At 35.3% G+C, this 72,089-nt stretch overlaps 5 protein-coding genes across 7 annotated transcripts in view; 1 reads left to right on the plus strand and 4 right to left on the minus strand.

Annotated features, from left to right (window-relative positions):
• Nucleotides 1-1,562: 1,562 nt before the first annotated feature.
• rbpja (recombination signal binding protein for immunoglobulin kappa J region a) lies at nucleotides 1,563-10,475 on the minus strand. The gene is made up of 11 exons (XM_056461219.1): nucleotides 10,430-10,475; nucleotides 9,587-9,625; nucleotides 9,394-9,489; nucleotides 7,890-8,055; nucleotides 7,624-7,798; nucleotides 7,399-7,536; nucleotides 6,524-6,636; nucleotides 6,201-6,341; nucleotides 5,897-6,052; nucleotides 5,680-5,783; nucleotides 1,563-2,249 (listed from the first exon to the last, which is right to left on the minus strand). The coding sequence occupies exons 1-11, from the start codon at nucleotides 10,447-10,449 to the stop codon at nucleotides 1,907-1,909; spliced, it is 1,491 nt and encodes a 496-aa protein (XP_056317194.1). The 5' UTR covers nucleotides 10,450-10,475; the 3' UTR covers nucleotides 1,563-1,906.
• A 12,084-nt stretch (nucleotides 10,476-22,559) lies between these two features.
• slc34a2a (solute carrier family 34 member 2a) lies at nucleotides 22,560-38,286 on the minus strand. The gene is made up of 13 exons (XM_056461232.1): nucleotides 38,032-38,286; nucleotides 36,152-36,215; nucleotides 35,823-35,933; nucleotides 34,589-34,717; nucleotides 34,147-34,290; nucleotides 33,688-33,799; nucleotides 31,455-31,650; nucleotides 31,139-31,234; nucleotides 30,973-31,057; nucleotides 30,705-30,872; nucleotides 30,318-30,434; nucleotides 23,691-23,815; nucleotides 22,560-23,595 (listed from the first exon to the last, which is right to left on the minus strand). Exons 2-13 carry the CDS (start codon nucleotides 36,210-36,212, stop codon nucleotides 23,044-23,046), a joined length of 1,896 nt encoding a protein of 631 aa, XP_056317207.1. The 5' UTR covers nucleotides 36,213-36,215; nucleotides 38,032-38,286; the 3' UTR covers nucleotides 22,560-23,043.
• A 5,404-nt stretch (nucleotides 38,287-43,690) lies between these two features.
• LOC130216421 (OCIA domain-containing protein 1) lies at nucleotides 43,691-51,669 on the plus strand. Its single transcript, XM_056448351.1, has 8 exons — nucleotides 43,691-43,838; nucleotides 44,241-44,325; nucleotides 44,488-44,541; nucleotides 46,141-46,188; nucleotides 46,273-46,402; nucleotides 47,847-47,998; nucleotides 48,403-48,564; nucleotides 51,516-51,669. Exons 1-8 carry the CDS (start codon nucleotides 43,785-43,787, stop codon nucleotides 51,551-51,553), a joined length of 723 nt encoding a protein of 240 aa, XP_056304326.1. The 5' UTR covers nucleotides 43,691-43,784; the 3' UTR covers nucleotides 51,554-51,669.
• Nucleotides 51,670-53,260: 1,591 nt separating this feature from the next.
• Nucleotides 53,261-62,780, minus strand: chic2 (cysteine-rich hydrophobic domain 2). The gene is made up of 6 exons (XM_056461243.1): nucleotides 62,484-62,780; nucleotides 60,827-60,881; nucleotides 60,449-60,604; nucleotides 56,326-56,382; nucleotides 56,192-56,251; nucleotides 53,261-54,571 (listed from the first exon to the last, which is right to left on the minus strand). The coding sequence occupies exons 1-6, from the start codon at nucleotides 62,615-62,617 to the stop codon at nucleotides 54,521-54,523; spliced, it is 513 nt and encodes a 170-aa protein (XP_056317218.1). The 5' UTR covers nucleotides 62,618-62,780; the 3' UTR covers nucleotides 53,261-54,520.
• A 2,369-nt stretch (nucleotides 62,781-65,149) lies between these two features.
• The window catches only part of fip1l1b (FIP1 like 1b (S. cerevisiae)), an 18,208-nt gene continuing 11,268 nt past the window's right edge, over nucleotides 65,150-72,089 (minus strand). The window contains exons 12-17 of one of the 3 annotated variants that reach the window (XM_056461264.1): nucleotides 71,989-72,015; nucleotides 70,818-70,872; nucleotides 69,414-69,469; nucleotides 69,078-69,258; nucleotides 65,690-65,851; nucleotides 65,150-65,463 (exon numbers count right to left, since the gene is read on the minus strand). In XM_056461264.1, the coding sequence (XP_056317239.1) occupies nucleotides 65,322-65,463; nucleotides 65,690-65,851; nucleotides 69,078-69,258; nucleotides 69,414-69,469; nucleotides 70,818-70,872; nucleotides 71,989-72,015 (623 nt within the window). In that variant the 3' untranslated portion in view covers nucleotides 65,150-65,321. Of the gene's footprint in view, nucleotides 65,464-65,689; nucleotides 65,852-69,077; nucleotides 69,259-69,413; nucleotides 69,473-70,817; nucleotides 70,873-71,988; nucleotides 72,016-72,089 lie in introns of all 3 variants that reach the window. The other 2 variants (XM_056461273.1, XM_056461256.1) reach the window with 2 other exon arrangements.

Raw genomic sequence — 72,089 nt, forward strand, 5'->3', positions numbered from 1 at the left:
GCAGGCGAATGAATAGTAATCCATGATATTTGATAGTAATCCATGTGTTTTCGTACAGTACAGCTAAGGAATACCTTGCTTTGATGTATTCTCACAATACATGATCTCAAAACGCTGCATATTCGACCACATGTGTTTACACTATAATCGAACGTTTTCAACTACCTCTGCGGCTGGTCAAAAGTGGACAAGCTGAAAACAATTCGGACCCTGTAACCACATTTATTTAGCGTTGTTCACTTGTGATCGGATCCGCTTGTTAAGTGTGACGTCAAGCAAAGCGGCTTCCGAGTCCAAGCGCTACATCAAACTGTTAGGGGTGGCTCATCAAATAGCAATAATAAACGTTTACAAAGCGATGTAATACTTTCATAAATCACTATCGCAATATATATATCCATGCCTAATGATCAACAGCCAGAAAGTGATAAATTGTGATGCAGAAAGTCTGTTAGGTACACCATGATTTTATATAAAATTCACTTTAATGTGTGATATGACTAAAAAGTGGTCACCAATAAGTATTTTCTCAATTTAAATGAGTAGCAGCTTGGACACAACTTCAGCGGATAGCGCATCTTAATACCAGTTGAAAACCACCTGAGGGAAACCAAACTATTCATTCAAAAACACTCAAGGCTACTTGTAACAATCCTTAAAGTCCTTTCTCTGAGGTTGAACGAAAAAAGCTGCAATTTCTCTGCTGGTTTTAGTAGACGACACAATGAATTATATGTGGATATGACCTGTTCTGACCCGATTAATTAGAAATCTCTGACCCATTCAAAAAAGCTAAATTGATTCTGTGCGTTTGTTCAATTAAATGTACGCCTTTTTGCAATGGGACTTTTGATAGGTTACTTTTATATCGGCAGCTTAAATAGGCAATGAAAAGGGTCGGATCAATAGCTACTTGTATTTGATGAGTTTAACATGGCCAAGTCAGTTAAAGCTTTCTTACTAAAAACTTCACATGAGAAAAGTTTAACGAAGCAGAAGAGCCACCTTCTCCCAGATACACAAAAACGCCATCAGTATTACACCGGTTTAGTGAAAACGAGAAAAAAAAAGGAAAAAAAAAAGGAAAGAAAAAGGGGGGGGGGGGGGGGGTTAAAAAGACCAATTTACATGACATAAAATTATTATTACACAAGAGAAAAGGGTCTGGTGAAACTCCAGAAGACTTAAGGCATTTGCCAAGACGAGTAAAAGGCAGCTATGAGTTCAGGCTTTTAAAATGCATGAACTTTTTCCTTCTGAGCTCAAACGCTCACAAGAAACATACAAAACTATTTGGTAACAAAAGTTTACTATATGTTATAAAACTGAAAAAGGTGAAAAAAAATGTACCTTAGCTAAAGCTTATAAAATTATATATCAATAAAAATAATAATAATAATAATAATAATATTCCTTGGTCCGTAAAAACTATATTACTATGATAACTTTTCTTCCAAGCCTGGTGAAACAGTGCATTAAGCCCTTTAGTAAAAAACAACAATCTCTCAAAGCCAAATCCATCCTGCGCACTTAGAAAAGGCTTCGTTTTGACGAAAAAACTGTTTCTTTTTTTTTTTTGATTGACTTTTTTTCCTCTCGTGTAAGGCTAATGCATTGATCCTGTGGCATCTTGATCCACGGCACACATCACCACTTCCTCCGACGTGAGGAAACAGACTGAAAAAGAACCACAACAAAGAGAGATAGAGAGAGACAGAGAGAGAGAAGAAGAGACATCTATCTTCATTTGTTCAGTTTTTGAGTGAAGTCTTGTCTCTCTATTGCTTCTCTCTCTGTGGCACCATAATCCATTTTTGTCATCCGTATCCCATGAATCTATGCAGGAGAGTCTACGAGCTGACGAATCACCATCTCTCAATTACTCACACACACTACGTTTCCCAAGTTAGGAGACGGACATAGCCGAGGAGGAAGATGTAGATACTCCTCCTGCTGCGGCGTATCCTGCCTGGCTGTCGACAGCCGACTGCAGCAATAGGCTGGAGGCTGAGGAGGATGAAGATGGTGATGTGGAGGAGTTGCTGTTGGCCCGCAGTATGGCTCCTGCGGCGCTGCAGTGAGGCCGAGGTCCTGGCTCTGGCGTGTAGGTAAAAGTCAAAGCCGTGGAGTAGATGATGCCGTCGTTACGGACCAAAGTCACAGGAACCTGCACTGGCTGCCGAACCCAACGCCATCCCTCGCGGAACGCAGAGATGTCAGGAACCACACAGAGCACGCTTTCGCCACATCTGCAGGTAATGGGATAGCGATTACTGACAACATATGTATTAAATATTCTGCAATGATTTTGTTGATGACATACAAGGAGTCTCGAAGAAAAACAAATATGGTGTATTGTAGCTAAGCTATTTTGTTTTTAGATTAAAATGCCCCTATTGTGTGGTTTAAAAGGTTCATTTTTTTATTTGGGACATCCTTCCCTCAGTAGACTGGATTTTAACCATAGGGGTATATGCACTTAGACAGCCCAAGTGCTTCCAGTGAACCGTCTTGCCATTACAAAATCACTTAGGATCTGATTTCAAGAGTTCCCACTTAGATATGCTTAGCGTTAATAGCAGGTTTGGCATGCTGTCCCTGGAGAGAACCCTGAACTTGGAGATTCTTCAGCCCAAGGATCCCACCCAGTCAATAAGCATATAAGGGGATCAGAGATCAGGTAGGTCTCGAGAGCTCCCTTAGAAAAAGGAGGAAAATGAGGAGATGGGGTGGAAGGGGGGATTCATCCAAAACGAAGATAGAGCAGTAGGGAGAAAATGATCCATTTATAGTAAGCTTGGGTCACTCTGATTGGATTACTGATTACAGATGAGAAGCCAGGCGTGCTCAATCATATCACATGCTCCTCTCCAAATTAGTTTGTGAAACTTCACTTCTTTAAAAATCAGTAATCTTCACTGCCTGTTAGATATACAATATAAAGTGGGTCTCAGACCAAACAAGCAGCACTGCATTAAATTTCATTTTTCCCCACCATGTCTTTAAAATATGAACATTTATTTTACATCAGTATTTTCAATGTAGTTTCTGCACTAGCCTGCTGCTACTGATGGCACTAGCGCTTACATGGTCTTTGATTTCATTTTATGCTTAAGTAAATGAATGCTCAATTCTATTTAACTGAATGTATTTTAATGAAATTACAACATCGACGCTGTAAAAGAAACCTTTCAAAATTGAAGTCACATTAACCTTTCACAGGAAGTTGTTGACTAAAAAACACTAGCTGTCCATATAGCCCATTGCATTGATTTTAAAGAGCCCATATTATGGGTTTTTGAAAATGCCCTTCCATGTAGTGTGTAACACAGCTCTAAGTGAAGTGAAATATCCAGCTAAGGCTTAAATCTGTAAGTGTACAGTGTTTAAAACTATTGATTCATCTATAAAAGAGTCGACTCATAGTGCTTCAAACGAGTCATCTTGATAACGAGTCATTAGGTGTTTCGCGATGACGCAGCCACGAAACACAAGCCTTGCCAGTAGTTACGCGCGCAAACCAGGGAGATTTGAAACCTGCGGCCCCGCCCACTAACACAGAAAAAACACTAGACACACACACACAGACGCCGCCGGTCGAATGAAGTCACGCTGTGCTCAGATGGATAATATTGACAGTCTCTACCCAAAGATGAGTTGTGAACTGTGAAGAGTCAGTGGTTGAGGTTTATTCACTAGTGTAAGTAAGTGCGATTAAAATTGTTGCCTCGTTTAACTTGCAAATTATGTATTTATTGTGTTTTGTTACTTGTTAAGCTGGTACAGTGCACGTGGTTACTCTTTATATTCTCTTATCACATGTAAGCCACGTTAAAAACGCGACACGTGCCGCTTTATTTACGGACTTAACGTTAAATGCTTTTGTGAGCTCGCGTTCCACTGCCGTTTGTCGTTGCTATGGCGATCGTAAGCTAGGAGACTCGTGTCGATCTCCCTAGTTCTGAGGAGGAACATGATGTGTTTATGTGTGTGAGAGAGAGAGAGAGAAAAAGAACAGGTCGAGTTTGTGATGCCTAGGGGCTAGGAGACTCGCGTCGCTTTCCCTAGTTCTTCTGAGGAGCGTTGTGTGTGTGTGTGTGTGTGTGTGTGTGTGTGTGAGTGAGAGAGTGAGAGAGAGAGAGAGAGAGAGAGAGAGAGTAATAATATGGGCTCTTTAAGCTTCATATCTGCAAGCAATGTGTCTGCATGTGCACCTGATTATTTTATAGATGCAAGAATTTGCATGTTGGCTTGATTGCTTAATAAATGTGAAATAAATTAACACAAAAGCATTTACAGTGTTTGAGGGCAGATCAGAGCAGATTGTGGGTTGTCAACAAAAAGGATAGGTGTTACGGATCAACACTAGTTAGGTTTCCATGCTACAATGCAAATTAGATTTATGTGCAAAACCGGTATAGTCGCATTAAAAAAACCTTCCCTAACAGTTTCCATCCAGCAACTCAAAGAGAAAAAAAAATGCTACGTCCTGATAGACTGGTCTCAATGATCAAAAAGAAAATTGCTGTTTTAAGGGAAGCCACAGTGGGCCTTTTTTCTTATATAATAAATTACGAAATGGAATGAACATGCGGATGCTTTTAGAAAGCACAGTTGCTCAAGACAGAGATGGGCAGGTAAGACAGGTAATGAAACTGAGTCAGGGATTTTAGATAAAGATGACCAATAAATTTTTGAATGTCCCCTGATGCCATCCCACTGCACCCCTTTCTGCCATCACAAGATTTGATAAATCAAAAATCACATGAGTTTTGTGATATTCATTCATTTTCTTTTCAGCTTAGTCCCTTTATTGATCAGGGCTTGCCACAGCATATGTTTTACACAGCGAATGCCCTTCCAGCCGCAACCCATTACTGGGAAACACCCATACACTCATTCACACAAATACACAACGGGCAATTAAGCTTACCCAATTCACCTACATGTCTTTGGACTTGTAGGGGAAACCAGAGCACCTGGAGGAAACCTACGCCAACATAGGGAGAACATGCAAACTCCATACAGAATGCCAACTGAGCCAGCCGAGGCTCGAACCAGTGACCTTCTTGCTGTGAAGCAACATCGCTACTCACTGCGCCACCGTGCGCCCTGTTTTGTGATACTTATCCTGCAATTTATTCCGTCAGTGCATCTCCATTGTAATTTATGCTAATTATTTTTTTATCAGATAAGTTTATCCTCATTTTTGTGCATAAGTTTATGCGCATTTTCAAAACCGATTCATATCTTGCCTTTTCCATCAAGCATTATTATGCAACATTCCAAAAGGAGCATAAAAATAGGTGGATGGAAACAAACTTCACTCAATGAAAAAGATTGAAGTATTACGGATCAACATAGATCGGTTACAGAAATTAAACTGCAATTCCTGATCACTTGTTTCAGCAGTTCAGAATCCATTTAATTTTACTTTAGTTTTTTAAGACATTAACTTTATTAATAACCATGCACTTTGACCAATCAAACATTTAACTGCAGACATTTTACATACCCAAACAGCTGCATTAACTACTACATGGAAGATGAAATTTGAAAAAGCATAATAGCAGCACTTGGAATCCAATGTTTTGTTCTAATTTTCTGCCGCTCTCTATGATCAATACAGGGTGTTCAAGGGCACCTCAGTCATGGCTGTTTGGAACAGAGATCTGTTACCTGTACATAGTATCTGCCTCCACATCTCCAAACCAAACTCTGAGGTTGGGCGTAAAATTCTGTCCTGTCAGTTCAAGCATGGCAACATCTCCTCCTCCATTCAGCTAGAAATTCAGGAGCCAAGGTTACTTATGCATACAGTGTGATGTAATAAGTAGCCACTGACATTATGTGCTTAAAGCAACTATTAAGCCTTGAATATGACTGTGTGGATTACCTGTAAACTCTCGACAACAGGCACTGGTGTGACAGGTGAGGGTACAGGGCCCATCCCCTCATAGAAAGTGTACTCTGCTTTATCTGTGCTGATGATTGTCCATGACGCCCCATCGTTGATCATTTCTTTGTTCGTTTCTTTGGGACAGGGTGTGGCCTAAGTAGAAAAACATTTTAATTGTTTAATTTGTAAGGCCATAGAGCTTAACATGATTAACAAAAAGAGAATTTGTGGTAGTCTGATTTGAAACTATATTCCAGCAGAGATCAGAGTTTGTATGAACCGTAGTGGATTATGGACTGACCTGGAACTGAATTATTCTCTCCTGTGACAGGCAGAGGTACATCCTCTCTGTATCTTTAAGGTAGAAGGCACATTTATGTAGTTGGGACACAGGATCGTCAGCATCCATTAGCGCTGTCTGCTTGTCCACTTTACGAATGATCTACAAAAGCACACAACATTTCACTTTTGAGTTGTACACAGCAAACATTATACAAACATTAATTCAATGGCACAAATATACATTTCTTAATTGAACAGGACACATTTCTCAACCCAACCCTTTTAATCATGAATGATCACAGTCATTCACACCGATCACTGTTAAGGTGTGTAATAGTTTACCAGTCGGGGTAGAGCCATGCCCGTCACAGAGCACACCAGCTTCACCGTCTGACCATAATGAATGTAACCGTCTCTGACTGTAAACTCCTCTCCCTCTGACTCATCATCATCCACTGGAATTAAGAATTACACATCATAAATAATGAACAAGGAAAATTGCAGACACTGAAAATAAGACAAATTGCCAAAATGGCACAATTTTGTTTAGAAGTTAATCAACTCACAAAATAAATATTTTTTTTTTTTTGGAAAAAATACCCTTTATTTTAAAGAGTTACTGCAAATATTTTAAAGCTGAATGAAAGGAAAGCCTTGTAAATGAAACAGACTAGTGGAAAAATGTTCTGCAAAAAATTAAGATTTCAGTATTTCTACTAAAATGTATAATTTAATATGTTTTTGGTTTTGATTGAAAATTGCCTCAGTAAATACTACAGTATTTAAATAAACTTCACAGTGAAAATGGGCTTTAAGTAAAAACTAAAAAAAAACCTTAAATTTTGATAACCCTTTTCTTAATGATTGCATGACGTTATGATTTAATTAAAAAATAAATATTAACATTTCCATCTTTTTTTTAAATCTTTTTTTCCAAAAATGCCCCCTAAATAAATAAATAATTAAATGATAAGGTGCAATTTTATTCAATTATAGTGCATGTTTATTTAAATCACAGCATGTGTATTGTGACAACTGTGTTCAATATCACAATATTGATTTATTTTATAATTAAAGACATCCTTTCATTGGATGTAAGGAACTCTGCTTGTGTCCTTCCAGGTGCAATAGGGCTCAATGTATTGGCACTAATATAGTAAAAAAATTAATTTTTTTCATATATTTTTTAAAATGTAATTTTGTGTTGAATGACTCACACAGATGAATATAGAAGGCACCCCACTGTTGCGAACTTGCATGGAAGTTTCCCCCTTCCACATGAAGGTACCGCGTACTGACAGTCTGAGACCGTAAGCGGTTAAAAAGAGCCACTTTTGTCCCAGAAGCTATGCACACTGTAAAGAAGCATTGCAGATGAGCAGAGCAAAATTAACATTGAAGAACTGATTTATTTATTAATAAGAATGCTTTTTTTTACTTACGGTCTGCATTCTTCAGCGACTGTTTCTTTTTGGAAGGTTTGGAGATGACCTTGATTCGCTTGCTGAGGAAGACGCCGATATCTGCACTATTCCCATAGAACATTTTCACTGACAGCATGAAGTGCTTCCGTTTGTCAGAGTCGGAAATGTATAATGTTTTTGCTGTGCAAAAATTCTGTAGAAGAAAAGCACAAGGATTAAAATGACAGAACACATGACTTTTTGATTTTATAAAGGTTTTTTTGCAGCACTTAAACAAAAAGTACCTTGCCCTCCAAGTTGAGCTGCTGCATTTCTTGTTCACTGTTTCCAATGCCGATAAAGGCGCAAGGCTGAGATTCTTGCTCCGAACAGCCCTCTCTCTCCATCTGCTCCTTCTTCTTCTTCCAGCCACAACCCATCAGGTACACACAGGGTGGAGGACAGAAGAATCTAACAGACATTTTGAACAGATTAAAGAACAGTTCATGGAATGACTTCACATTAATCTTCTAACTTGAGGGAGTAAAATCTCCCCGTGGCAGGGGCAGCTGCCACTAAACTTGCCACAGAATAGAGCGCCTGCCACAAATATCTGCCACTCTACCCGCCACCGCTAGAGGCAGCTGCCTCTAAACCTGCCACTGCTGAGTTATACGCGCCTATCATGGCACCCGTCACTGTTATGCGCAGCTGATGCGGAGTCTGCCGCGGTAATATGCGGCTTATACAGAACCTGCTATTGTTATACGCGGCTAATACAGAACCCGTCTCATTTATATGCGGCTGCTACGGCTAACTCATCACGGTTATACGTGCCTGCCACGGAACCAGTCACAGTTAGTGGCCGCACTGTTATGCGTTTCTGGATTTATAGCCTACACTATGAATAAATCACATCCGTGCTGCCGAAAATCTGTATTTATCAGGGAATTTTAATCTCCTGATTTCAGGCCCCCCAAAAAATCATGTAAATAAGCATTTTAAAAATTATGTTTTTTTTTCTCAAGAGAAATATGAAAATGTTTTGTTCAGCCTTGTGTTGTGCTCAGCTCTGAATGATTTCTTATTTCTTATAGCTGCCCCTGCCACGAAGAGATTTTACTCCCTCTCGCTAACTTTTATTTGCATTGAGTGTGCAGAAATCTACCATTAGCTGGAGTTGACCAAAATGTAAAATTGAAGTCAACATTAATTATTTTGCAACATAGCTGTGGATTATAATCCTTACATACATCACAATGCTAATTTATTCTACATTTAAGTGGACATGCTTGTTGTTAGAGAGTTTTAAAGTGTAATAATAAGCCTCATAGAAAGATCTCTGTGCACTACTCGTGCTGACTGATGACACGCGCACATACAAATGTGATCCCGAAGTCAGTTCCTTTTAGCAATGTACTGCGCTTGAACTTTCATTTACACACAGACTGATTTAAGAATATCTGTTTACAAATTAATGCTCATGTATGTCCATTATTTGTAAACAGTTTGGACGGAACGCAAAGGAAACCACTGATATCACCTATGGACTGAGGAACAAATTTCTCAGGTTAAATCAACTGTCACTACTTACATTTGTAAATAAAAGTTGTAAATGCTTATTAGTATCAGCAAACTACTCATTATCAGCCCAATCAATACCATTGTTAATATCAGGTGAAAACAGTCATTGCGCAACAATATTTCTCTTGAATAATGGGTTCTGATGAAATCAAAACATGACCAGGAATATGTATCACCCTATTTAAAGGCTCAGTTTTTATGTCAACAGTTAAATTCATCACTCACCTTTTTTCATTGCCATACGATTTCTGTGCGACCTTTGCATGCAGTATGAGCACTGTCTGATCTCCTCTCTCCTTCAAGTAATTGCGCATCGCCTCTCTTCAAAACCACACAATATAACAAAGTTATTTAACCTCTATTTTTTAAATTATATTTGATAAGTGTTATGCATAGACATGAACATGGGTGCATTTACCTTGTTAAACGCTTTGGCTGAGGGAGCTCCCCAAACTTCCTACAAAACAATACACAACAAAGTAAAGACACACAGTAAACACTGGATTTGAAGTGTTCACATAACAAACAATAATCATCATGACAAACAAAACTGTCAGCCTAGTCATCTGCCTACCTAGACATAACTTTTGGGCAGGATAAACTAGTTCAAACGTGCATTAGTTTCTTCAATCTGCTGCCTATTTGGACTAAGTAGAACAGACCAAATAAACCTAAAACTTGAAAGAGACACAAGCATTCAACATACAAGTGAATTAAACAAATATACGCTTTTTCAAGACAAAAGTAGTTAAACTGAAAATTTTGAAATGAAACTTTTAAATCCTCCTGAAAGCTCCCAGACTGTTATGGACTCACTAGACTGGCTAACTTGGCTGGCTAACAACTGCTAACCTGCTTTCTCTCTCTCTCTCTCTAGTACAACTCACTAGTTTGGTCCATTATCTATGAGTTACATACATTTTTAGACTTGAAGTAAGGTTTAAAGTTTCAAAGCATGCCAATAATAATGTCTTACTGTGTTTACAGTTAAAAATCAGCTCTCAGCAGCATTCAATGTTTAAGGAAAACTGCTGAAAATCTTTCAGCTAACTAAAAGCTAAGCGGCTAACTGAATAAAAGAGCCCATCGCTGAAAACCTGAAAAACCACACTGAAGTAGAGTGAAACTGGTCGCCAGCGCGGGGACAAGCGGCCAGATGTGTAAATAAATAAATCAAAGCTAGTTATCTTCACTAAACAGGCAAAAGTTATTTTAGTTGTGACTTTTCCATGCCCCGTCCGTTGATAATTTCGCTGCTTACCCTGTCACAACAGGCGCCATCTTCACCAACTCTCTCTAATAACGCCAAGACTCGCGAGATTTGCCCAGACTGGGGGGAGGGGCAGTGTGACAAATAACGCCAGCAAAGGGGGGCACAGGCGTGAGAAAGTTCTGAAGTCACGCGAGAACTGGCAAGCGAATGTAATGGGAACGGATGAGAGCGAGTGCCGTGTTATCGCGAGAATGAGTCGCGGACGGCTGCCAGCCAAGCGCGTGTGAAAGTTCTCACGACAGACCGCACCTTTAAAGCGCGGGCCGTGAGAAAAACATTTCTGGAAGGAAGGAAACCCGAGGACTGAGCACCGACACCAGGAAATGGAGATCTGACGTGGAGCAGATCAAAAGGGTGTTGTAATTAAGAGTCTGTGAAAGTTAATAGTGTTATAACTTACGTTTTGACCTCTTTGAAGCAAAAATATTGCATAGCTAATACTATTTTTGACCCAACACGTGTTATTTTTGTATAAATGTATAGAAAACATCCTAAAAATTCTCTTTCTTTTGTGAATTTGTTTTTTTTTCTTCAAATTTGTATCCACTTCACCAATACTTACACACAACTTTCAGTTTTATTCATAACGTTAGCTGTATTCTGAAGATTTTTAGGAAGATGTTTTATTTTATAAAACTGTATTTATTTTCTGTCTGTGTATTTGCAGAAGGGGAGAGTGGGGACGGTTGCAACAAGACTTATTCCTTCATTCAGGAATGAGCTAGAGTGATGATATTACTATATTCTTAGGTAGATCCTCTTTCAATCTGAGAGAAATCAGTCGTATGTGACCATTCCTTCAGTATAAAGCCCATTTTGAGGTAAAAAGTGTTTTTTTTAATGTTTAGAAAATCTCTCATACTGTCTAATCTGTTTTTGTGAAACATTATTCATATATATAACTTAAATCACTATTTCCTTAGCTTTAAATAGATATAGCTATCATGCATGAAAGCTATTGTATCTTCATAGCTTAGACAGTTTAATCATGGTTGCAACATCTGGAAATATTTTCTTGTTATGCGTTGGGTCCCATGAAGTGAGCATCATTTGAATACCTGTGTATTTATGCTGACCGTTTCAATCATTTTAACAAACATATGGTAATTGTTTTCAGCAGGGTTATGCTCCATCTGCTAAAGCTGAATTAAAGGGATCCAAAAATGAAACTTTCACCATCATCTACTCTCCCTCTCTTTCCTGTTTAACACTTTTTTTCTTCTGTTGAACACAAAAGCAGATATTTTGAAGAATGCTGGAAATCTGTAATCAATGACTTCCATAGTGTTTGTACTGTGAAAGCCAATGGTTGCAGGCTTTCAGCTTTCTTCAAAATATCTTCTTTTATGTTCAACACAAGGAAGAAGCTCATAAATGTTTGGAACCACTTGAGGATAAGCAAATAATGAGTACATTTTCATTTTTGAGTCAACTATCCCTTTAACATGACTAATTCAATATACTTGAACGGCCTCCTCAGTAACCAGATCTCAATCCAGCAGAACCCATTTAGGAGATTCACATCATGAATATGCAGCAATGGCGGGATGCTATTTTGTCGAAATGGACCAAAAATGTCTTGAAGAATGGGTGCAAAAATGTGTGGTGAGAGGGGTAATAACACAGTGGCTTAGTGGTTAGCACTGTCACCTCACAGCAAGAAGATTGCTGGTTCAAGTCCCGGCTGGGTCAGTTGGCATTTCTGTGTGGAGTTTGCATGTTCTCCCCATGTTCTTGTGGGATTCCTCTGGGTTTTCCGGTTTCCCCCACACATCCAAAGACATTCACTATAGGTAAATTGAATAAACTAACTTGGCCATAGTGTGTATGGATTGCACATATGGATTCTACTGGATCCTACTGCAGCTAGAAGGGCGTCCGCTGTGTAAAACATATGCTGGATAAGTTGGTGGTTCATTCCGCTGTGGCGACCTCTGATAAATAAAGGAACTAAGCCGAAGAAAAATGAACGCCTGGTGAGTGAATGTGTTCTAAGTAATAAAATAGATCTGTGATCTCAACTAAACTGTCTTTTCACCAGATGGCAGTGTTGCTTCACTGAGGAAATATTCATGCTGCAGTGTGCTGAGGGGACCAACAGAGGATGGTTAAAGTAAGAGACAAAACGGTTCAAAATATTCCCATTAACGCGTCCATATAATAGAATCGCCAAACATAGATTCAAACAGAAATGGTTTTATTAATGAATTATCTGTTATATACTAATACAAATGTTTTCTTAACTCTCTTGGCAATCAGTGGTTTTTAAATACTTGAGTCTCCTTTATTGTAATTGACAGAATATGGCCAGTGCTGATGTTTAAATGAAGAGTTTAGATGCAAAAACCTCTAAATGCCATCTGAAATTTTCTTTTAAAATGAGGATTTTTCTCAGCCTCCTATGTTTATGTGCTATTATTTTACTTTAAAGGCAATGAAAAGAACTTATTCATCACTATAAAAGTAAAATCACTGAGCCTACACACTGGAGTCAGAGAAAAATACTCATTTTAGAAGAAAATATCAAACAGCATTTAAAGGTTTTTGCATCTAAACTCTTCAAATATTGTTTCATAAGCATTAAACAGGGACAGACAGAATCTGAGGACTTTTTTGCTATTACTGTGCAAAAGTTTTTTAAAAATATGCAGATTTATGCAGAATAATTTTGAGAATATTAAAATACATTTTATAACTTTTAAGGTTTACAAATCAAATGCATTAAGAACCACTTGTTTGGGAAACAAAATTACAGTAGGTCTTGTATAATACATTCACTAAAAGACTAAAATATTACTTTACCAATTGTATTGTACTTAAATTATATAAAAAGTAGCATATTATTCAATAATATCACTGAAATCCATCTAAAAAACTGAATGAATGCATTTACACACATTTAAATAAGTAAGGTTAAATGATGGCTCATAAATCTGTGGGTTTCTGTGGGTGCAGATTCCGTGTGGGGCTCCAACAACAACCAAAGTTTGTTATCACGATTTTTATTTTTATCTGGACAAGGAGCAAGACATGATCATTATTGATCTCTCGAACCAGACTCTTGCCCTCAGAATGACATGTACAGTATGTACAGTATAAAAAACATTGTGCCAGCTAAATGACTCTTTAATAATGCTTATATATTTCGTCCTAGATTTTTATTAAGTTCATAAAATGGTTGAGCGCAATTTATTTAGGGCTCAATCTACCTAACCTAATTTCATTGAACTACTTGACATAACATATTTATAAGACATACAATCTTTTATTGGAATACAGTGTGTGATATTTGATTAAGGGTTTTATTTTATTGAACTGTAGCTTAATAACTTATGTTGGCATTTAACCCTCAAGTTGTAAAATGACTAATTATCTTACAAGATCAAAGGTTTAATAGATATCTAGGACAGACAGTTCTGGTTTATTCTAGGGACACTATCTCTCGGATCGTTCATACATTACCTATTTATTGTCTTCTAATTATCTATCACACAGTGTTCTATATCTCAACATTATTTTATATCTGAACAGGTAGCATCTTTAAATAGCACTAATCCCATTATAGATATTGAAAATTCACAATATTTTAATTAATTTAAGTATATAGATTCAATATTACATTGCAGTAAAAAGAGCTCCGGTAATCTCACTAGTATTGAGGATTCAAGTAAAAGCACAGAACACTCTAAAACATGTCAGTATCACCTAAAATAAAGTAAATGTTGCTAAATCAATAAATATTTAAAGGTTAATTTCAGTTTTTCTGTTTTAATGCTTGTCTTTAAAAAATATGAGTGAATTCTTAATCTGTTAAAAACATAAAATATGTCCATAGACCACAGAATTAGTTATAAATGCTAGTTTTTTTTATATATTACCTGAAGGCTGAACAAATAAGCTTTCTATTGATGTCTAGTTTGCTAGGATATGATCATTTTGGCTGAGAAAAACAAACTATTTGTAATCTGAGAGTTCAAAAACCTCAAAAAAGTTCTTAGCAATGCATGCTGCTAGTCAAAAATTAAGCAAAACATTTTTACAGTAGGAAATTCACAAAATATCTACATGTAACAAGATATTACTAAATATTTTAATGATTTCTGGCGTAAAAGAAAAGAAAATGTAATATTTTAACTTAGAATTCTATTTTAATATAGAATTTAACACAGAATGTAATGCAATTTTGTCTATTGCCAAATGCAATGTAAAATTACAGGATCACAAATGTCTTCTCTCATCACATTCAGTTATAAAATGCATGAGTTGTACAGATAATAATAATTCATCTTATTTGCACTACAACAGTTTCTTAAAAATTCTTATTGTTTAAGCATTTCTAGAATAATTTTTCTCACCTATGAGTTTTTAATCTGCATTGAGGCTGCTGAAGTAAGGGAATCAACCGAAAGGAGAGATCAAGAAGGGGAGTAAAGAATAGCTCAATCGCAATTATAAGAAAAGGACCAAAAGGGGCCGATTCCTCGGTTTAAAATGATGAGAAGAAAGTCCTGTTAGTTGTTTTCTGTCCCTAAGCAGTTGTCAAATATGAAATATTTAACTATTTATCTTACCTGATAGCTTTTCATCATAAAAGATTGAAGCTCCACATTACAATTTATGTTTGATATTTTGTCAACAGTAAAGCTCCACCTTTTTTGATCTGATTGGTCATCTTAGTCATTTTGACATTGATGATCGCTGCTGACGTAGACCGGCCTAAATATTTAACTCATAAAACAGCACCCATAATAAACAAATCTTGTAAGACTAGACCTTTGATTTTTGCAGCACTGTATATTTCTTAGATTTTTAGGGTTTTATTTTTGATTTAAGTTACTGTAATGTTGCCAGATTCAATTGTTTTAAACAGTGGGGTAAGGTTAGGACAATATCAAGGGCCCTAATCAGAGAAGGGACCAGATTTAGAATTTTTTTATCTCAATCTTATCGTGATATTCTCAAGATTCCAAGGAGTAGACGTAAACAAGCAATGATAAGAATTAAAAGGCAATAAAACTGTTATTGTCATCACAATGATAATAATAATTTACCAATGGAATTATATAATCAAGAGCAATTGGGAAGAAAAGTGGTTCTAAGCACCAACTTAATGGGATCTTTGTCTTGTAACAAGTTTTGCAATTGCAAATATTTAAAGTCTGTTTGAAATCAAATCTTACTATGTTTATTTTGGTAGAGCACAATGCTATTGTTTAGGTGAACAATTAATTCATGCAAGTTAATTCACTGAAAAAAATTGATTTGGTCATCTTCAGTCAGTTTGACGGTTTCAGCCACAATATTCTTAGCAATGCCATGCCACTCAAAAAGAAAGCTTTGCCCCCTATACTCAATATTCAGTTTCAGATGGAAGTACATCAAGAAATTTAAATAAAAGTCTTAGCCGCTTGCGGTTCACACAGACTTTAAGTACGATTGTTCTAAAACTACCTGATAAAAGTCTTGTAGTCGATCCCTGTTGTAAAAGCAACAAATCATTTATTTGACTCTAAAACTAACTTGACTTCTTGTTGATCAGTTGGAAAAGTGAAAATAGGTAAATTTTTCTGATGTATCATCTGTTGAACTGCATCCCAGTCATCACAAATACTGCAGAAAACCTATTGGAACCTGCATGGACTCAAGATTCTCATAGAAACCAGTCAAGTTTGGTGAAGAAAAAATCATGGTTTGGGGTTGCATTCAGTATGGGGGCATGTGAGAGATTTCATAAAAGCCTCTTCTGATACCAAATGATCAACTAGAAGTCAAGTTATTATTTGTTGTTCCTAAAACTTGGATGGGCCACAAGACTTTTGTCAGGTAGTGTATTATGACTATATTAGTATAAGTAACATTTCTTTTAATTATTTATAGCTGTTGTCTTTTACCCCTATGTTGGTTTTATAATATCATCTAGACTCATTTAGGATTTCACATAAGAACAATTAAACACAATGTTGTTTGAATTTGGTACTTTTATTTTTGTTTGTTTGTTTATTTATTTAAATGTGAAATTATAGCAGTGCCCTTCATTCATTTATTCATTCATTTATTTTTCCTCAGCTTAGTCCCTTATTTTCAGGGGTCGCCACAGCGGACTGAACCACCTAACAGTGCCCTAACAACATTTATTAACTGAGTACGTAATTACATGACAAATATTGAACATAAATAAATACACGTAAAACAACAAAAACAAATAATAAAATGGATGCAATGAAGACAGTATATTCAATATATTTATGTAATTTATATATTTAATTTAAAGAAATATTTCACCTGTTGAAAGAGTGTTTACTTAAGTGTATTTTGAAAGTAAGTTAACTTCCTCAGCTTAGTCCCTTATTTTCAGGGGTTGCCACAGCGGACTGAACCACCTAGCAGTGCTCTAACAACATTTATGCCCATCATTATGTGTGTGGTTTGGTATAAATAAGTGGAAGTTTTATCTGTAGAAGACAGAGGAAGGAGAGTTGGTCACTTTTTATTTTAAACAGAATAAAACATGATTGGAAACCAGTTACAATTTAATGGATAGGATTTATGTAATATATTTATATAATTTATATATTTAATTTAAAGAAATATTTCACCTGTTTAAAGAGTGTTGACTTGAGTGTATTTTGAAAGTAAGTTGAGGTAACCGAATTTTAAATGAATTTAAAGCATTCACTTTATAAGACTTTTGGTCACACTTTATTTTGATGGTCGGTTTGGTGTATTTAATTTATATAGTGACTAATTCTCATACGATTATAAGTAGACTGTTAGGGTTAGGGTTAATGTAAGTTGACATGTACTTGCAAATTTTCTTATAATCAGTTAAATGTCTGTTGAAGGAGCAGTATTAACAGATATTAAGCAGACAGTCTATTAATACCCAAATGGACCATCAAAGTAAAGTGTTACCAGACTTTTCTTGTGAATCAGACAACACTGGTTGCATAGTATGTTTCTAACTTACTAAAAAGAACAGACATAATAATAATTTGTTCCATATAATGTTTTTATGAATGCATACATTCTAAAAAGTCTGTTTTTACTAAAATTATTATTGAGTATTGCATTGTTATTATCATCAAAAAATATTAAAGTAATAAAACACAAAAAGAAGTGAATGAAAAAACAGTAAATGTAATGTATTGTTCAGTAATACCAAAACATAGGTTTAGACGCATATTTTACAAGAATTTAATTTATGAATAAAAAAATATTTGTTTGGTGACCATTGATTGGTATGTTTAATTTAAAACAATATTAGCAAAATTATTAGCCCCTCTGAAAAAATGTAATTATTTAAAAATTATTTCCCATGCTGTTAAATGGATAGATTTTGGATTCAATCTAGATAGAAAGATTTTTAGAACTAATTTCTAATAACTTTTTTTTTTTTCATATTTTTCATGATGACTACATAATATGTTAACTAGACAAGTTATGTTAATTAGGCAAGTCATTGAACAAAAGTGGTTTTCTCTGTATCCAATAAAACATATTTCTCAAGGGGTTATAATATTAACCTTAGATATTATTTTTAAATAATAAAAACTGCTTTTATTCTTGCCAAACTTAAACAAATAAGAAAGGATTCTGTGAAATTGTTTTTGTTCTGTGAAAAATTACTTGGGAAATATTTTTAAATTAGTTAAAATCTCACAGTATTTACTTTTATGTTTAAGGTATCCTTTCACAGCAACACTTTTCTGCAATAATATTTGCTGAAGTTTTTCCAAGCGGAACTGTATTTCGCCAGGTCTGCTTGACCTTTTTACAATTTTGTCTCACAGGTGCTTTATGCAAGCCACTGACTAATTTGTCTTAAATGCATAACCAATTTTATGAACGCATATTATTACATGTTAGGGAACCTAAAAGATTTATTATATTCATTAAATAATTAAGTCAGTTTTTAGAAATTAATAAAACTGATTGTAAGGCAAAAAACGAAGACAATAATTAAATTTAGAATTGCATTCACTTGCATTTAATCTGCAGAAAGGCTCTGGAAAAAACCTCTGCATGTAATTCGCTTTCAGTCATATGTCAACTGCAACAAGATAAACAACTTTTGCTTTCTTAGACAATATTGTTTTATGTTGTTGGGTTTATTTACATTTTTTTTTTCCATTAAGGTAAAATGTGATGTTTTTTAAATTTAGCATTCACTTCTATAATTATTTATTTAAATACAGCATTAAGAATACTATTAAAACATAATTAACATTTTCAATGACATTATTGCTATTTCAAAGGCGTTATGTCATTTACAATAAGTTGACATTTAGGGTCATATTTAATCATTAGTGATCTTTTATTATTGAGAAAAGCTACCTGGTAATCTCTATAAATATTGCTGACAGAGACATCACCTCAGGATAACATGTGTAGCCATAAAGATATGGACAAAAAAGCGCAAAGCTGTGTCATCTTCATCCCTCCCTGACTCTTCTTTATTCCACTTATCACCAATTCATAACTGTAACAACCTCCAGTTTATTTTCTTTCTGAAAAAGCCCTTTAGTTAGCGGGGTGCCATAAACAGGTTGATACAAGATAAAGCAAGTACAGAGACAGACGAAGCCAGATTTAAAGGTTTCAAATCTACCCACTGACCATAAAGTTTCAGATATATCATGAGTTTGTCCGATAACATGCAAGAACAGGGGAGATGCGGCTGATAATGAGGCTCTGCGAAGAAGAATCATTAACTATGGAGGAAAAGATAATATTGAGGAAAATTATAACCGCAAAATTCAGCAAATGAGGGGCGAAGAAAAGAAGGGGTGATATTTCTTTTGTGGCAATTTTAATTGATCAAATTTAATTGATTAACTAGTTTTCAGTTTTACAATCTGGTGGCAGAAACCCCAAAACCTGTGACCAGCTATCTCTGCTCTGTAAAGGTTGTCATGATTGATTCTTAAGTGACTGGGCAAAGTACATTAATAAACGAAATCCTGTTTGAATAATGCCGTCAATAGTTTATTTGGGGGGTTGTTTATTGTTATGATGCACTTAAAGAAAAAAAATAGTAGAAAAACTGAAAATCACTAGTACTTTTCACATCAGATATTCACTGACATTTTCTATAACCCCAAAACATGCAAGTAAATATTGTAGAACACACAAGTGAGACTGAACTTTATCTATTTATTTCATCTTGAAGTGTGGGGCGTCATGGTGGCTCAGTGGTTAGCACTATCACCTCACAGCAAGAAGGTCGCTGATTCGACAGTTGGCATTTTAATTTGGAGTTTGTATGTTCGCGTGGGTTTCCTCCAGGTGCTCCGGTTTCCCCCCACAGTCCAAAGACGTGCTATTAGGTGAATTAAATAAATTAAATTGGCTGTAGTGTATGAGTGTGTGTGAATGAGAGTGTATGGGTGTTTCCCAGTACTGGGTTGCAACTAGAAGGGCGTCTGTTGTATAAAACATATGCTGGATGAGTTGGTGGTACATTCCGCTGTGGCGACCCCTGATGAATAAAGGGACTAAGCCGAAGGAAAATTAGGATTTTGTGGTGTGTTTTTATACAGACATTACCTAAAGGGTTATATATTAAAAATATGTAAATGCACTGCAAAATCCAAAAAGTTAAGGTAACTCAAACCATTTGAGGAAACCGATTGCAACAAACCATTTAAGTTCAAAAACTAATCCTGAGTACGGTGAACTTAATCTATTTGAGTAAAAGAAGCAATTTGAGCACAGTAAAACTCAATAAATGAAGAGAACTCAAACCGTTTGAGGAAACCGACTTCAACAAACCATTTGAGTTAAACTAATCTACATGAGTACTGTGAACTTACTCCATATAAGTTAAAGTAAGTTGAGTTCGACATAATTTCTTCATGTTGTGCCAACACAAATCAATTAAGTTAACCTAATCGTTTTTACAAATTTAAATGGATTGAACATAAAACAAATTACGTTGTCCCAAAAAACCTTAATAATTGTTTTATCTCAACTCATTTTAAATAAGTAGTTTGAACAAGCAGCAAAAGTAATTTTTTCCGTGTACCTTTAACACTGAGTTCAAAACTCTTTTCAAATGAGTAGAATTTTGTGTTAACTACACTTATTTCATTTGATGAAGTTGACTGTTGGGTTTTACAGTGTAAAAAATACAGTGAGACAAGACTGGATTCAACTGCATTTCACCTTGCATTAAATTTTCTTGTGAAAAATGTTTTTCTTAACCAATATTGGACAGACTACATGGTAAAAAATGCAGAGTTCCACACAATTCATTCACACGTTTAACAAATTTGTGTGGATTGAATATAAAAAAAGTAAGTTGTCCAAATGAATCCTCAAGAATTGTGTTGTTTCAGCTCATTTTAAATAAGTAGTTTGTACGAGCACAAAAAATATTTTTGAGTGTTTCTTAAAATCTTTCAAAACTTCAAAACTGGATTTGTGATTTAGTGCTCATTTTATATACATAAATCATGTACAGATAATTTCCTTCAGGTAGAAAATGAAACTGCTTTAAAGAGGTGACGACTGTGGTCATTTCAATTGTCTTAAAATATCAGAAGTTTAATCAGTAATTGCTCTGACAGAGTTCATTAAGTGTAGTCTTAAACATTTGAAACAAATTCTGCTGATTTTGTCTTGCGTGTCTGGTCCCCTAAAAAGAATCAAGAAAAGAAGTGGTCAAAACACTGAGCTTTGAGGCACACCATTACCTGTGGCACATTAGACACTTCACCCCCTGGACTTACCAAGACTAGAAGCGCAGTTCCTGAAATGCTCTTATCGTGAGGGTTGACAAGAGGATCTGCTGATTAACTGTGTCAAAAGCAGAGGACAGATCAAACAAGGAGGCTGCTCTTGCGAGTCTCAGAATGTCTGCTTTTGAAGCCAGATGAGTTGCTGTCGAGGAGAAAACTGTAAGGACAAGAAAAGAAGAAATTTATATGAACAAGATGTGCTCCAGTGTTTTTGGAAATAATGAAGGGGATACTGCTGGTCTGTTGTGTCAGAACTGCGGGGTTTCCTAAATAAAGTAGATATCGGAGTCTGTTTAAATAGTGGGTGAACTGCAGTGTGAAAGATAATGTGAGTGAGTGCAGGTACATTGAGATGAGATTGGATTGGATCAATTTGACAGGTAGTTTGTTGGGTGGATTGGAAAGAATTCGTTTAGAGACCAATAGGTTATTCACGGATAATAACTGATCAAGAAGAAGGAAGAGGAGGACAAAGGAGACTGGGAAAACAGTTTTGAAAAGCATATAATTAGAAATGTTAGTTTCATGTGTTTTACACCATATTCAGAATTGCAGATGACTTTTTCTTTTGTATCAGCTGACAGTATTGGAAATGTTGGTACCATAACATACTATTAATTATTCTAACATACAACTTGTTTCTAACCCTAATACTAAACTTTTTTTAAATAATTTTTTTTATTTTTTAATAATTATTTTTATTTTTTTCACCCTTAATGGATAGGACAGTAGAGAGTATTGACAAGAAAGCATGGGGAGCAAAGAGAGGGGAAGGATCGGCATAGGACCGCAAGGTGGGAATTGAACTTGTGTCGCCGTGAGCAATGCAATGCATGTGTCGATGTATATGTGTATATATATGTGACATGTGTATGTCATGTGTGTGTGTGTATATATATATATATATATATATATATATATATATATATATATATATATATATATATATATATATATAGTGTATCACATAGTGTCATCTTTAAGGTGATTATTTTATTTTTAATACATCGTCACCTTAGAATTATAAGGTTCTATCTGACATTTTTGTCAAAATTGAGGTATTGACATATTCTTATTAAATGACAACTTATTTACATTATGGCATGTATTTTTATAAGTTGTTTCCATTTTAAGACTTTTTATTTGAAAACCAAATGTTACACACATACTGTTTGCTATATGAAATGCAAAAACTTTGAAGCTCAATATCTCAAAATCATTCAGAATGCAGATAGAACCTTATAATTCCAAGGTGACGACATATTAAATATCCTATACTGTAACACATTTCCACAGTATTTCAACAGTATTAGACCATTTAAATGTCAATCTCACCTTTAACACAAGTAACAGTGCAACTCAACAACTGAACACAACAATTTACTGCAGGAAATTACTGTTTAATATCATAGTAATATTTTACAGTATAGAAAGGCACCTGTTAAAAATAGTTGACATAAATAAAAGAACAGTATCATGAATAAGGAACAATGCACAGATCAGGGTTGACATCTTATTTAAAACCAAATTTATATTCGTGTGATAGCTGGCATTTATTTCCTCCAAACGGTATTAAAAATAAATGAGTATCCTTTTCACATTGGCACAAGTACGACAACAATCACCAGATCTCACAGTGTGTAACATAAGATTGTATATTTAAATATATTGCAACATTTACAGTGTCCTATAAAAATAGCATTGCTGTATAAAAAATTAATTTAAGAAATACAGAGTGACATAAACAGTTTTTTTTCTCTTTAAAGTCCATTGATATTGCATACTGTCAACTCTGGGTATCAAAAATCAAAGCCAGTTTGATTTAGATATGTTTAATAATAACCTATAATGCTTTGTTTGAGTCTATAAAGATGTTGCCTTCAGGATTTCGCAACTGTCCAGTGTTTTCTTCGGCTCTATGATTTCAACGGTCGTCATTTGATTGTCGTTTATCTCAATTCCATTAGCCAAATTTTCAAGTTTCTCCTTCTCATCTTCTTCTTTAGAATTGCAGCACTTGCAGCAACAGCAGCAGCGAGCGGCAATGACGGTAACTATTCTGTCCCATGGATCAAGGGAGTGGGCCCATAGAGGAAGGAAGTCCCAAGAACGGAGAGCAGAAGGAAGCCATTGAGGTTTGTGCTTCTGCAGAATGTTGACAATGATGGCGAAGATCAGAATAACCGCAATGGGGACAAGAACCCCCACTAGGACCTGCCAGCCAGCCATAGAGAGACCAAAGACCAGTAGAGGCAAACCGAAGAAGCAAATAATTATGTAAAAGGCTGCAAACCAACGGTACTGGGCTGTTGTTTCACCAAGACCCTTTGCCAGTCGAATGGGGATACGTGTGATTGGGATTGGGTACCACAACAAAATCCCAGATAAGTTGAAGAAGAGGTGAACCAATGCAATCTATGAGTGAGTAAAGAAAATACAAAAGATTATGGACTGAGATTTGGAGTAATTATGAATATGTTTGAATGTATTAATTTACATGTCATGCTAACCTGTAATGAGTTTCCAAGTGTTTCACCAGGACTAGCCATGGCCGCTAATATTGCAGTAGTAGTTGTTCCAATATTGGATCCCAAGGATAGAGGATATGCCCTTTCAATGCTTATAACACCAATACCTGTGATCAGAAAAAGAATGCAAATGTTAACTCCTAACTGACAGGCTTTACTAGTTTGTTTCAGGGTTGTTAAACATGTTAGAAAGCAGGAATAGTTAATAATGAAAAGGTAATAAGCACAAAAAAATCAACAAAACTATGTCTTCAAGACAAAAAATAGAGGCCCCAAGTTCAAATTCAAGGTGAGCATCAATGCTTTTTTTTACAAGCTTGTTCTCATGTCATTCCAGCATTTTTGACTTTATTTTTTCATGCAGCTCTTTTAAATCAGAACATTTGGGGCAATAAAAACATTCATAGACATTCATAAAATTCATAGTCCTCTGGAAGTATTTTATTATGTGAGGAACTATCTAAAGTTTAAAGTGATTAAGCTTTATTTCTTCATTCCATGGATTGATCTGGTTCAATAAACAATCTTTATGATTAATATACAAATTGGACTAAGTAATAGAAGATTACTTAGTCTTCTATTAACAAACTAAGTGATAGAAGATTTAAAAACCCAAATCCAACCAAAAAAAGAGGGTAAGTAGACATTTTGCTTTTTTTGTAGAAACATTGCTTTGCTGTCGCCTCAGGTTTTCAATTTAAAAATTCTTTTTGATTTAGTGGAATATGGATCAATATATTTTAATCGGATGTTTCTTCATAATGCAAATATGATATTGTTGCTTTTAGCCAGCGATTTGATATTTGTTGATACTTCAAAAAATGCTGTGATATGGCATCAATTCTGTTGGATTTAGTGGAATATTGATCGATCAATATATTGTTGATGCTTCAAACTAATTCTTTGATAAAGTTTCAATTCAATTCAGTGGAACATTGATTGGTTTGTCAGTATTAAGGCATTTTGTGCTTAATTTACAGAACCAGTTACATTTCAATTAGCTCAGAAATGCAACTGCAGTATATAATATGAAAAAAATTCCAAATTCTGTATCATCCGCAAAAAAAGCTCATTAGTTTTTAAAAATAAATAATGAGTAATAAAACTGAAGTAGCACAACAAGGAAATAATGCATGACCATAATTTGTCTTGAATTGGCTTGTTGTTGCATTGCAGCAAGGTAAGTGTGCAGATGTTTCGTTAAGTAAATGAGAATAACAGAATTGTCATGGATTGGTCAGGCTCTCACGACCCCCACTCACGAAGATCACCATCACCTGACTTCTAATGAGCACACAGCTGCATCACATTCACGAGCACCAGATAAAAGCACAGCACTCCAGTCGCTCATTGTCCGGGCTCGTCTCGACGAAAGCGGACAACTGAGCGACCACTCAGCGTAGTCATCCTCAGCTAAAACAAACGATTTACTTACCTGTTCTCTTTGTATTCCTCCTAGTCTTCCTGGTCCTCCCGAATCGTCCTGTCTTCCAGTCCTTCCAAGTCTGTGTCATCCTCTGTCAGCTGTATCTGGTGTGTGCTGTCCATCCTCGTGTATTCCTGTTACCCAGCCACGGAGGAAAAGACCCCAACATCATTCCTGATCCTCCTGGCTATCCTTCATGTGCTCCTTGTTGTCATTTAATAAACACCCTAACGTTTCCTTACCTCTGTCTCCTGTCCGCTCCATAACAGAAGCCCGGACCTTTAACGACGACAACATGAGCACCCCCGATCACCTTCAAGAGCTGGTGGACCAGTTGAAGCGGATTCTACAGCCACCAGCTCCACTTTCCAACGCACCACCAGCACCGAGCACTTCCGCCTCCACAGTTTCTTCTTCGGCCCTTCCTTCCAGTCCCATGGCCCGACCAGCGCCCTACTCAGGCGGAGCGGGGGAGTGCAATGGTTTTCTGTTACAATGTTCCCTCATATTCGAAATGCAACCTTCTCTATATCCCACAGATAAGTCGAAGATCGCCTACATCGTATCTCTACTCTCTGGACCTGCACTTAAATGGGCTGAGACGATCTGGAACCAAGCCGGGCCGGTCATGAATTCCATCACTACCTTCACGGAGTATTTCAAAGAGGTGTTTGGACGTTCTGATGGGGAAGTAGCCGCTGGAGAGCAGCTGTATCATCTAAAGCAAGGTACTCTATCTACACAGGAATATGCTCTCCGGTTTCGCACTCTAGCAGCTGCAAGTGGATGGAATGAGAGATCGTTGTTGACCACGTACCGGCTCGGCTTGGAACCCACTCTCCGAATCCAACTGGCCACATTAGATGATACAATGGGTCTGGAGAGATTCATCCAACATTCTCTCCGATGTTCCGATCGTCTCCGTTCCTATCAACAGGACACCATCACCCCCTCGTCTGCACTCCTCCAATCGCCTGAGTCAACAGCCTCTCCAGAACCAGAACCCATGATAATAGAGTCTGGAAGACTGACATCAGCGGAACGACAGAGGAGGCTGACCCGGGGTCTGTGTCTATACTGCGGTGTCAGTGGACACACCCGTATGGAGTGTCCCCTTCGTCCCATTCGGACTTCAGTGAGTGTATTCAGTACGAATATTGAACAATGTAAACCACTTACTACCACCGTACAAATAACTACTGCCTCTATTTCTCTCCTTGTCACAGCCCTCATCGACTCCGGGTCAGCAGGGAACTTCATCTCCCAATCCCTCTGTCGTCAACTCCACCTCCGTACTGAGGCGTCCTCGCATATATACCAGATACAACCGATAACCCAGTGCACTCGATCTTCGACCCGTATCCATCGACAATGCGAAGACATCCTTCTTCAAGTGGGGTTGTTACATCAAGAGAGGATTCAATTTCTGGTTCTGGAGGGTGCAAATATGGACATCATTCTAGGGCGCCCGTGGCTGGTGAAGCACGATCCCATCATCTCTTGGGGCACAGGAGAGATAAAGAAATGGGGATCTGGATGTACACCTGCCTGTTTTCCAAATCTCCCTCTTCAAGGTCGGAACCCCATTTCTTTGTTTGCAACATCGGTCGAGAGCCCTCCTGAGAAGCAGTCTATCCACATTCCTAAGGAGTACAGCTCCTTTCATGATGTCTTCTGCCTCAAGAGAGCTTCCCAGCTACCGCCGCATCGGCCATGGGACTGCGCGATCGACCTAGTTCCAGATGCCCAGTTGCCAAGAGGTAGGATCTACCCGCTCTCGCTTCCAGAGAATCAGGCAATGGAAGATTACATAAGGGAAGCTCTGAGTCAGGGGTACATACGTCACTCAAAATCACCAGCCGCCTCAAGCTTCTTCTTTGTGGCCAAGAAGGACGGAGGGCTGCGTCCATGCATCGACTACAGGGTCCTAAATAACGGTACAGTAAAATACCGATATCCCCTTCCTCTGGTACCAGCCGCTTTGGAACAGCTCCGAGAAGCTAAAGTCTTCACTAAATTGGACCTCCGCAGCGCGTATAATCTGATAAGAATACGTGAGGGGGACCAATGGAAGACAGCATTCGTGACCCCTACTGGCCACTATGAATATGAGGTCATGCCTTACGGTCTGGTCAACGCCCCCTCCGTATTCCAAAACTTCATTCATGAAGTCCTCCGGGAGTTTCTTCACCACTGTGTAATAGTGTACATAGATGACATCCTCATTTACTCCCGGAGTGAGGCCGAACATCGCCAACACGTTGCGGAGGTCCTACACACATTGAGAGAACATCACCTCTACCTCAAAGCGGAGAAATGCTCATTCCACCAGAAGTCGATTCATTTCTTGGGATACATCATTGACCAAACCGGTATACGTATGGATGGGAAGAAAATTGAGGCTGTTCTATCCTGGTCAGAACCCACTTCCATTAAGGAGCTCCAGAGGTTTCGTGGGTTTGCTAACTTTTATAGACGGTTTATCAAGGACTACAGCAGGATTACATCACCTCTCACTAATCTCCTCAAGGGTAAACCCAAAGGACTGGAGTGGACCAAAGAAGCAGCCGCAGCCTTCCGCCTTCTTAAGAAGGAGTTCACAAGGGCCCCACTCCTGACTCATCCTGACCCAAATCTTCCTTTCGTGGTGGAAGTGGACGCATCCACCACCGGCGTCGGGGCAGTATTATCTCAACATCATGATACACCGCCCCGACTGCATCCCTGTGCCTATTTCTCTCGGAAGTTGAGCCCGGCGGAGCAGAATTACAGCATAGGAGACAGGGAGCTTCTAGCAATCAAGCTAGCCTTGGAGGAGTGGCGTCACTGGTTGGAGGGAGCCAAACATCCGTTCCAGGTGATCACAGATCACAAAAACCTCCAATACATCAAAGAGGCCAAGAGACTATGTCCACGTCAAGCCAGATGGTCACTTTTCTTCTCACGTTTTGATTTCTCCATTTCCTATCGTCCAGGACCCAAGAATCTAAGAGCAGACGCTCTCTCTCGTTTACACGAGCATCACGATCATGAAGAACTCCCAACGAAGATTCTTCCCGAACACATCTCCATTTGTCCGATCACCTGGAACGCTCCTCCAGTCGTTGCCACTCCGGAAGCCCCTGCTCCGCCGGGATGCCCTCCTCATCGGCAGTTCATACCACCTGAACACCGGGTAGATCTGATCCACTCCTTACATACCTCGCTAGGCACTGGACATCCAGGGATCAACAATACTCTCTCGCTAGTATCCCAACGATTCTGGTGGCCAAACATGGCAAGGGATGTGAGGCAATATGTTCAGGGCTGTAAGGACTGTGCCCAATCCAAGAGCCCACGTCATCTACCCGCTGGAAAGCTCCATCCCTTGCCGATTCCGAACCGTCCCTGGTCACACCTAGGAGTGGACTTTATCACTGACCTCCCTTCGTCAGAAGGTAATACCTGTATTCTAGTCATAGTAGATAGATTCTCAAAGTTTGTCAAACTAATCCCTCTGAAAGGTCTTCCCACAGCCTTTGAAACTGCCGACAATATCTTTAATCAAGTCTTCAGGTCATTTGGTATTCCAGAAGATATTGTGTCGGACAGAGGTCCACAGTTCATCTCACGTCTATGGAAAGCCTTCTTCAAGCTCCTAGGTGTGGCCGTCAGCCTCTCTTCTGGATATCATCCCCAAACCAACGGGCAGACAGAGAGGAAGATTCAGGAGGTGGGACGGTTCCTGAGGACCTTCTGCAGTGGTCACCAGAACTCCTGGAGCCAGTATTTGGGCTGGGCAGAATATGCCCAAAATTCACTGCGGCAACCCTCCACCGGACTCACGCCATTCCAGTGCGTCCTGGGCTTCCAACCACCGCTCTTTCCCTGGGATGGCGAACCATCTGATGTCCCCGCAGTGGATCACTGGTTCCGGGAGAGCGAGAGAGTCTGGGACGAGGCTCATCAACATCTGCAGAGGGCAGTCCGTCGAAGCAAGGTAACCGCCGATAGGAGAAGGTCTGAAGAACCCAGATACACACCCGGACAAAAGGTGTGGCTATCCACCCGGGACATACGCATGCGACTGCCCTCTCGCAAGTTAAGTCCCCGATTTGTTGGTCCCTTCACCATCGTGGAACAGGTTAACCCCGTCACCTACAAACTACAATTACCCTCTCACTACCGTATTCACCCTACATTCCACGTATCACTCCTGAAACCCTATCACGATCCTGTTCTTCCCTCCACAGAGCCTGACCACGAAGAGGAACCCCCTCCTCCACTGCTCCTAGAAGAAGGAGCCGTCTACGCAGTGAAGGAGATCTTGCGTTCCCGACGTCGTGGTGGCCAGTTGGAGTACCTGGTGGACTGGGAAGGGTACGGCCCCGAAGAAAGGACATGGGTTCCCAGAGCTGATATTCTCGATCCTAGTCTCATGGTGGAGTTTCATGAGAGCCACCCTGAGTTCCCAGCGCCTAGAGGCAGAGGGAGACCACCACGGCGTCGGAGGTGTCGGCCCTCAGGAGCGGGCCCTGGGGAGGGGGGTACTGTCATGGATTGGTCAGGCTCTCACGACCCCCACTCACGAAGATCACCATCACCTGACTTCTAATGAGCACACAGCTGCATCACATTCACGAGCACCAGATAAAAGCACAGCACTCCAGTCGCTCATTGTCCGGGCTCGTCTCGACGAAAGCGGACAACTGAGCGACCACTCAGCGTAGTCATCCTCAGCTAAAACAAACGATTTACTTACCTGTTCTCTTTGTATTCCTCCTAGTCTTCCTGGTCCTCCCGAATCGTCCTGTCTTCCAGTCCTTCCAAGTCTGTGTCATCCTCTGTCAGCTGTATCTGGTGTGTGCTGTCCATCCTCGTGTATTCCTGTTACCCAGCCACGGAGGAAAAGACCCCAACATCATTCCTGATCCTCCTGGCTATCCTTCATGTGCTCCTTGTTGTCATTTAATAAACACCCTAACGTTTCCTTACCTCTGTCTCCTGTCCGCTCCATAACAAGAATATGTGCTTTAGCAGAATTGCATAATTGGACATGAAGATGTGATGAGTGTCAAAATAAAAGTGTCTTAGAAAATCTTTATTTTACGCATATTTATATTTTTTCATTGATATATTGATCCATACCTATTCATTAGATCATCAAACCTTCATAAAAGACAGTTAATAGAAAATGTCCTTACCAACAAGAGGAGTTATAGCAGATGTGAAGACGGAACTGCTCTGGACAATAAAAGTCATTCCAGCACCAACCAGAATTGCAATATATCCAGTCAACCAAGCAAATGGAAATGGGAAATCTGTACAAACAAAGAAAACATAATTAAAAAACATCTGTATTTATAACAGCCAAAGCTAAATATTATACATTTCAAATACCACACTCAAAAAACTGAGTTGACTAAAAATTATAGGTTGTTTCAAACCAATTTTGGTTGGCTTTGGACATATTTGACCATGATAGCCTTTTTTAATAAATTAAAATATGTGTAAACTTCACATACAATTTAATCATGCACAATTTATCATTTCATATTTATTTGACTCTAAAGTATCTCAGTGATGCTGACCGGTGTTCACAATCTTCTTGATGACAACAGCAACCTGTCCCTTAAGCATCGAATTCAGCAGCTTCACAATGCAAATGAGGCAAGTGCACAGAATGAGCAGAGAACCCGCCAGCAGAATCAGACCCACCGCCAGGTCAGAAAGGGTCGTGTTCACAAAGATGTGACTGCCTGTGTGAATGGAGAACAACACAGAACAGTGAGTGTCTTATTTAAGCACAGTACTCATTTAATCAGCATTATAGGAAAGAGAAGACGTTTTGAAACTCACATTTTTTAATGTTTATAATTTCTGTAACATTCTTCAATTCCCAACAAAGATCAGTGCAATTTGTTGTTGTCACGTTCTGGAGAGTCTATAAAATGACATAACAGAAAAATGAGAATTTTGGCACACTGTAACGACATTTTTTAATTTATTTAATCTGCATAATTACCGTGTTTGATGCTGTTTGGCACCAGACCCTGATAAGAGATTTGTTTCTGGCTTCGGGGTCGCCAACCGCGATGCCGCTTATCACAGACTCATCCAGCTGAAAGATAAAAATTTAAAATGCAAATTATGCATATTTATTTGTCTAATCTCACAAATAGTTTACGATTATTAACCTTCCCGAACAGCAATCCTTGTAACTTTGTACAGTACATAGGGGCAATATAAGTGAGCGCATGGGGTAATTCACATTCTTGTGCTGTTATTAATGGTGCTAGCTGCTTTCAACATACCGACAGAACAAATAGACTCATACATACCTCAATGATTGAGTGGGTGAGCGGATCGGTGATAACATTTAGAAGAGCTGGTGCATTTTCTCCACTCTGGATGTTAAACGATTTCACGATGAGGCTTGTAACCTTCACCAGGTAACCCGAGGCCACTTCTAGCGGCAGCAGCACCAGGACTGAGAGCCAGTTAAAGAAATCATGCACAGTGGCACCTGCAAATGCCCTGCACACAGAAAATAATCATATCCCAATTAAACATTATTAATATCTTCATACTAAATCATTACAGTATTGTACGACTCAATGAAATTGAGTTTTCGCTTTGACAACGGAAAAATTTTCACAGTGAATTTCTCTTTGAAACATGAAACTAGTTCTGTTATAGATACTCTAAGTCAGAGATGCCCAAACTAGCGCCTGTAGTTGGCCCAAGATAAGCTTTGATTTGGCCAGCCATCCCTTCTGAGGATTGAGGAAGAATGATGGGATGGTTTTGAGATTGTCAGTGTTTGTTTTATTGTTAAAAGCTAACTGAAATTAAATGTTTCGATTAAATGGTGTAAATTAATATGGTTTTGTTCAAATGTACATGCTGTCCACCTGACAATGCAGAGAATTTGATGAGCAAATCAAATCAAAGGCAAATTCTGCTTGATTAGTATATTCAGCATTGAAATCCACTGTGTTATGTGATTGTTTATGTTTGTATTGCAATAAGTTATTATTTTAAAAGTGATACTGCATTAGATGATACAATTAAAAATTAATGTTTTCTATTTATTTTGAAATATTATGAAATAAATTCTCAAATGACCCATAACAACTTAATGTAATATAGTTTTGGTATAATTATCTTCGACTCTCAAAGATATTTGGTTTTTGGCACTTTTTATGAAATAGTTTCAGCAGCCCTGCTCTAAGTTCTGAATTTATCTAAGCTATAAAATTGTTATTTCTGGTTGTTCTTTCCATTCAAATTTTTTAAAATGGATTTGTTTCTTTGTCAAATGAAAATTAGTGAGCAAATTAAGGAAATATTAATTTTTCAAACGTTATGGTACTTCTTTTCGTCATTTCCATTAATGATGTCTATACTTTGCAGTATACCGTTGAAGTCAGAATTATTAGCCCCCCTTTGAATTTTTTTTTCTTTTTAAATATTTCCCAAATGATGTTTAACAGAACAAGGAAATTTTCACAGCATGTCTGATAATATTTTTGTCCTCTGGAGAAAGTCTTATTTCTTTTATTTTGGCTAGAATAAAAGCAGTTTTTAATTTATAAAAAACATTTTAAGGTCAAAATTATTAGCCCGTTTAAGCAATATTTGTTCGATATTCTACAGAAAAAACTTTGTTACACAATAACTTTCCTAATTACCCTAACCTGCCTAGTTAACCTAATTAACCTAGTTAAGCCTTTAAAGGTCATTTTAAGCTGTATAGAAGTGTCTTGAAAAATATCTAGTCAAATATTCTTTACTGTCATCATGGCAAAGATAAAATAAATCAGTGATTAGAAATGTGTTATTAAAACTATTATGTTTAGAAATGTGCTGACAAAATCTTCTCTCCGTTAAACAGAAATTGGGGAAAAAATTAAACAGGGGGGCTAATAATTCAGGGGGCTAATAATTCAGGGGATCTTCAACTGTATGTAATGTATATATGCAGATGTTTGAGTTGACTTTTGTAAATATGTTTATGTGTAAATTATTCAGGGAGTATCTGTACAGTTATGGGTGTACATTTGCATATATGTCTATATTTGACATATTTTTTATTATTATTTGCTAGCATGGGATGGGTTTGGGGTTTGCTCTTTAAAATGTGAAAAAAACTTTAAAGTAAAAAAAAAAGAACATCCGTGAGCTTTGAAAACTTCTGCAAATTAATTGACTTGATTTCTCAGAAGTGATCCTTAGCAAACAAACAAAAAAATAAATAGATTAGACAATACATAGACATGTTAAAAAATAAATAAAATTACTCATTGAACAAACACAGGGTTCCACACAATTAATTTATGTTGTCCCAACACCAATTGATTAAGTTAACTTAACAAATGTAAGTGAATTTGAACATGAAGCAATTAAGTTAAAATCTCAAGAATTGCGTTGTTTCAGCTCATTTTAAATAAGTAACTTGAACAAGCAGTTATTTGAGTGTATATTCTGAATCTTATAAAGCATTAACTGATTAAAAGTGAGACGTAAATATGCTCTGTTTTTTTTCTTTAAGAATGTTTGTTCATATCTTACCTGCGAAACTTGTTCCTATCACCAACTTGTGTAATGGCTACAAGAGTGTTTGTGACGGATGTGCCGATGTTTGTGCCCATAATAATGGGAACGGCAGTTGCGACCTCCAGCACTGTTGAAGAGTAGTTTGCATTTATTAGAACTCACATTTCGCAATTTACTTCCATTTTACTTGTTCTGACATTCGAGTAGATGATGCTTTATTAAATAATGTTATTCGTCAAATCAGTTCAGTTCTATTCACACATTGTGCTTGAAAGTAATATACTGAAGACACAAATATAAAAATGCAAGTTTGAATCTCAAATACATTTACAAGTAGAAATCAATATTAAATACTGTATATGTAATAATTGGTTATTAGGTTACAATTTCAAATTCACACATTCAATATTTTTTATACTCATAATCATCTAGTAATCATTTTTATTATGTCATCTAATATAGTTTGATACTCACTTCCAGAAGAGACCATGCTGACCACAATAGATGAGGATGTGCTGGAGCTCTGGACTAGCAGAGTGACCAGCATCCCGATTACCAGGCCTGCCAAAGGGTTTGAGAGCACCTTATTTTCCTGGAAAATATCCCCTGCCGCTTTTCCTGAAGAAAAAAAAAGCAAAGAAACCTAATTGTTAGGCATAATCAAGAAAAGTGTGTATAGCAAATCTTTTATAAATGATAAAAATAGCTGAACTACATGATGACAGAATATTACGTCCACAAGGCACTTCAGAACATGTTTGTGAAATCTTGTACAACTTTAAAGAACCACAAAAACAATATATTGATCTTGATGTACTGTATGAGTTATCACCAGTATGAAACTTGCAGTGAAAAGCATTTTTTTTCTCAACCTGGGAAACTATTATTCTCGTGTATTTGTAGTTTCAATGTTTACCTCCGACAAGCTGGAAAGCTGAGCTGAGGATGTCCAGAGAGCAAACAAACATGTAGAGCAAACCAACCAGCATGATCAGTTTGGCTGCTGTAGCAAAAACTCTCAGGACCTTCTTTTTAGTGTCCAGATCTAAACAAATAACAGACAGAAAAAGAACAAATACAATAGTGAAAATCATGGTTATTCCACTGAATGTTGATTCCTTAACACTTCTGAAATTTACAGTTGTACAGTGCTCAGCATATATAAGTCCACCCCTCACAAATGTATCTTTTCAATTCATATTTTTAACAGAAAGCTATCCAATATTATATTCGTGAATTTGTGGAGCTTATCTAACAAGATAACCTAAAATAATGGTCCAAAAACTAGTACACCCAAATATATATGTTATAGAAAAATATTAAATACAAAATAAAAAAAATCAAGAGAAGCAAAATAATTGAAAAATGTAGTTGAAATTGTGCAGGTTGTAATTTATTTTTGCAATATTTTTCTTGATTTTAATTGTATTATCTTTCAATTTCTAAATATGTTTTGTGAGTAGAATATTATTTGAATAAATATATCTGTTTAATACATCTGTTTTGTTTAAATGCACCAAAATACATTGTCTATATTCACTGAGAAATGGATACAAATATTCATTTTCAAAATGGGGAGTACTCAATTATACAGAGCACTGTATATTAATTATTAGAAACATGCCTGAAAACCTTTTTGTTTATTATTGTAAGGCAAAAAAACTAAACTTACTTTAAATATATATATAATGTATATTTATGTATGTATATGTTTATGTATGTATGTATGTATGTGTGTATATATATATATGTATATATGTGTGTGTATGTATATATATATATATATATATATATATATATATATATATATATATATGTTTATATATATATGTGTGTGTGTGTGTGTGTGTGTGTGTGTGTGTGTGTGTGTGTGTGTGTGTGCACTAAAATGGGGACTTTTATTTGGTGAAAAGCATCATTTATCAAAAGCAAATACAAGGCTGAATGCATGTAAAAAAATTATAAGTGTAATTTTTAAAAAATGAGCACAACAGTTTTTTACCCTAGCCAGTTTTGATCATGGTAATCATTTAGAGGCTGATGGAGTACAGAAAAAAATAAATACATTTGTATGTGTTGTAAAACTAGTGATTATTAAGGTTGATTGAAAGAATATCACTGCCAGCCTTATAAACAAATGTTCACCCTACCTGCCCATTTCACCCCAGTGTCCTGCAGCTCCATCATTTCCCAGGGATCGTCCTCAATCAGAGCCGCTGTAGAAACAGCTGGAGCCATAGACTGAGACTTCTTTCTGGCACCTGAGAGAATGGCTTTCATTTAGATTATGAAGCAGTCTATAAACAAATAACACTTACACTTTTATTGTAATTGTGCCTTTTATATATTCTTTTGACTATTAGAGATTTGCAAGTTAATTTCTCTCTTCAATAGACTATTAGTATAACGTTAGGGTTTGTAGAATACATTCAAAGATACTTATATGGTGGGGGGACCAAATTCACATATTCATACATACCATCAAGTGTTTCTGGTTGCTTTTCGTCAGATTCATGCTCATGCTTTGGTCGGGGTGCCATTGTCTGTGAAAGAGAAATGACAGTTCTGTCAGTTTTATTGAGGTCTTTTCAGTTTTATGGACAAAATGGTATGTAATTGCTTGCGGCATCTTAACAAATGTACTGGAAATGTTATCGTTTCCTGATGCTCACAGCGATACTGCAGTCTGGTATAAAGATAAAAAAGGTGTTTTACTATTTTCAAATTGTTTTATTGGTGTGAAGAAAATAACATATGATATGATATTGTTATTATTATTACTATGTTTTATTGTTTATATGTTTTACTATTTAAAACATCCAAATTCTGACAGAGGAAAGTTAATTGTGTTAAAAAATAAATATTTGTCATATTTCTTTATTCAGAATATTTAGAAAAAATTTTTGGTATCAAAAAGTGTGGTTATGATGACCATGCAACAAGCTAATTCAGCAAAAAAATGCTTAAAATGTCACTAAATCCAGTATTTTGATCTAATAATTAAATAGAAAATGAGGCGAATAACTGCAAAAAGGTCCACTTTTTGAGAAAAAAGAGCTACCCCTTACACCAGGCTGGCTATAGGCTATATATATATATATATATATATATATATATATATATATATATATATATATAGATAGATATATAGATAGATATATATTGGATAGTTATAGTAGTTTCAGTAATTGTATTATTAGTACAAAGAATGGGTTATTTCATTGCCTTTAAAGTGAAATAACTGAACATAAACATAAGAGGTTGAGAAAAACGCAAATTTTATAGGAAAATTTCAGATGATGGCACTTAGAGGTTTTTACATCTGAACTCTTTATACATATGTTTGTGTAAATATATATATATTATAAACTTGAACTTTGTAATATTGTTGTATTTCGATTTTGTAGTATATGAATGAACAAAACACAGAGAGCATCCCAACAGTCAGAGTTTCCTCTATGGATTAAACTCACATGGTTTGTTGGTGTATTGATTTCTGCTCTGTGCCAAATAATTTCCACAGTGGCTTAGCAGTGTTGGTGAACAATATGTGAATTACTCCATGGTTTATCTTACTGTATGTGGTTAAGTGTTCACAGTTTAAAAAAAATTCTGATAAGTAAATTATTTATCTGATAATTAATCTGTCCATAGTACAAATTTTTTTTATTTTGGATGTTTTGGCTTTAAAGAATAATAAAAAAATGACTTAAAAAATAAAGAATTAAAGTAAGCGATGGTGTAAGCAATTAGTTTATTTCCTATGAAAAAATTGTGGAACCACTTAAATTTCTCTAGATTTACTGGATTTATTAGGTTTTATACTGGATTAATTTGAGTAAAATGTTAATATTTGCTTTATTCTATGAATGTCTGATAACATTTATTCCAAAATTTTGAACTAAACATATTGTAATATTTCTTAAAATGGCAAAAATGCCTAAAAAGTATATAAATATCTTTAAAACATTACAGTTTTTAGCTATTTTATGCCAAAAAGTGTCTAAATGATTTTATAAAAATGTGGATGAAATATCAGCCATAGTTTACAGATCAAGACAAATTGACATTTTATTAACACAGAACTAATAAATTATAAATCTAGAAAAAAACTGAGAATTATAAAATAGTCTCTAAATTAGTTTCCTTAGCTGTATATATATATATATATATATATATATATATATATATATATATATATATATATATATATATATATATATATATATATATGTATGTATGTATGTATGTATGTATGTATGTATGTATGTATGTATGTATGTATCTATGTATCTATGTATATAAAGCCTAATACAAAAACAATACATTATTTTTTTATTATAATTAATATACACTCACCTGAGATGTAGTCAAGTTGCTTCTGCCCTTCTGAATTTCACGTGCAACACTTCTGTTCACTCTACGTTTCACCTGCTTTTCAGTTCAGTGACTTCTCTACAGTCTGAAGCGTATCTCTCCTCCACCTGTCTTTGAACTCAATGCACTTCTGTTTGTTTCAGTCCTGGGCTGAACAGAAGCACTGGTGCTGATGGAGACCACAGATCCAGTCTCAGCTGTGCTGTTCTTCAGGGTGGCTCAGTCCAGCCTCTGCTGGGTCACAGGCATTTATAGTCCTCCGCAGATCATCCAGGATTCCCCTGTTCAAGGTTTACCACGGGACTGATAACACTCTGGGACAGGAAGTTTGTCTGTGTGTGTGTGTGTGTGTGTGTGTGTGTGTGTGTGTGCGTGCGTGCGTGCGTGCGTGCGTGCGTGTGTGTGTGTGTGTGTGCGCGCGCGTGTGCGTGCTGTGCCTGATTCTGCGCATGGTTCAAAGTGTCCGCTGTGGCATTAGATAATAGTGATAGTGTGCAGGTGTCTGGATTTTAATAGTTATGATATATAAAAGTCCTCATTTAAAGTTACGATGATAGTATACAGTATGGCATGTATTACTGTAAGTTACATATATACTATGTTACTGTTTTAGGTATTTCTGGATCAAATACTGTTTAATGTTACTGTATTACAATGTGTGTATGGATATATATATATATATATATATATATATATATATATATATATATATATATATATATATATATATATATATATATATATATATATATATATACACACACACACAAATTATTTTCAATATACATTATCAATTTACATACAGTCCAAATATCATATTTGAAAGAAAATGGAATCTAATTAATCTAATTTCATTTTAAAAAGGAAAAACTGAACAATTTTTTGTAAATAATTTAATTTAAAACGTTTAAAAAATCATTTTTTAACTTAAAAATTCACTATATTTCAATTCAAATAAATTCATGTTTATTTCTGTTGCACTTTTACAATGTAGATTGTGTCAAAGCAGCTTAACGTAGAAGTTCTAGTAAACTGAAACAGTGTCAGTCCAGTTTTTAGAGTTCAGTTTAGTTCAGTTAAGTTCAGTTTAGTGTGGTTTAATTTTCACTGCTAAAAGTCCAAATACTGAAGAGTAACCCATCGATGCACAAGTCCCAAACCAAGCGACTTCGGCGAGGAACAAAACTTCACCAATTGGCGAAAGTGAAGGAAAGAAAACCTAGAGAGAAACCAGGCTCAGTTAGGCACGGCCATTTCTCCTCTGGCCAAACTTCTTGTGCAGAGCTGCAGTCTAGGCGCCGGAGGCTAGAAAACGCTGGACGTCTATCGTGGAGAGGCTGCAGGTGTGAGTTGGTCATCTGCGGGTGTTCAGGCTGGCCCATGGGATCAATGCAAAGACTCGTCTGTCACTGGGTCTTTCTGGAATCAGTCTCATGCTCTCCACTCCTCCATGTAGTCACAGCATCTGCTCAGGATACGGCCTGGTCTAGGATTATGGAGACCTCAAGATAATGAAAAACACATTCAAATTATAATGTCTTTTCCTAATGTCTTGCCCTAATTAATGCAGCCTAATAATTCTTTAGAGTATTTGGATTTCAAAAGCATTTGTGTTCTTGATTTCTTGATTTATTACCACAATTTGGATAAAGCAAAAGCAAAAATACTCAATTTTATACACATTTTTACTATGTAAAGTATAAAAACTTTAGTTTTAGTTTTAAATTTACTGTAAAAAAAATGTGTCAAAATTATTCACTTCCTGTTACTCTTCCATAACATTTAAAGGGCATTTCCCCCCAAAATGGACACTTTTAAAAAAGATACACATATTTTCCATAATGGTGTCATGGTGGCACAGTGGGTGGCACAATCGCCTCACAGCAAAAAGGTCGCTGTTTTGAGCCCCGGCTGGGTCAGTTGGCATTTCTGTGTGGATTGTGCATGTTCTCCCCGTGTTTATGAGAGTTTCCTCCAGGTGCTCCGGTTTCCCCTATAGTCCAAAGACATGCGGTACAGGTGAATTGAATAAACTAAATTGGCCGTAGTGTATGAGTGTGAATGCACGAGTGTATGGGTGTTTCCCAGTGTTGGGTTGTGCCTTGAAGGGTATCCGCTGCGTAAAGCATATGCTGGATAAGTTGGCGGTTCATGCAACCCTGATTAATAAAGACACTGAGCCGAAATGAAAATGAATGAATGAAATTACACAATAAAATAAATCCGTAAAACAGCAAATGTTATTATGTATTATATAGTGATTTTATAAGCATTTCCATTTCCATTAAGTGCAAAATTTAGATTAAAAAGTCTAGATTAGAAATTAATTCAAGATCGTGCACTACTTTGACCAATTTTAGAGTTTTTATCATTTATAACTTATATGATTTCTAAAAAACAAAGCAAAATAACCTGATGATTCCCAGGACAGTATGAGGACACAACTAATGTGTGTGTGTGTGTGTGTGTGTGTGTGTATCTAGGGCACTGATCAATGCATGAACATCCCTGACCCCACATCCACTGCGTCACATGACCATTCCTCTTTGAATGAATGAGATCATTAATATGAAAATGGTGGAAACTTCCATTCATCCATCCATTTCCCAAACCCGCTTGCGGATGTGAGGATGCAGAAGCCAATTCCAGTCTCACTTCAAACACAGAGAAATAACCTTGAAAAATGACCCATCCAAAAACAACAATCTCCCCATTTATATATTTGCTATTAAGAGTCACGGAGTAGAATATAATTAACGTGTAAATTGATCTTATCTTAGTCTAGTAAGGCAGAGGAATGTGGGTTTGTTCTGCTGATGTGTTTCTAGAGTTGATTTTTCAGTAAAGCTCTGAAGAGTAAATCTGCACTGCTCTCTGCTGGTTTAAAAGCACTGCTTGAGTAAAAGCACAACTCGGATGTTAAGTCTTCATTTCATTTAACTGAAAATAACTCCTATTTATAGAAGTGTCAGACAATATAGGAAATCCGGAAAACTTTTTGCATACTTATACATTTCCTTTACTGATTCAAATGAAAGCAGGGCTGATTATAAAATTTGATGCACATAAAACAGTAAATATTGTGAAATGTACAGTAATTTCAGTTTTAAATACACTGAAAATAAATAGATTATTTGGATTTACAATTTTTTTTAAGGTAAGTGGTTGCAAATAATTTATGTGGGCTGAATTTAAACGAACAAATCAAGTTGAACACTACTAAATTTAATTTGTTTAAATTCACCCCATGTAAATTGTTTGCAACCGCTTACCTTAAAAAATGTAGTAAATCCAATGGATAATTTTTAGTTTGATCATATTTTGAATTGTAATTTATTCCTGTGATGGCAAAGTTGTATTTTCAGCATCATTACTTCTGTCCTCAGAATCATATAATCCTTCAGAAATTATTTTAATGTGTTGATTCACTTTTTTTTTTGGATATTTTTGATGTGCTGAGCTGTGCTGCTTCATGTTTTTATTGAAATTGTAATGTATTATAATGTAATGCATGCTGTTAGTCAAGCACCAATACATTATTATAATAGAGCAACAATTCAGAATTATTTTAAAGGAATAAATATGTTGTATTGTATTTACATACATGTTGTGCAAAATAGAAATAATAATTGTAATTTAATAAATATAATAAAAATTATTAATAATTACTGTGCTGCTTTTTAGTATTTTTGGCTACAATCGAATAGATAAAGAGTTATTGTAACTAAACCTGTTGAGATAAAAAGTGTAAATTAAATTTAGGTGAAAAATAACCCAAGATTGTTACAACAACAGTGCATTTTACAGTGTATATTAAAGGCAAAAGCTACCATTTTAGATGAATTTAATTTAGTTTTTGTTTAAATTAAGTCTGAATAGTGTTTAGAACTGCTGAAATTAAAACCAGATTAATGCATTACATATTTAAAATCAAACTAAATATTTACTCAGTATTTTTAGACATTCTTAAAAGCATAGACTGACATATCGATTACTCTAAAAATACTAGCTCATACACAAACAGACAGACTCTGTGACCTGACTGTGAACAGTAGGTAGTACAGTTCTGTTTGGAGCTCATTGATCATACACACTGAATAAATGATTTTCACAGTTTAGACTAAGGGAGCCACCAGCTGTTGTCAGTTCAGATTTCTCCTTTTCTAAAACCAGTAGAGCACTGAAATAATATGAGTGATACAGTATGAATACAGTAAAAACAGTAAGATTGTAAACTTATTATTACACAAATATAAAAAATATATAAATTGTGATGGAAAGCAGAATTTACAGCATCATTCAGAAATCATTCTGTATATGCAGATTTCTTATTTATTTTGAATACTTTTGTTGATTTTTGTTTACGGTTCATTGATGCATAGAAAGTTCAACAGATATAGTTCCACTGAGCAATGTTGTTTATTAAATAGGCATTTTGAGTTTTTGCAGTTATATTGTAGAATGACAAATCAACATATTTGTTACATTTATTTGATGTGCTTTTCTCAGTGCTTGACTTTGTACCGCCTCAAACACCGTGAACTTTAAAGAAAGTTCCAGTGAACACTTTTTAAAAGATGCATTTGTTTCTTAAAAGGAAGAAAAATTTTTATTGTTATTTTGTGAAAAAAAAAAAAATATAACTTTTACAAATCATACTGTTTCAGCATGAAAATTACACTTCCTTTGTTTAATAACTGTAGAACAGCAATAACTTCATATTTTAATAACTGTTTATGGTTTTTACACACTAATGAATTAAATCTGTGAAATAACAGCAAATGTTACTCCAGCTATGCATTATACTGTACATAGGCTAGTTTTATGAATATTTTCATTAACTCAAAACACAATGCAATTAAGAACATATTTTAGATAAAACATCTTGTTTAAAAAAACTGTAATTAATTACATTGTATGCGACTTTGACCGTTTTTTATTTTTTAATTTTTAGAGTTTTTACCATTCACAACTTGTATTGGGCTTCGGTTTCCCTCACGATTCAAAGAGATGTGGTTTAAATTAATTGGATTTCTAAATTGGCTGTATCTATGAGTGTGTGTGTGTGAATGGGAGAGTATGGATGTTTCCCAATGGGATTAGGCTGAAAAGGTCCACTGTGTAAAAACATATGCCGGAATAGTTGGTGGTTCATTCCACTGTGGCGACCCCTGATAAGTAAGGGACTAGCCGAAGGAAAAGAAATGAACTTGTATTGCGCGACAAACTAAAGTGACACGTTTGAATCTTTTAAAGAGCCATTTTCTACTATACACCCCCCTCCCCCCGCCCTTCCTGAAGATTTAGCTCCAGGTTCATAGGGCAGAATTCATATTTTAAATTTCTATGGAAAATAAATTATCTTTAAACCTTCCACTAAACCATTAAAACATTTCAGAACTGTTAACCATCAATACCTATTTTTGTGTATTTTAAAGGAATCTATCATTATTTACCCTTCCTCCGCTGACCCTAAATCTCTTTAATTGCAAGTTTCTTTTGTTAAAGCAGATATTTTGAGAAATAAAATATAACCAGTACTCATTGACTTCCGTAGTATTTTTTTTTTTTTTGCTCACTCGTTGCTATTCCATGTCAAGTCGCAGGATGGCAGTGAAAGCTATTCATGAACGCATATCTTACAGTCGAGGAAGAAGCTTCCAGTAGATTTGACATTAGTGAAGATGAAGTGTGTGCTGTAACACTGCAGTCAAAGATACAGTTTCGCTTTTACAATGTCCCAGCAGACTCCAGCCGACCCCGAACGACCAGGACATGCAGGAAATTTGGTAACAAACATTTAAAAGACAGAAAAATACAGAATGTGGTTCCAGGTTATGAACTGTAATCCAAGTTATGCACTGTAAAGCTGAATACTGTTGTTCTTCACCATTACATCATATATTTGTTATATTTTATGAATGTATTCACGTTACATCAGATTTAAAACATGCTTTTATATTTTTATTATCTAATGTTTAGGTTGTAATTGTGATAATAACTAATATATTGGATTTTTGTTAATATTTTGATCATATTTTGTCTAGCTGGAGTTGAACCTATTTATTATTTATAACTGTATGCAAACTATAAATAGCATAATGATACATAAATCATTATTATTTTCAAGTCTGAACTCAAAAGGTGGCATGACAGTTTAATTAATTAGGGTTTAATTAATATGTATGCAGGGACCTTTAAGAATGGACTACATTCCCACAGAAGAAGAGAGGAGGGTGTTCAGAGAGTGCAACCGAGAAAGCTTCTGGTACAGTTGTGAGTAATTATCATGATTTTAATTCATTATGCTCATCGTTTTATTTAAGGGCTAGTTAAAATAAAATCACATCTTGCATGGCCTGACGGTGACTAAATTAACAGAAGAGATGTATTTTGGGTTAAACCGTCCCTCTGTGAATTGTGTTTCTGTCTTTACAGCTCTTCCTATATCTGTCCTCAGCATGGCTGTCACTCAGTTGCTTATTTCTAGAGGTGAGTTTATACTTTATATGCATTTAATAGTGTCATGTTGCTTTGTAAAATACTAATATCAACAGAATCATTTGGTTTGTACTCAAAACATATATAACATGTATTATAATAGTTAGGGCTGCACAATATATAATTTCAGCATCGATATCACAATGTGCGCATACGCAATGTTGACATCTCAGGATCTGCAGTGTTGAGTTGAGATTATAGTTTTCCAGGAACCACAATTGCAAAGTGTGACTATAATAGAGTTAAAAATGATCACTCGCATGTGTTTTTAAGGCCTTTGTTTGTGTGAGCATTTCAGGAGAGTTTAAAGCATTCAGGCACAATAAATATTAGAGTTTGTAACTTTAATAAAGGTTAAACTTATTGAGTTATTAATATGATGAAGACTATTCAGTGCTGATTTACATTTTATTATTTTATTTCTCTAACTGAATACTTTTCAGACTACAGAGAAAACTGTAAAGCACTTTTTTCACTTGTATCTTTGATCCATTGTGTTCATCAATGCTTCAAATTAGTTTAATAATTTTTATGCAAATGATTCAATCCCCTTTAGAATCATCCCAATCAAACTAAATTAATGAATCATTTACAAACAGAGCTATTAAAGTCAATTTACACTACCAGTCAAAAGTTTGGGGGTCAAGTTTTTTTTTTTTAATGTTTTTTTGATGAAATTATTCTGTTCATCAAGGCAGCATTTATTAAATGCAAAAAAAAAAATTAATTGTTAAATACTTATTTATTAAATATTTATTTATTACTTATTGTTTGTAGTTTTAAATGAATTTATTACTGCAGTCATTATTGCTTTTATTACTATTACCAATAGTAATAATATTATTAATAATAATAACAATAATAATTAATATTAGAGGGATTTCTGAAGGATCATGTGACTCTGAAGTAATTAAGGTAAAAATTCCTCATTAAAATCATTGGAATAAGTGATTAAATTAAATTGTAAACTTCTTTTGAACAGTTATTTTATAATGCAAAAACATTTCACAATTTTACAATTTGTACTGTGTTTTTGATTAAATAAACGCAGCCTTGGTGAGCCGAATAAGCTTATTATAAAACATTTAAATATCCCAATGACCCCAAACTTTTGACCGGTATTGTGTATATTGCAGAAAAACAAAATATCAAAAGATTTTATTATTTTTTTTTAACACTGTTTGTAAGTGATTTGTCTCTTTATGTGTTCGTTGTATAATGAAATGCTATTACCTTAATCTAATTGCCCCTGGTGGGATTAATAAAGTTGTTAAACCTTAAACCTTATATCCCAATGTCATTTATTTTCAATATTGTGCAGCTCTAGTAATAATATTGTTAACACTAAAATTCTAAAAACATACAGAAATAAACATATAAGACAGCACAGCTGCTATCAACAATGATAGTAATATTGTTTTAATATTTTTTCAAATATATTAAAATGGGAAAAACAAATCTTAAAAGTATTTTATGATATTTTACTTTATGTTTGATCAAATAAATACAATAAGCATAAGAGACTTAAAAACAGAAATATTGCAGCGACACTGTACTTTTAAATGTTATGATTTTTTTTTTTTGTTTCAGGTGCTCTTCGTGCTTCTGGTAGATTTGGATCTTTGCCCAAATTAGCATGTGAGTAACACTTGCTGTCTTTGTAACTGAGATGGTTCATTGTTATTAACTATGAAATATTTGGATGTTTCAATTACATGTTAGTTGCTGGCTTTTGTGGCTATGTTGGAGGAAAGATGTCATACATGAAGAAATGCATTGAGAAGTTTAAGAACTTGGAGAATTCACCTCTAGGAGAGGCACTGAGACAGCAACAGCGCCACCAACAGCCAAAGTGAGAACCACACACAAATTAACACAACATATAAAGGAGAAGAGTCATTTTTCTGTCACTAGCGTTATCAGATCCTCAAAAGGTTACTAGACACTACTACTCCATCTTCTACCCTTCATCTTTATTTATTTCTTGGTATGTAAAATAATATATTTTGAGAAATATATAGCCAAAGTATAGTCTTATACACTTTACCTAAAATAAAAAAGGATTGCAAACTATATTTGTATAACATTTTTGTGTATATATATATATATATATATATATATATATATATATATATATATATATATATATATATACATATATATATATATATTTATATTTATATATATATTTATATTTATATATATATTTATATATTTATATATATATATATATATATATATATATATAATTTATATATATATATATATAAAAATTATATATATATATATATATATATAAATATATAATATATATATAAATATAAATATATATATAAATATAAATATATATATATATATATATACATATATATATATATTTATATTTATATATATATTTATATTTATATATATATTTATATATTTATATATATATATATATATATATATATATATATATATATATATATATATATATATATATATATATATATATATATTTATTTAATTAATTAATTTTTTTCCCTTTATGTATGTACTCTGACCTTCCACCTAGTTACCTTTACATGCACACACACACATACACGCAAACATTTTTCATGTTTTTGTTGTTGTTTTGTTTTCTTTGTATGTGTTCCCATTTTGTGTACTTCTTGCATATTCTAATTTTTTCAAAAAAAGAAACCGAAAAAAAAGGAATATTTTTTGTCATTCATTAGCCATAAATACACTGTATGAGTCAACATAAGAGATTTTTCTTTTATGCCTAAATCATTGGAATAGTAAGTAGAGGTCATGTTCAATGAAGATATTTGACATGCTTCCTACTGTAAATATAAAATCAAAACTTTGGGTAAAATTTGCTAAACGCTTCATTTGGACAACTTTAAAAGTGATTTTAGCAATATTTAAACTTTTTTTGAACCCTTAGATTAAAGATTTTAGTTGCAGTTTAAATAGTGGTATCCTAACAAAATATTAAACAATGGCAAACCTATTTATTCAGTTTTTATATATAAATGTATAAATCTCAAATCGAAAACATTAACCCTTGTGTTTTTTTTCCACATTAAAAATAATAATACAAATGAAAAAAACAACAACAAAATGTTCAAGCTAAACATTTAACAAAAATTCAAATCAAGAAAAAACTATTTCAAAATATTAATAAACAGAATCATATTATAAAATAGTATACTAGTATCTCAATAATGCTAAAATAACATTGAATATAACACATAAGTCCTGTTCCAACACTTATAAAATAAATTGGTTTAATGCTAATCTGTTATTTCCAGGTCCACTCATGATCAGTCAGAGCTGAGTGATCCAAACAAAGCTGATTTTGAGCCTGCCTTTCAGCTTGATGATCAGAAGGATCAGTCCTTCTCCTATGACAGAGATTTCACATACGCTGACCCTACGATGACCTCAGCAGCACAAAATACAGGCAAGTTTAAGCACCTTCATCTATTCGCATTCAAAACTGCAGTAGTGCTCTTATAGTGCCCCTATTATGCTATATTATTACACTACTCTCTGGAATACTTGATTCTGATTGGCCAGTAATGAAATTCCAAGAAATGTCATTCTCCTATAATAACCGATTGAACTAATAACACATGCTTGTCCATCTACCACACAGATGTCAAAGTCAATTTCTGGAGGGTCGCAGCTCTGCACAGTTTTTCTCCAACCCTAATCAAACAAAGCTGATCCAACTAATTAAGGTGTTCAAAAGAATCTTGAACACCTATATTAGTTTGGATCTCAAGCATAATTGCGACCCTTAGACTGCAGATTTTATTCATCAATATTTCAAAGTATTTAATGCCTTCAAATAATATTTTACAGCATCCTCCAGTAACCCATCTCACATCGAGGAGGACGTACAGGATAGACGTGTTCTGTATGAGGACCTGCGGAGTAAAAACAGGGAAAACTATGAAGTCACAATGACTAAGAAATCAGAGACGCTGCTGAAGCCTTCATCTGAGAGCAGCTCGGTCACGAGAGGTGAGATACTGCTGATACACTAAACCACTGCCCTATCCAGGGCTCATTTCTGTGCCTACTAAACTCAAGTTATTACTGTTGACTTCTAAACAGTGTCATTGTGGTTCTAGAGACCACAGGTTGAGTGCTAAATAAATAAATTCAGCGGAATAGTCATTAATTATTTACTGATGTCAGTGGAATAATTGAGGGGCCAGGAGGACGTTTGTTAATACTGCATTATCCTACAGCCGAGAGCAATGGAGAAAACGAAACCGGGTTTTCATAAATCTGCACTTAACGTGTGCTTCAGTTTGCTTTCTGTAGTGTATATCTTAACGAATGGTAAAGCATTATGGGACATTAAATGTGAATCAACATACTTATTTGGTTCTAGAAGCGGTCATTCAATTTCATAGTATTAAATACTTCTTGCTGACAAATTGATGAAGCCGAGGGGTTTGATGGATAGTGACAAATCATCACCTTAGAATTATAAGGTTCTATATGACATTTTTGTCAAAATTAAGACATATTCTTATTAAATGACAACGGATCTACATTATGGGATGTTTTTTTATAAGTTGTTTACATTTTAAGACTTTTTATTTAAAAAACAATTGTTACTATTGTTTGCTATATGGATTGCAAAAACTTTGAAGCTCAATATCTCAAAATCATTCAGAACGCAGACAGAACCTTATAATTCCAAGGTGACTAAATTTAAAATAAAGATTTAAAATGATATTTCGTAAATATTTTTGAGCTGCCGTGTGATGATTATTATAAATTGATTATTGCTCTAAATATGAGAATTAGAAGATGTGACGTTTTTTTGGCATATAAACTGGTTAGGCGACACAGAGGCGCAGTAGGTAGTGCTGTCGCCTCACAGCAAGAAGGTCGCTGGTTTGAGCCTCGGCAGGGTCAGTTGGCGTTTCTGTGTGGAGTTTGCATGTTCTCCCTGCGTTCGCGTGGGTTTCCTCCGGGTGCTCCGGTTTCCCCCACAAATCCAAAGACATGCGTAACAGGTGAATTGGGAAATTGTCTGTAGTGAATGTGTGTGAAAGAGTGTGTATGGATGTTTCCCAGAGATGGTTTGCAGCTGGAAGGGCTTCCGCTGCGTAATACATATGCTGGATAAGTTGGCGGTTCATTCCGCTGTGGCGACCCCAGATGAATAAAGGGACTAAGCCGAAAAGAAAATGAATGAATGAATAAACTGTTTAAACTAAATTGGAATTTAAATATTAAGTCATTATTTTTTACTCTGGAAATATTATAAAATGAAACATGTACATATGGGGTTTATTACAAATATTATGCCTTCTATGAAATTTGTATTGTTTTCAAATATTTTCTAAGTGATGTTTAATTGGGACATTGTTCACAGCATTTCCTATTATATTGTTTTCTGGAGAAAGTCTTATTTTTTTTAGTTTGGTAAATTTATTTTTTCATATTTAAAATATGTTTTAATATACAGTACCTGACGAAAGTCTTGTTGTCGATCCCAGTTGTAAGAGCAACAAATAATAGCTTGAGTTTTAGTTGATCATTTGGAAAAGTGGCAGAAGGTTGATTTTCCTGATGTATCATCTGTTGAACTGCATCCCAGTCATCACAAATACTGCAGAAGACCTATTGGAACCTGCATGGACTCAAGGTTTTCACGGTTTTAGTCTAGTTTAGTGAAGGAAAAATCATGGTTTGGGGTTACATTCAGTATGGGGGCATGCAAGAGATCTGCAGAGTGGATGGCAACATCAACAGCCTGGGGTATCAAGACATTTGTGCTGCCCATTACATTACAAACCACAGGAGAGCGCAAATTCTTCAGCAGGATAGCGCTGCTTCGCATACTTCAGCCTTTCACCTCAAAGTTCTTGAAAGCAAAGAAGGTCAAGGTGCTCCAGGATTGGCCAGCTCAGTCACTAGACTGGGGTAAGATGAAAAAGGAGGCATTGAAGATGAATCCAAAGAATCTTGATTAACTCTGGGAGTCCTGCAAGAACGCTTTCTTTGCCATTTCAGATGACTTTATTAAGTTATTTGAGTAATTGCAGAGATGTATAGATGCAGTCCTCCAAGCTCGTGGGAGTCATACACAATATTAATTCTTTTTCCACTACTCCATGCCTTTATATTCTATACTGTACATTATTTCTGTTAAGTGACAAGACTTGTCTAAGCAAAGTCAGACCTTACTGTCCTAATGAAATAATTTAATAAAGGCATGATCATATTTTATTTAATGTAATAATCTAGAGGCTTGTGCCTTTCATATAAGCCACTTCTAAAGGGACTAAGCCGAAAAGAAAATGAATGAATGAATGAATAAGCCCCTTCTGATACCAAATGATCATCTAGAAGTCAAGTTATTATTTGTTGTTCCTATAACTTGAATAGACAAGACTTTTGTCAGGTAGTGTATATTATTATATATCATTATTATATTTATTTAATATTAAATATATTTATGTATTTATTTCACATTTTTAAAGGTCAAAAATGTCAATAAAGGTCAATATTATTAGCCTTATTAGGAAAGAATTTTGCTTAATTGACTGTAGAAAAACTAATGTCCAATGACTTGCCTAAATAAGTAGACGTGTTAACCTATTTAACCTATTACATCATTAAATTGCACTTTAAGCTGAAAACTAGTATCTTTTAAAGTAACTGTAATTACAATGTAAATATTATGTACCGTCAAAGACAAAGGAAACTAGTTATTAAAACTATTATGTGTGTAAATGTAATATTCTCTCTGTTATACAGTATTAAGAATATATATATATATATATATATATATATATATATATATATATATATATATATATATATATATATATATATATATATATATATAAATTTCACAGGAGGGCTAGTAATTCTGTCTTCAGCATTTGTGTATGTATAACCCATATACATATATGTGTAATATGTTTATTTGTTCATTTGGTAAACAGGAAAGAAGAATATATATGGAGACAATTGGGAGGAGTGAACGCTGCTTCAACACTTTTCTCCATGTGAAACTGATATATTTAACAATACAGATGTGGAACTGTCTGAGAGATGTCTGTTGTGTGAATTAAACACTCAATGTTTTTTTTAAACGTGCACAGCTTACTGCCTGATCTTTTTACATACCATGAAGACAATAGTAATGATGCACTGCATTTCTCAGTTTTATCATTTCTTTCACTGAATGTATTATAATGAGAAACCCTTCAGGTCAGCAGCAAATTTGGTTATTGTAATAGTCTAATGTTTGAGAGTCATAAACCCTTTAAACCAAGTATGAGCAAGAATTTGCTGATAGAGTTGTAAGCAGAGCCCTAAAATTAACCCTTTGGACGTGTGCATACATGTCAGAAGAAAAAAAAAATCATGCGAGGAACAGTTATTCACTAGCCGTTTTTTTTCAAAGAATATAATATAAGAATGATAGAACAATAGCTAGATAGATAGTTAAAAAGAACAATAGATAGATAGATAGATAGATAGATAGATAGATAGATAGATAGATAGATAGATAGATAGATAGATAGATAGATAGATAGATAGATAGATAGATAGATAGATAGATAGATAGATAGATAGTTAAAAAGAACGATAGAACAAAGTAAGAAAAAAGATAGTTAAAAAATGATAGAACAATAGTTAGAAAGAACTATAGAACAATAGACAGTTAAAAAGAACGAGAGAACAATACATATAGTTAAAAATAAAGGTAGAATGATAGACAGACAGAACTATATAGTTAAAAAGAACGATGGATACAGTAAGTTAGAAAGAACAACAGATAGATAGATAGATAGATAGATAGATAGATAGATAGATAGATAGATAGATAGATAGATAGATAGATAGATAGATAGACGATAGTTAAAAAGAACGATATAGTTAAAAAAAACAATAGATGGTTAAAAAAACGATAGATAGAATGATAGCTAGATATAGTTAAAGAACAATAGGTAGAAGGATAAATAAAAGAACGATAGAACGAGAGCGAACGATAGAAAGAATGATAGCACAATATATAGATGGAGTTAAAAAGAATGATAGATAGAACAAAAGTTAGAAAAAAGATAGATAAAAGAATGATAGGACAATAGTTAGAGAAAGAACTATAGAACAATAGACAGTTAAAAAGAATGAGAGAAAAATAGATAGATATAGTTAAAAATAAAAAGGTGCAATGATAGATACAGAAAGAACTATATAGTTAAAAAGAACGATAGATACAGTGAGTTAGAAAGAATAATAGTTAAAAAGAACAACAGATAGAGCGATAGAACAATAGATAGATGTAGTTAAAAAGAACAATAGGTAGAAGGATAAATAAAAGAACGAGAGAGAGCGATAGAACAATAGATGTAGTTAAAAAGAACAATAGGTAGAAAGATAAATAAAAGAACGATAGAACGAGAGAAAGAGCAATAGAACAATAGATAGATGTAGTTAAAAAGAACAATAGGTAGAAGGATAAATAAAAGAACGATAGAACGAGAGAAAGAGCAATAGAACAATAGATAGATGTAGTTAAAAAGAACAATAGGTAGAAGGATAAATAAAAGAACGATAGAACGAGAGAAAGAGCGATAGAACAATAGATAGATGGAGTTAAAAAGAATGATAGATAGACATAGATAGATAGAACAATAATTAGAAAGATAGAAAAAACAATTGACTGAGAAAGAAGGAAAACTCAAGTTGGGCATATTTTATTTCTGTACACACATTGTACATAAATACACAGAAATAATTTCTGGAAAATAAAAAGACGATGTCCCTGGGGTCCGGGATGACATCAGACTAGATAGGGGATTGTAATTTCTGTAATAATACCAGTAATCACACACACACACACACACACACACACTCTTAAGTGTCAGGTTTTCAGATCTAATAGGACCAGTTGGTTTAATGATTACTGGGACAGAATTATTTAATTCACCTACAATTTACACAAGTAGATTTGAGTAAAAGAGAAAAGGCCTGCATAGAACTTGCTCAGTCTTCACACCTGACCCAGGATTGAAACAAAGATGAAAAACGACAACAGAAAGACAAATTAAGTGGAAAAAACATTAAATAAAAACGAAGAAATAAGATCATCCTGCCCTGGAGAAAAGCCAACATTTGTGACGTTTTTAAAAAATAGATCTGGTTTATTTTGTTTTGATAAAGAACTTCAGACGAACCTATAAATGTTCTGATTTGTAGGCAAAACGACATCTCAGGGACAGAAACAATCACCCGAACACACAAACATCAGCTGTTCACCTTTTCAAACTGAGCAAGTAAACAAGGGTAAAAAAATAGTCAAGAGAACAGCCAAACCAATCCAATCTGTGCTGCATCACTATTGGTGCACCTGGACCACATCCGGCTTTAAAAAGTCCTGTCAGAGTGGAGAAGGTGCGTGGCACAGTCAGTGTTTGATTGTCTTTGTATATTGAGGATGATGATGATGATCATTGGTGAGGAGAAATGGAGAAATGTGTATTGTGCGTCGACCCTGTCCATTTAACTCTCAGCTAACAGAAAACCTGCACTGGCTCCTACAGTCCATCATGTAGATTTCAGAATGAATACAGTAATCCTACGGTTGGTTCCACAGTGATGCTCGTGGGCAACATGAAGACGCTAAGACTGTGACGTGACCTTGGTGTTGAAGACGCTTCAGAAGTGACTTTGGTGGCCTTTTCGCAGGCTCTGCAGTCAATAAAAAGATCCCTCGGTGTGTTTTCATGCAGTCTGTGAACCAGTATGAAGTCTCTGTGTGTGTTATGTGGGTTGTAAACAGTGTTTTTCTCTGTGAGGAGTGCTGAAAGTGGCGCTCGGATGTGAAGTGAGTCTCTTACTCGAGAGTGTGAAGGGGAAAAAGGGACGAGGCCACGTTAGAAAAGCATGACAGTACCGGAGAAAGGCACCTCAGGAAGACCACGCCGCAGGCCTGCCGCTGCTAATCCGGCCTGAAGATGGGGATCTTGGGTAGAAACTCTATTAGGATCACCTATGAGAGAGAAGGAAAGAGAGAGAGAATATATTTACTCATTCATTCGTTTTCGGCTTAGTACAAAGCGGAATTAACCGCCAACTTATCAAGCACATGTTGTTTTACGCAGTGGATGCCCTTCCAGCCACAACCCAAGACTGGGAAACACTGATACACTACGGCCAATTTAGCTTATTCAATTTACCTATAGCGCAAGTCTTTGGACTGTGGGGGAAACCGGAACACTCGGAGGAAACCCACACGATCACAGGGAGAACATGCAAACTGAAAATGCCAACCTTCTTGCTGTGAGGCAACCGTGCTACCCACTGCGCCACCGTGACACCGGAGAGAATATATATAAATGTCAAATTATCACTGTTATTAAAGTACAAATCAAATCAAAAATAACCCTATGATTTTGTTAGCTCACATCGCTAGTTTTGTGTTGAACAATTCATCTGTGCACGTCATGAAGATTAAAAAAAATGCTAATTGTAATCTAAAAACGCACTTACAGTTTGTTTTCAGTTAAATTCTCATCACATCTGTCTGAGGTATTGGGCGTGGCTAACACACTTAGCCACACCCCTCCAACTGTCAGTTTCGAACAATCAGAAATGGTGAGGAGGAGGTGTCCGTTAGGTAGGTATAACTCTTCTAAAACCCTGTTCCTGCTCTGAATGAAATGCCTACTTTACTATCCAATCAGCTTGCAGTAGAAAAACAAGCCACACCCACGGTTTTCTCATTCAGGGCGTCGGTGGAGTCTTAAAAAGCATTAAAAATTAATAAATCAACTTACAGATATTTAGGGCCCTTGAAAAGTCCTAAATGCTTTTGCACAAGGTATTGTGTATCATTTTTGACTCTACAATGTATAGTTGTATGTTAAAGTTTGCCTGAATTTTATCTGAATATTGGGGTAGCTGTGTAGTTTATGAAATCAATAAAATCCTGCAGTTCTATAGGCGCCAAATAGCATTTTTATTCAGTATATGAATAATGTTTTAGTTTAGGATTTGTTTCTTACAATTAGTATATATTAAATATATTGTACGCTAAAATGTGGCTAATATTACCAGGTGAAACCTAAAATGGCGATGAGGTCCTAACATTATTCAACAGTCTTAAAAAAGGTCTTAAAAGTTAAAGTTTAAATGTTAACACTTTCTTCTCCTCAGTGTCAGTATAGGGAGCACCGCTGTTGTATACAGTACCTCAGATTTGTCTATGCTTGGTTTCAAACAGAGATATTCACACACGGGCATCTGGGGTATTGGTCGGCGTAGTTTTCGTAAGCATGCACCCTATACTGACATTAAGAAGAAACTGTCGAATAAAATATTTTTGTTTTGGTGCACACACTCTTGTAGCTCCATACAATTATTTAAACAATTTTTGAAAGTTTTGAGCGAGATGCTAATGGTCTAATCTGATTCAATGATTTGTGCTAAGCTAAGCTAAAAGTGCTCCGCCAGACATAGAGATGAATGGATTCAAAATGGTAAAACTCAACTGATTAACTGGAGGTGACTTGTAAAATGAGAATAATTCTAAAAAAGTGGAATGTTGTTTAAGCAGTTTTTCTGAAGTCAGAAACCTCCATAGTTGTGGTTGTGAATGCAGTTGGCTTACATATTCCATCATGTTGTTGGTTTCACACTTCCTTTTGCTGAGCCTCCAATGCAAACAAAGCTAAACGAACAGAGAGCAAAATTAGCAGAAAGCATGAAAACGCTAACAATTCAAACCTCCAATCTTGAACATACCTTGTGATACAATCTGCTGTTTTCCCACTCCAATAACTTCTCTATGGATCTGCGAGTCTAAAAATGGAAAAGAAAACACTCAAGCTTATGAAAGGAATAACTAAATAAAAAGCCCTATAGTTTATGCTACGTCTGTAAAGTAAACCATGGAGTGTTTTTAGTTCCTAAAAATTCTTTTTATCTATTAAAGTTACACAAAATAAATAATAGTAATATAGGGGAAAATATTATTAATATTTAAAAGAATCTAATTATGTATAAATAAATAAATAAAAAGAAAGGAAGTCTAAGGGGAAACGTATTATAAAAGACTATATTTCAGCTAAAGCACCGCAAATAAAACCTAATTCAGCGGATCCCAAACTTTTCAGCTCGTGACCCCCAAAATAACAATGGGAGTGACTTGCAACCTCCAATATCCTCTGAGGTGGTTATAAATATACAAACCTTGCACACACACAGACCAATAGGCCCAGGTTTATTCTTCATTATTAATTTTGGAGAACACCACTCAGAGATGGATTTATATTTAATCTACGCGAGTACCGTATAGGTGTCAGAATTTTAACCTGGTGCCATAAAAATAAAAAAAATAAAAAATAAAAATCACCCTGCTGCATCTGACGCTATTGCTGCCTTTAATATAAGCTTTCATATAATCCAGTGGAGAAAAAATATATATAAATAAATAAATAATCTAAACACTGATGGCTTTTAATTTGCATGCCGTTTTTTATGCAACTATTAACTACTATTTTAATGACAAAATATGGTAATTTTAATAGTTTAATAAAATGTATTTGATTTTGGGAAATGACCAAGCAACCCCCTCTCACTGTCCCGCGACCCCCCAGGAACACTTTGGAAACCTAATTCATTGATTTATATTTTAGATGTTTTTTGTACATTCAATGTTTGTTTTTATAAACTAAGAGACAGCGTTAACTACCTTAAAAAAGTAATTAACTACTTATTACATAATTACAACTCATTTTAACTACTCTTCTAATTACTTCATCTGAGAAGTAACTTACAATGCATAGACAAGAGAAACTAAACTCACAGTTTTTACCTTTTAGTTTAGTTAAAAAACTAATTCTGAAAATGTAAACAATATAATGACATATTTCAAACATGTATATTGCCATGAATGTTGATTTCATTGTTTGTTAATTAAGCATGTGCAGTTTTTGGAAAAACACAATTTGGGTAATATGAAGAATATCTAAATGAATGAATGAATGTGTACACGTACACGCACACACTGAATTATTAGCCCCCCCTGTTTATTTTTTACCCAATTTCTGTTTAATGGAGAGAAGATTTCTTTCAACACATTTCTAAACATAACAGTTTTAATAACTCATTTCTAATAACTGATTTCTTTTATCTTTGCCATGATGCCAGTAAATAATATTTCACTAGATATTTTTCAAGATATTTCTATACAGCTTAAAGTGACATTTAAAGGCTTAACTAGGTTTATTAGGTTAACTAGATAGGTTAGGGTAATTAGGCAAGTTATTGTATAACGATGGTTTGTTCTGTAGACTATCGAAAAATATTTTGCTTAAAGGGACTAATAATTTTAAAATAGTTTTTAAAAAATGAAAAACTGCTTTTATTCTAGCCTAAATAAAAATTTTATTTTCAGGATTTTCTCCAGAGGAAAAATATTATCAGACATTCTGTGAAAATTTCCTTGCTCTGTTAAACATCATTTGGAAAATATTTAAAAAGAAAAAAAAAGAAAAAAAATCAAAGGGGAGCTAATAATTCTGACTTTAACTGTATATGTTTACAATTACTTTGCGTCTCTGAATTTATACCATATATTGCCATTAACTCATTTCTCAATACATTTTTAAGCATATGCAGTTCTCTTGATAAATGGTCTTTAGTTGAAAAATAGAATTATTCTACAAAACACATTATTCTCCTTCTAGGAATTGATTTATATAGAACTGTTGAATTAATGTACAGTATTTAAGGAGAGTTTACTATAAGTAACTGTAATTAAATTACCTAAAAATGCAAAGCAATCCCTTACTCAACTTTTCTAGTAGAAAAGTAATTTAATTACTTTGTACCTAATTACACCAAACACCGCTAAGAGATAAGCCAATTTACACCGGTAAATGACAGCCAACCACAAATGTTCTCACGAAAGCTGAACTCCTAATAAACCAGGAACATTCCTTAAGGTCCCCTTTAAGCTAATGAGCATGCTTTACTTTATCAGCTCACATTGATCTTTTTGAGGTGAACAATTAATCACAGCTTAAAGAGACAGTTCACCAAAAAATATATTTTCTTTCCTTTTATTCATACTTGAGTGGTTCTAAACTTTTATGAACTTCTTTCTTCTGTTGAACATTAAAAAAAAATAGTCTGAAGAATGTTGTCTGAAGAAAAAAAACAGCTCATTGACATCTATAGCAGGAACAACAAAACTATGACATATATAAAATATGACAAAAAAAGATATGACAGTATATCTTCCTTTGTGTTCAACAGAAAAAAGAACCTCAAGAAATCTGGAACAAGTTTAGAACCAGTACATGATTTTCATTTTAAACCTCTAAGCTAATCCGTCTTAAAAACATTAGTTATCTTTAATCTAAATATTTGCTTCTGCTCTAGAATGTTCTTCCATCTCTGATGACGTGAGTGTGACGGCTTGGCTTTTAACCATTCATTTGCTGCAAGCAAACGATGTAAATGAGGAGCACTAAAATAAAACTCTGTCCTCAATTCAATATACAGTATACAGTCGTTTCAGTTGAAAATACATCACAATGCTTGTGTTGAGTTGGCAAGAAGTTTAAAGGCTTTTATTTTAGTATGTTGATAAGACTGACTAGGGGGTGAGGCTTTCTTTTTGCACATCTATTCCCTTTAGTGAACTAAAGGCCCTTGTAAACTTCGAACGAAAAAAAAAAAATTCTAAATGACAATTTCAAACAAAATCCAGCCAAAACAAAGTTCGTTTTGGGTTTTTAGCACCGCTCACCAAAGTTGGTTTTGTCTCTTAAACACCTTTGAGATGCCATTGGTCCATGGCGATTAGGCAATCAGCCAATAAAAACTGTAATTGCCTAATTTGAAGTGCAGTTGCTTCCCCTTTCTCATTCCACAGGGGTCAGAAAGAAGAACAACATACATAACAACAACATTAGCCACATGAATAGTTGAGTAGTAGAGCTGGTGCAGATATATCTGCACCTGAACGATCACTCAAGAAGCCCACCTCGTCACACCACATCTCTTTTATGAGAGTATGTACAGCGGTGGTTCCATTCGGTGTCTGTCTGCGGCAAATAGAAAACCAAGATATGGTGGCCTTCTCACAGAGAAGGCTGTTTGCCAGTATATGACACTGTTTGTTGTGGCCTTTTGATCTGGCTGTAGAAACATGAAGCGGCAAACACACTTCATTAATTCAATCTTGTTTTTTATTTTTTTTTATATAAATAATTGACTAACAAATATTGCATCAAAATGAAGAGAAATTACACTAATAGAAATTTGTTCCAAAAAACAAGAATCCTCCATTTAAAATGTAGGAAGTGGTCAAAAATTGTGTCTGGCCCACTTCTTTCTTTAGGCATACTGACGCCTCATTTACTATACCTTTATGAACACAAAATAGTAATAAATAAAACTAAATTAAAGTACACTTTCAATAAAGGACTACAACACTGTTCTTCTCTTGGCCACCATCATTGTTGTGTTGTGCAGCATGACATATTTACAACCCTGCCCACTGCAGCACGGGGGTGTTGGAGTGTTTGAAAACAGTATACCGTCACTCAGCAAAATTTAAAATTCTTTTTGCCATCAAATGAAATACAAAATATAATGTTGTTTGATGTACATCAAGCCTTAACAGTAAGAGGGGAGTGGTTATGAATATAATGGCTGAAGCTGTCAAACTGACGTCAACAGAGAAGGACCGCCACTCTTTAATTGAAGATTATCAAAACAGCCTTTTTTTCTTCTTCAATGGATTAACTTGCACCGATTAATTGTTTACCTAAAGATTAACGATGTATGTTAGAAAAATAAACATTGTACGTTTTGATTTCACACGGACGTTTAATGTGGCAGTGAAGAAACTGACCCTCTTGCTAAGACAGATGACGGGCCACAGACTGAAGCCCAGAGTACAGCAGCAGCACAGACATCCACACAGCAGCCAGCGCACGTTCACCGGCAGAGCCTTCCTCAGACAGCTGTTCACTCGGTTTATGCTGGACTTAAACTCCTCTGGAGCCACCTGCACACCAAAGAAATGTTCAACCACAGAATCGTGGGACGCTCAGCACTTTGTAAACTCATTTTGAAGAGATTGACAGCCAGAAAACATGTCAACCACATGTCAGCTACTTCAGAATTATACTAAATGTTACATTTGTCCACAATAGTTTGGGCTAAATAAATATCCACTCAATAGTTTTTGATATTCTAAAGATGAAAAATTAATAGAAAGGACGCTTACCTTTCCTGTAAGTGCTGAGGGAAACTCGGACTCAAATTTATTGCTCAGTCCAAACCTGCAGGAGAGGGAAAAACCAAGCAATTGTCAGCACCAGTGGTCTAGTGGTTAGTGCGTCGATATATGCACGCCGGTGCTCACGGCGACCTGAGTTCGATTCCGCCTCGCGATCCTATGCCGATCCTTCCCCTCTCTCTGCTCCTCATGATTTCCTGTCAATACTCTCTACTGTCCTCTCAAATAAAGGTGAAAACCCCGAAAAAATAACTATAAAAAAAAACTTAGCAATTTAATTTCTCAAACTAGGCAGCATGGTGGCACAGTGGGTAGCACAATCGCCTCACAGAAGGTCGCTGGTTCGAGCCCCAGCTGGGTCAGTTGGCATTTCTGTGTGGAGTTTGCATGTTATCCCTGTGTTCTCGTGAGCTTCCTACGGGTGCTCCCCCACAAGTCCAAAAACATGCGCTATAGGCTAATTGGGTGAGCTAAACTGTCCGTAATGTATGTGTATGAATGAGTGTTTATAGATCTTTCCCAGTGATGGGTTGCAGCTGCAAGGGAATCCACTTTGTAAAACATATGCTGGATAAGTTGGCGGTTCATTCTGCTGTGGCGACCCCAGATAAATAAAGAGACTAAGCCGAAAATGTATGAATGAATGTCAAACTTTGTAGTTTACTGTATATCTATCTACTGTAATACACTACATGTTTGAGTTTATTCACTAATATTCTTTTAACAAACTATATAAAATGGGAAGCAAGAGAGTGCTAAGGGGTCTGTGGCATGGGCTGCACATTTTTTTTATTAAAACTGTATTAAAATAAGTGTAACACTGCAATCAGGTTTAATCTGTTAAAAAGTTAACTGCAAAAGAGCATAATTTTTTTAAGAGTATGCTAATTTTAGTTAATGTCAATTTCAGCATTAATAAATGTGTCAGCATTAACGCTAACAAAGACTAATAAATACTTTAACTTACAATGAGCAATATATTTGTTAATGGTAGTTAATGCAGTACTTATTGTTAACGAATAGATCTTACAGTGTTTGAAATTCATATCAAAATATTTAAGGTTGTATCTAGTAAAAAAATTGTAAGAATAGGTAATTAGATTAAAAATACTAAAAAACAAGGTGAAAATAAATAAATAACAATTATTAATTATAACAGTACATTTTCTAAACAAAATATTCCCCACATCAATTAGTCACAGTATAATTCGAGTATTAAATAAAAATGTTTTCAAATGTTATCTTACTTCAGTATGTCCAAAAAATGACTGAAGCTGTCATAAAGAGAAACAGAAAATACAGTTTGATAACAATAGAGTGAGAATGACTTTCATTTTTGGAGTGCACTATCCCTTTAAATGTACACGTTATAATCTGTACTGTCGAGACCAAAGTGAGCTACATTCTCTGACAATATTTAAGGATGTTATAACCAAACCAGAACATCCAGAAAGCTGTTTACTATGTTAAACCAGGTTTCGACACAAGTCGTGGACACTACCATGTTTCTTAAGCTGTCGTAAAGGCACTCAGCACGCCTCGTGTGTTTCCACACAGACGCCGTGCTTCTGAATGCTTTGGTTTGATCAGCTGTACATTATTAAGCTTTATATGAAGAGATGTGGGTCTGCCGGGTGTCTCTTACACAGTGACGTGTCCGGATCCGCGCACTACCACTGGGTCCGGAGCGTACTTGAGCAGCTGCTCCTCCGCGGCCCTGTCCTCGTCCTCCTCTTCCTCTTCCTCCTCCTCGTAAATCTCGTCAAAGTCCTCCATCATCGCCCTCCGCCTCGGCCTCTATGCTTCTCGAAAGAAGCGCCGAGAAAGAACACGCTTCGCACACCTTACGCAAATATTGGCAGTAATGCAGATCGCACGGCCGCGGTGAGAAACGACGGTACAGAAATCCGGATCAAAACATCAACATCCGCTGAAAATCTCGCGCGGGTTGATCTCGGGACACATCGCGAGAGTAAGTTACATTTTCCAGTTGTAGGCTTCTCATGTCAATGTATGTGACCTATATTTTTCTATTGTATATGAATTCTATGTATATAGATATAATTATTTGCTTCAAGGTCTGAAATGAGACACCAAACTTTCCCTCACATTCCTCATTAACAGGGGCGGACTTCGTGATTTGGGGGCCCTGCATTGAAACTCAAAACTTACAGATATTTTATTCTCTGTAGATTCGTTTTTTGTTTTGTTTTTGTAAATAACTTGCATATTAAAAATGTAATTTAAGTGGAAACTTTAAAACTAAATATAATAAATAAGAAGCTAGTTCACAAACTATGTAACGCTTATTAGCCATATTTCTCATTAGATTTTATTATTTGCATGGGCAGTACGGAAGGGGCGTTCATGGGGGCTCCCGATTTTGAGAAGTAACATTAAAATCTTAATAGTTATAGACAGATTTTACAACATATGAAAGATTATTTATGAAAGAGCTATATGATTAGTATTTTAATATAGGCTTCTTGGCATTAATCGGGGCCCCTATTTCCCTGGGGCCCTACGCAGCTACTTACCTTGCTTATTGGTTAAGTCCATCCCTGCTCATTAATAAAGTTAATACTAGAGTACAGTAGATATAAAATGTTATGCAGTGGCATACCGCCACTGATGCTATTGTATTTCCTTGCAATGTATTTAATTAATAGCTAAGTAAATTTGGCCCTTTTAACCATAATTGCAAATGTATTGTTTAGTGCTTAATATGTTGTTGTTTACTTGTTAGGTAGGGAACTTGATAAATAATACACATTGTATTTAATACGCTAATTCCTTTTAAAACTGTTCCTTTAAATATTCTATTCATCAATAAATCATCAATAATAATACAAAATGAAATATTGACCAGATTTCAACGTTAATAATAAGAACGGCTTCTTCTGAATAATATCACATATTATATTTCTGTAAAATCACATAACCAGGGTTTATACACATTTTTACTACTAAAATTCCATGACTTTTCCAAGACTTTCAAGTAAATTTTCATAACCTAACGTTTCATGCAATGTCTACATATGCGTGGTAAAATAAAAACAATGCATGTTCAAATTTATTACAGCATATCGTAAAACACGCAGCAATCTATTTAGTTTGAATTTGGATTTATATCCATTATACCACCGCACTAATAATGTGAGAGTATGTGATTGGCCAAGGACAGAATAGAAGTCGAGACAACTAACCTATATTCAAGTATACAGATATGTGTTTTCCATGACTTTTCCAAAACTTTGTAGGTTTTTCTGTTTTTCCAAAACTTTTCCAGGCCTGGAAAATGCCATGTCAAAACTCCATGACTTTTCCAGGTTTATCATGACCGTATGAACTGCTTGACCCAAAATAACCCAAAAGTTATTTCAAAGGGCATCCATTTGACCTCTTTTACAAGATGTAAGATAAGCTTTTGGTGTTTCCAGAATGTGTCTGTAAAGTTTAAACTCAAAATACTCATCAGATTATTTATTATAGCCTCCAGAATCTGCCCATTTTGGTGTCTGTGTAGCTGTTTTTGTAGCCTGTGGCTTTAAATTCAAGTGAGCTGCTTCTCCCCACCCACCGTATGCATTTGGGCAGATAAACAGCCATCAGTGACTGAGACAGACTCGGATTAAGCCGAAATACAGCTCAATAAAAAAACAAAAAAACAATTAAGTTTATTTGATGTGTTTGTGGTGGAGTTTATTCAAGCCTTTCTAAAATGATGAGTCACAAACAAATGACATTTGCAGTACACACACACGTATGCGTTTACGGACACCATGCGGCCCTGGGTGATTATAGTGGTTAAGAATTACAACGATTTTACTGTCTTTATTACAAACTCTGCTCTGTTTTAAAAACATTTTGAACTTATAAAAATCACAAAGAGTTGTAACAAATATTTTAATCCCTGTTTATTTGCTAAACTAATGTTCTGTGGACATGTCTATACATGTTATTATAGAAATGTGGTGCCAATCAACCAATTCAGTGGGTGGGGGAATATCACACTCCTCTACGTCACGTTGCAGTGGGCCTCAAAATCACTGGGATTTGGGTCCTATTTTAACATCAGGAAATAAAAAAAACACTTGTTGGTTTATTTCACTCCAGTATGACTGTGGACACACTATACTTCACACAGTTCTGTCCAAACAGCTTACAATAGTTGATTTAACTTTAGTCGATTAAAATCCTATTAGAATTCCATAACACTGTTTAATTCTATTTTTGATCAAACAAAGCCTTGGTGGAGTCTGATAACAACAGTGAACGTTTTCAATAACAATGAACTCACAAGACCCAACAAACATTACCAAATGCTCTTTTTTAATCCAACAAATCAACATCTACATGTTACAACTGCACTGGAAAAAACTAACAGAACAAAAATAGGGCAACGTGAAAACAAACAGAAGGTAAACTGGATTACAGCTTCGTTTATCATGATTTGGTTGCGATGACAGAAGGCGAGCAGGAGTTACTCCATGGCCTCCTGGTTCTCCTGGTCAGCGGATCGCTCCTCGCTGGGCTCTTTGCCCTCTTTGCTCCTCTTGGACTTCTTGTGTTTGTGGCGCCGGTGACTGTCTCCCTCCTCACTCTCGTGTCTCCGTCTGCTACTGCTGTGACAGAACAGGAGAAGATCACAGAGGAGAAAAGTTCTTAAAGGGGATATATGGTAGTGCATTAATCAGTCATTTGGGCCTTCCCCAGTTTTTTAGGTTGTTTAGGTATAAATAAAGAATCTCAAACCACTTAGAGATGAGTAAATGAAAAAAGCAATTGGTTAAATACGCCTTTAAATAAAAACATATATTTGTGTCTTGATTTGAGAGCGTGGTACAGTACCTCCGTGATGACTTGTGTCTGCCCTCCTCTTTCTCTCTGTGTCTCCTCTCTCTGTGGCGCTCCTCTTTCTCCCGGCTCGCTCGCTCCCGATGCCTCTCATATCCTCGGTCTCCATAGTCACGGTAAGAGCGGTAGCGCTCTTCATCACTGCACATGGCCATGCTTTAAAATCAAATCACAATGTAAACAACTGTTCCATAAAAACATCCTGAGTAGAAGAATTATTCAAGTCACTGGTCAGTCATGTATAATACGATTTCAAATGACACCTTAAATCTCTTAAACAAGACACTGTAGGACAGGGGTGTCCAAACTGTCCTGCATAGTTTAGCTCCAGCGTCCTTCAACACACCTGCCAGGAAGTTTCTAGTTATACCTAGAAAGAGCTTGATTAGCTAGTTCAGGTGTGTTTATCTGGGTTTGGAACTAACATATGCAGGACACCCCTGCTGTAGACACTGTAGTTGTCCATACATCTGTCAATCTTTAAAATTTGTGCTTTTTATTAATTATTATTTGATTTTTTAGTCTAATGTAAAAATAATAATAATTATATAATGCCTATTCCATATTATAATTTATACAACAGTTCTGTCTGGTTCTTGAATCTGATTGGATGATAGCCGTGTGATATTCTGCAATAACAGCAGTCTTAAAGCCTCCACACCCTTGTGTATTACTCTGCCCACATAGAGCGACAGCAGATCAATAGACACGACAGTTTGACAAATATTGCAGCTGTTGGACAACATAATGTGCTTTTGAGGTGAGAATGGAGTTGTTTAGACTGCAACTATGCGGTTTATTTATAAGGATAGTGCCTATTTTAAAATATTTATAGTTTCGGAGATTCAGCTAGTCAGCATCCATCAGCCTCATAATGAGCAGAGCAAAGATGGTTGATGCTCCAAAACAAGATGGCGAAGGAGACCCCATAATAAGTCCTTAGGGGAGAAAACAGCGTTTTTTTGTCGTATTTTAATCTACAGCAGAACAAATCATTATAAATCAGGTAAGAGACATTCTACGTCGATCTCTCTTTTTTGTATGTTGTAGTGCTGTATTTATACCATAGTAATCTAGTAGTGTTTACTTTGCTTTGGCTTTTTCAGGATTAATTATTGTGAAATCCTGATTGCAACAGAGAAATACTGGGAAATCTCTGTAGACTGATGGCATTTCATGCCGTTCAGCTTTTTAATTTTAAAATGCAATGAGCAAAAATCACCCGTTTTGTCATCACTTTAGACTTTACGCTAGAGAATCATTCAAATACTAGCTTTAAAGTGATGTGCTTTTAAGCAAAGGTTTCTGCTGTTCTGACGTCAGCTGCAGATGTGAATAAATGGCGGAAGAAAGTAGTTCCTCGTACAAAAGAATTTTGAGACTCTCCGTGTTTGATTTTCTTTTTTTTGCCGTTGAACTGTTGAATTAACACAATATCACACTCGTAACAGTGAGATATGGCTGTATATCGTCACTGCTGGGACACTAAGGCACTCTGATTGCAGCCTCGAGCCAATGCATGCCTCCCACCAGTGAATATACAGTCATATCACACTGCTACTTGTGTGATATTGCTCATCTATAATATTAAAGATTATATATATATATTTTTTTTACTTAACTTGCTTGGTTATAATATATAGACCATTTTATTGTACAAATAAAAAATAAAATTCTAACTGTTCACACTATTTTCTGAATAATGGACTTCCCAAATCCTCTTTATAAAATGTATTCACTAATATGTAAAAAAAGTTAAATAAATAAAATTTTACCTGACTTCCAATGCCTTATGTGCTAGAATTGGATGCAAATTAGCACATATTTAACGGAAAAAATCTAATCAGTTTTCCATGCAGCTGTCAATGTTTAAGATTCCAAGCTTTTTATAAACCAATTTTCAGTCTAATGTTTTAAAACAAATTATTATATAATCATATTCAATGTCTAATCAATAAAAATATCAAATCAATAACATTATAATCTATATTCTAAAGTTTTTTTTATGTTTATACATGCTTGATTATATACACCATTATATTTTACAAAAAAATGTTGACAATTATTTTTGGGCTGTTTGCACCATTTTCAGAATAATGGAGGAATAAAGAGATTTCTAAAAACACCTCTATAAAATAAACAGACTAATATGAAAAAAATAATAATTTAAGCCGATTTCCAATGCTTTATGTGCTAAAATTGCACGAAAATTAGCACATAGTTAATGAAATAATGGTTCATTTCTATATTTAAACATACCCTTTTAAAAAACATAGTTGTCTATGCATCTGTCAATGTTTAAGATTCTGAGCTTTTTATAAATCAATTTTTAGTCTAATGTTAAAAAAAAAATGGTCGGCGCAATAGCCTAGTGGTTAGCGCATCTACATATGGTGCAGTAGCATGTCAGGGCATCCCAAGTTCAATCCCGGCTCGAGGACATTTCCCTACCCTACCCTACCCCCCTCTCCCTCTACAACTTAGCTTCCTGTCTAAATACTGTCCTATCTAATAAAGGCAAAAAGCCCAAAAATAAATATTGAAAAAAAAAAAAAAAGATTATATCCCTATTCTCGGTCTAATCAATTAAAAAAAAATCGATAACATTATAATCTATATTCTAAATTAAAATATAATGGTAATACGTAAATTGCTTGATTATATACATACACTATTTTATTGTACAAAAAAATTTTTATTTTTATTTTTATGACTTTTCTAATTAATGAAGCAATTTTCACTATTTCACTGTTTTCACTATTTTCTGAATAATGAAGCAATAAAGAGATTCCTTTCTATAAAATTAAATAAATAAAATTTGACCTGACTTTCAATGCCTGCGCATTAGCACATATTTAACAAAAACAAAAAGACAAAATTCAAAATCACAGTTGTCCATGCAACTGTCAATGTTTAAGATTCTGGGCTTTTTATAATAGATTTTTAGTCTAATGTTAAAAAAAAATATTATATATATAATCCCTTTTCTATGTCTAATCAATAAAAAACATCTAATCTATAATTTTATAATTATATTTTAAAGTCTTTTTTATGTTTATACATAACTTACTTGATTATATACACCATTTTATTGTATAAACGATGATTTTTCCCCGAATTTTCTGAATAACAGAGCAATATCTATAAGATATATAAAATTGACTAATATGAAAAAATATTTAACATGACTTCCAATGCTTTATGTGCTAGAATTGTATTAGTATTTGTCAGTACTCCTTTAAAAAAAATGTTTGCAATTCTACATAATGTGATCAATCAACAGGTGAATATTAGTTAATTGTTTTACCCTATTCACCTACAGTGTCTTGCCTTCAATATCCAATAATATCCAAAAAACACATTTATTAGCATCATCTTTCACCTGTTATAAGGCCCTGAGGTGGGGCTGTGGTCTCTCTCGTGGCCACGGTCTCTCTGTCTCTCTCTTTCTCGCTCTTTTTCCCTTTCTTTGTCTCGTCGAGGGTAATAATCCCACTGTTTGGGATTCTCCATCAGACCAGGCCAGGGGTTAACAGCTCCCTGCATGGGTGGAGGAAAGCCACCTAAAACCAGAACACAGGAGCCCAATGTGCAATCATTCTTAATTGAGGTTAATAAAGGCTGGAACACAATTAAATACTTGTGACCTGCTCTGAGATCTAAATTAAATGGGTTTTCAGGTGAATATAATCATCTGGGGAGAGATTCACACACTTACCTGTAGGAAAAGGGTATGGAGCGACGGGACGTCCATCATATCCTCCTGGGTGCCCACTGCTAAATACAGCACATAGCCAATTAATAAGGTGTGCCGTGTTTGAAACATTTAAAGTTGACATTAATTTTAATTTTTGACATTAACTATATACATAAGAAAAAACAATCAAATCATTTCTTTTTTTCCCTACATACATTATAATGAACATTTAATCTCAATTTAATAATCATGAATTGTTTTTTTTATTTTTGTTAGTGTTCTATTAAAAATTTAGGAAGAAATGTAGTATCAATCCAGAATAGCTCTATCTTTCATAGAAAATGATGCCTTAAACACTGTATGCAAGTTGATACACAAGCTTGCAGATAGGGGTGGGCGATATGACCTAAAATTAATATCATGGTATTTTTCATCTTTTGAACGGTGACGGTATAATATCATGGTATTACTTTAAATAGCAAAATAATATACATCTCAAGGAAGAACGGACAAAAGAAAGTCTCACTTCTATCACTCTTTAAAAGTTTCGGTTTGGGTTATTGTAAATGCTCAGTCTCGTTATGAGCTGATCTTCATTTCTCTGTGTTGGTGGAATAAAGCAGGCGAGTCAGCCGTACCAATTTATAAGCAGACAGAGCAGGATTCTCGCCATGACCACCAGCGCAATTCCGAACGTTTGAAGAAAATTGAATGCCTTATTATTTAGAATTAGCTATTATTGATGTAAATGCAGCCGTTCAAGGCGCATAATTGATTTATTACGGTATTGACGGTATTAGAAAATCCATGTCGTGGCGCAATGTCACACCAGTGATGACTATGACACCGGTGTACCGCCCCCACCCCTACTTGCAGACCCCAGAAATGAAAACTATGCAACCAGAAAATGTTCTTATGCAAATCAAGGCTATATTTATTTGATAAAAATAATATATATCTTATTAAACAGATAGAAATCAAACATACAAACATTGTCACAAAAGATATCAAACGACCCCTGGCAAAAATAAACAAATAATTGAAATCATTTTTCTTAAAGTTTTAAATGCAAATTATTAAAATCTATTATTACATTTTAAATTTTTTTTAAATTTTAAACGCAATTTGTTTTGTTTTAGGGCTTAAATTACTGCACCTATTTGCCATCAGCAGTCTGATTTGGAACATTTATTATCAAATGTTGAAAACCATTTTGCTGCTTTGATGCATTTAAAAAAAACTGGGATAAATTTATGATTCAAACCACATTAGTTAGAAACAATCTTTGTAACAATTTACAAAGTCTTTGCTGTCACTTTTGATAACAGGAATCAATTTTTAAAAGAAATTAATTATTAACCTCTTTTTTAACTCGCAGACTTATCTGTGCTTACATAATAAATAGAACAAAAAAACAACACTTACTTGTCCATTGTAGGAATAAGTGAAGGAGGAGGTCCTCCAGTGGGTGGAGGAAAATCTACAAACACAATCAAACACCAGATTTAAACACAAGAACAGTGAAAACACTGAAATAATGATCATTAATCTGTAGTAACTTTTGTCAAGTTTGTTATGTTCTTCACACTGGAACATTTAAAGGGCCATGAAACCCCCCTCTTTCAAAAAATGCTCTGAGATGGACGTGGAGCTGTGGGGGCAGAGGGAGGAGTGGGCGTGGTCGACAGGGAAAAAGAGGGAAGCGAACAAATGTTGTCAGCTGGCTCACAAAATGAGACACAAACAAGATTACAAAGTTAAAATGCAAAGAAATTAACAGTAATTTAATGCCTTGCTACATTTGTTATTTGTAATTTCATATACACAACCACAATTTGTTATCTCATTATAAAGATAATTGTGTTTAAATATAAACATTATAAATGAGGAGGACTTCTCTCCTCCTCAATCCCCAGGTCTGAATGCAGACACAGTGGATAGCAGTGCAGCAGGTCTCTTCCCCTATCTATTCCAACCATTAGCAGTAATCTGGAGGATTTTAAACGTGTGCAAACACAGCAGCGCAGATATAAGCGATGTGTCTGAATGGTAAAAAACTCAACTGATAAAAGAAAGTCTGCCATTCTCCAATTCTCGTATAGCTCTCCCGACAAAATGCTAACAGGCTGCAAAGCAACAGTTTTGCTGTATCGGCCTTAACAGCATCGTGGGGTAAAACATGCAACAAACCCCATGGGTCACGGAAACAAACACATATGACCTGTGCCCAGGCATTGGGTCTAACATATTGGCAGGTCTGCCTGGCCTTCGGAAAGCATGTGGTCTCATGAATAATTAAGAAGCAGGGTCTTCTCATAGGATAAGAAGACTTAGCTATGAATAATAATGAGAAACCGACGTGTCATCACTCTACTAGCAGATTTACGCTACATCACTGATTTTGATCCTGCCCCAAAATTATTTTAACCCGGAAGATGACACTAGCTGACAAAATCTCCTGTATCCCGTTTTCCTCACAATTAAAGCTGACATGTGCTAACATTGTCTTAACAGATGCTCAACACACACAAGTCTGTTAAAATCTCAAATAATAAACTCCAGGGTTTCTTGAACCTTTAAAGGAATATGAACTTACTGGGTGGAGGAACAGTGATGGGCATGCCTGTTATAAAAAAAGAAAGAAAGTACAGAAATTACAAGTGTTGTGAAAAACTGCAGTAACGAATGTGACTGATT

Source organism: Danio aesculapii, chromosome 1, assembly GCF_903798145.1.
Source record: "Danio aesculapii chromosome 1, fDanAes4.1, whole genome shotgun sequence".
In the NCBI taxonomy this organism is placed as follows: Eukaryota; Metazoa; Chordata; class Actinopteri; order Cypriniformes; family Danionidae; genus Danio; species Danio aesculapii.

What these genes read in the sequence shown, in the direction of transcription:
- rbpja (XM_056461219.1), bottom strand. Translation starts at nt 10,449, where the DNA reads ATGGCGCCTGTTGTGACAGG. An exon ending in CAGCCAAAGCGTTTAACAAG is followed by an intron (nt 9,490 to 9,586) that starts GTAAATGCACCC and finishes GTGGTTTTGAAG; the next exon opens with AGAGGCGATGCGCAATTACT. An exon ending in TGCCTTCTATATTCATCTGT is followed by an intron (nt 6,637 to 7,398) that starts GTGAGTCATTCA and finishes TCTTAATTCCAG; the next exon opens with TGGATGATGATGAGTCAGAG.
- slc34a2a (XM_056461232.1), bottom strand. Translation starts at nt 36,212, where the DNA reads ATGGCACCCCGACCAAAGCATGAGCATGAATCTGACGAAAAGCAACCA. An exon ending in GCAACCAGAAACACTTGATG is followed by an intron (nt 35,934 to 36,151) that starts GTATGTATGAAT and finishes CCATTCTCTCAG; the next exon opens with GTGCCAGAAAGAAGTCTCAG. An exon ending in TCACCCACTCAATCATTGAG is followed by an intron (nt 31,235 to 31,454) that starts GTATGTATGAGT and finishes TTTATCTTTCAG; the next exon opens with CTGGATGAGTCTGTGATAAG.
- LOC130216421 (XM_056448351.1), top strand. Translation starts at nt 43,785, where the DNA reads ATGTCCCAGCAGACTCCAGCCGACCCCGAACGACCAGGACATGCAGGA. An exon ending in ATCTTTGCCCAAATTAGCAT is followed by an intron (nt 46,189 to 46,272) that starts GTGAGTAACACT and finishes ATTACATGTTAG; the next exon opens with TTGCTGGCTTTTGTGGCTAT. An exon ending in GAGCAGCTCGGTCACGAGAG is followed by an intron (nt 48,565 to 51,515) that starts GTGAGATACTGC and finishes TTTGGTAAACAG; the next exon opens with GAAAGAAGAATATATATGGA.
- chic2 (XM_056461243.1), bottom strand. Translation starts at nt 62,617, where the DNA reads ATGATGGAGGACTTTGACGAGATTTACGAGGAGGAGGAAGAGGAAGAG. An exon ending in CCTCAGCACTTACAGGAAAG is followed by an intron (nt 60,605 to 60,826) that starts GTAAGCGTCCTT and finishes TTTGGTGTGCAG; the next exon opens with GTGGCTCCAGAGGAGTTTAA. An exon ending in CCAACAACATGATGGAATAT is followed by an intron (nt 54,572 to 56,191) that starts GTAAGCCAACTG and finishes TCTCTCTCATAG; the next exon opens with GTGATCCTAATAGAGTTTCT.